The 61,431-nt window shown below is 55.7% G+C and overlaps 2 protein-coding genes across 3 annotated transcripts; one reads left to right on the forward strand and one right to left on the reverse strand.

The window, feature by feature from the left end:
- Positions 1–30,728: 30,728 nt before the first annotated feature.
- Positions 30,729–32,743, reverse strand: CENPB (centromere protein B). The gene has a single exon (XM_074952084.1). The coding sequence runs from the start codon at positions 32,741–32,743 to the stop codon at positions 31,277–31,279; it is 1,467 nt and encodes a 488-aa protein (XP_074808185.1). The 3' UTR covers positions 30,729–31,276.
- Positions 32,744–33,759: 1,016 nt separating this feature from the next.
- On the forward strand, positions 33,760–53,265 carry LOC141986919 (RING finger protein 145-like). Of its 2 annotated transcripts, XM_074951983.1 has the most exons (10): positions 33,760–34,017; positions 40,889–40,997; positions 41,471–41,562; positions 42,884–43,119; positions 45,812–45,987; positions 46,345–46,485; positions 48,106–48,288; positions 48,940–49,087; positions 50,266–50,622; positions 51,254–53,265. In XM_074951983.1, exons 1-10 carry the CDS (start codon positions 33,852–33,854, stop codon positions 51,794–51,796), a joined length of 2,151 nt encoding a protein of 716 aa, XP_074808084.1. In that variant the 5' UTR covers positions 33,760–33,851; the 3' UTR covers positions 51,797–53,265. The 2 variants fall into 2 exon arrangements, with proteins under 2 accessions (XP_074808084.1, XP_074808085.1); XM_074951984.1 differs by lacking the exon at positions 33,760–34,017 and having other exon boundaries at positions 40,978–40,997; positions 42,889–43,119.
- Positions 53,266–61,431: the final 8,166 nt, after the last annotated feature.

Consider the following 61,431-nt stretch of genomic DNA (forward strand, 5'->3'; position numbering starts at 1 on the left):
CACCCTATAGGATCAGCCTCAGGCCAAGCGGCCCGTCCCAACAAACAGGAGCTCATAGGTAGGGAACCCCACTATGTCTAAGACAGGATAGCCTACATGGAAAGGGCATATATACGTTTTCCCCAAATCTCCAAGAACTACAACTCTATAAATGTGTCGTGACTCACCCCTGCCAGGATATTTTAACCGGTTCAAGACTCAGTGCCTAGTCTCTCATCCCTTCTGGTGTTTTGATGTTCAGATGTTTTGGCAGGTATCAATATAAACCCTCATGCTCCAGGTCATGAACTAGCCTTCAGTTATCAGGGGTCAGGAGGGAAATTTCCCTAGGGCAGGTTATCCCACATCTGCCTACTGCTGAGTTTCTTGCACCTTCCTCTGAAGCATCTGGTCAGATGGCAAGTCTGACCCAGTGTGGTAACTTCTATGAGCTCTATCTGAGATTGGGGTGAAAATTCAAGTCAACCATGTTAGATCTGGACCCCACAGAATAAAATCTGTTCCTATCTCCAGTCCCCCTAGGCTGTGCGTGCATGTGTGCCCCTGTAATGGAGAGCTGCACAAGGCACTAGCTTCCAGCAGCTGTTCTTCCCCCCCTTGGCACTTTGTCTGGACCCAGCCCCAGGGCGCCGGGAATGAATAGGAGCCACGTCTCTATCAAAAGTCTTTCAAGCTTTTGACAGGAGCTGGAGAACAATGGAGCCACTGCCAGCAGCGGTGGTGGCGGCAGCCTCAGATTAGTGCTTTGAAATGAAGTTTAATTGTGGTCCCCAGCCGGGGGATGGCACTTATCTAATAACTGCGGGTGGCGAAGGCTTTGTTGGCGGCTTGGCAGACAAAGCTGCAGCTGGACCGGGTGAGGGAACAGAGCAGGAAGGGAAACTGGAATGAACTGCTTTATGTTGCCCATGGATTGAGCAGACGAGTTCCTTTCCTGAAGAGCCTAGTTTTAAGGGCTCTTTCAAAGTGAACCCTGGAACGGGAACCCTGAGTTAGAGAAAAACGAATTACTTGTATTGCCATAGCATCCAAGGAGCCCCAGTCACAGACAAGGCCCCATTGTGCCAGGTGCTGCACAGACACAGAGCAGAGACAGTTCCTGCCCCAGACAGCTCTCAATCGAACTATAAGGCAAGAGGCAATGGGCGGATACAGACAGATGGGGGAGGACAAGGAAACGAGGAGATAAGGTGGGTGATCGGCTGTGGTCTCTGCACTCCAGCACCCTAAATGCTGTCAAGAGTTTTGTCAGCCTCGCCGCGAAGGCGAGTTCTGAGAAGGGATTGGGAGGAGGAGAAGGGGCTCTGCGGATGCTGACAGGGAGCATCCCCCAAGTGCGAGGGGCAGTGTGGGAAAAGCACAAAGGGGCTGTTTGAAAATGGAACAAGCAGGTGGTTGAGGCCGGGGCCCTGGGCTGATCCAGGGTGGGAGCTGGTCTCTCACTAGCATAGGAGAGACGATAGGTCGGGTGGGGGTCGAACGGGAAGGCCCTCGAAAGTGAAGATGAGCGGCGACAGAGCAGGTGAGCCAGTGGAGGGATGCGAAGAGAGGGGACGTGGTCACAGTGCCCGGCTGGGAAGTGATCTTAGCAGCAGCCTTCTGAATGGGCGAGCGGGGCGAGATGGCATTTGTCCGAGGCCAGAGGGGAGGGTTTCTGTTGTGACTCTTATTACTGTGGGAGCACTGGCCAGCCCCGGGCAGGGGGCAGGGCCCCAGGGGGCCAGATGCTTCCTCCCTTACAATGACCAGATGCTCCCTGCCCCACAGAGCTTGTGATCAACGTCTGTGGCGATCAGCGGGTACCACAGTCAAGGGCAGTGCGCAGTTAGCACCACTGGCTCCTCCCCACTCAGTGGACCTGCTCCCTGGGCCAAATGCTGCTGTCCTTGACCGTGGTGTAAATCCGGAGCCACGTCATTGGTTTGGAGGGAGACTGCGTTTCCACCAGTGCAGCATGGTCCTGAGGCAGCTGCTGCTGAGTTAGGGTCACTAGCTGCTAAGGGTTCCTGGCTCCTTACTGCTCCTCCATTGCAACCACCTTCCTGTTGCAAGGCTGGGAGCTCGAGCCCTTTGCACGCTGGTGTTTGAGCCAGCGCAGGTTCTGCATGCTGGGGTGAGGGCAGGTCCTGTGGGCTGCGTCCTGCCCCTGCACTGACGCGATCTGAGACGCACCAAGCAGTTGCACAGAACTGGTGCAATGTTTTGGTGATGGAGTCATTGCCCACATGAGGGAACGGCCTGGACGAGCCAGCAGAGCTCCCTCCGGGGCTGGCCCACACGGTCACGGGGCAGACACACCTCCTTGCACACCGTGTGTGGCCTGCATCTGATCTGCCTGGCTGGCTTGTGGGCTGGGTGTCAAGGCCCATCAGGCGGGGCCCTGATCTAATCACTGGAATTATCCCCCGGTGCCGAAGGCAGCAATTGTATTCATATTCCTGCACTGGAGACAAGCAGTCCTGCAGGCCCTGATTCTCTCAAGGAACACGATCCTGATTCCACACAGGTTAGCCTCTCATGGCTAAAGAGAAGGGAACCTAATGCCCTGCTCACCAGAGACCGGCCATCCACGTGGCCTCCACGCCGGGGCCTTATCGTCTCGCAGATCACGGCTTTCGGAGGAGAGGCGCTAGCTCCGGGGCTGAGGCTGTAACTGACACACTTCGTTCAGGAGTCGCACGTTGCTCCCTCATCCATTCGCCATGATGCTGCAACCCCTCGGGAATTCCAGAGCATCCTGGGAAACAAACATCTTCCCCTTAACACCGTCCCTCAGCACGCGCGACGTCACGTGAGCCCTCTCGGACCCATGCGTTTAACCTTCAGCAAGACAACGTCAACCCTGAGGCAGCGTGGAGACCCAATGGCGTTCACATGGAGTCACAAATAAACCTCTCGTGAAAGACTCAATGCAGAAGATCCCTGGCTTCAATCTCCCACAAAGCTCATGGGCGGCCCTAAAGCGCAGCCGCACAAACCGGACAGATGCAGATACTTGCCGCACAAATGGAAAATTAAAGACTCTGCAGCGTGCAGCTGTGGCCGGCCAGAACAGACCATGCAACATGGAACAACTCAGTGCCTGATTCACGGCGACACACTCTTCTACTCCAGAAGCAATTATCTGGCTTAATCATCTGAATGTAAAACTATAGTTAGCTCTCTACATTTCCATCAGCCATACGAAGAAGAAGGAGTCCCACTCCACGGGGCTCTGCTCTCCTGCTTCGTGCTGCTCTAGTCTCCTGACGTGCACTCTCCTGACTGTAACAATGGCCCCTTTGTGACGTTATTGACTTGAACTGGGACCATATAGATCATTGTTGCAACCAAGGTCCTATAGTGGCACCAAATCTTGTATAAAGGGGATCAAATGAGGTGTCTAAGACAAGGTTATGATTTGCTGGTTATGATGATGCTGTCTGTATGTGGGTATCATTTTTGTAGTTGAAGTTATGAACATTGGCTCTACACTGTCTGTAGTTCAAACTTGTGCTGTGATTCTGGGTGACACCCCAGACAAGTTGGCATCAGCTCTGCCTAGCCTGCTGGGTGGCCCGTTAAGGACCATCAGCGACACAACTGACCCATGGAGAGAAGGGAGACACGCCTGGGGACTCAGCCAGGTGTGCAGGGACCTGCCTATGGACAGAACTCTGAGGTGTTTCCAGGCCACGGGATGGGCACCTTGTCTTTGGGACAAAGAAAGAAAGGCCACATGGCAAGAGACTATAAAAAGCTGCGGCAGCTCCTCCATCTGGTCTTCAATCCTGCTTCCGACCTCTGGAGAGACTTTGCTACATGGAAGCTTTGACCCAAGGACTGAATGACCCATCCCAGCTGGGGATGTTCTCCAGAGACGGGATTTGAACCTGCAGTTCATTCCATCACTGCTGCAAGCCTGAACCAAGAACTTTGCCATGACTGCATGTCATTGATTCCATTTAACCCATTCTAGCTCTCGTCTCTATCTTTTTCCTTTTATGAATAAACCTTTAGATTTTAGATTCGAAAGGATTGGAAACAGAGTGATTTGTGGGTAAGATCTGATTTGTATATTGACCTGGGTTTGGGGCTTGGTCCTTTGGGATCAAGAGAACCTTTTTCCTTTACTGGGGTATTTGGTTTTCATAACCATCTGTCCCCATAACAAGGGGCACTGGTGGTGAAACTGGGAAACTGGGGTGTCTAAGGGAATTGCTTGTGTGACTTGTGGTTAGCCAGTGCGGTGAGACCGAAGTCCTCTCTGTCTGGCTGGTTTGGTTTGCCTTGGGGTGCACAGAAACCCCAGCCTTGGGCTGTAACTGCCCTGCTCGAAGCAGTTTGTCCTGAATTGGCACCTCTCCGTTGGGTCCCGCCAGAACCAGCCTCGTTACACCCTTCTTACCCAGTGGACCAGCTCCCTGGTTGGAGCAAAGTCAGATCCACTGACTTGAGTGGCAAAAATAAGTCCTCTCCTTACTGCACCTCGCATTAGCCCTGCAGAGCCCACCCCGCTCGGGGAGAGCGAGCCAGATTCCCATCCTGCTCCTGCATCATGAACACGATTTGTTCCTATGCTCCCGCAACACGGGTCCCATGGAAGGAGGATAATGGCCGGTCCCTGGCTCGTTGAAATTCCTCCTTTTTTGCAGGGAGGGAAATGGGGAGGTTTTTCCTCCGTGGAAAAGGTGCTATTTAGAGCTTGTCGAAATATTTCTGTCCAAACAGAATTTTCAACCAAAAAAAACCCGGCTTTTCATTGGAAAAATTTTTCAAAGACAATTATTGCTGATTAACTTTTCTAGTTTTTCAATGGAAAAAACAAAATGATTTTATTTTCTGGTAAAAATGGTCAGTACAACGGTACAAAATGTATATTCAAAACCAAATATTTTAATAGATTTCTGTAAATTTTGGGTTCTGAAATTTTCACTGGAAATTTCAATGAAAACAAAACAAAACAAAAAAACCCACCCCTCCTATAAAAAACAGTTGCCCTTTTCCAAGCAGGGTTCATGCATTCAGTGGGATGTTCCCCACCCTGACACCCTTGTCCTGACTAGCCAAGTCAGGGAACACGAAAAGTTCACACAGACAATGACTTGTTTATCCTGCTCTATATAGGATACACTGACCTGTAAGTACAAGATTTATATTCCAAGTGATTTATTTTATAATTATATGGTAAAAATGAGAAAGTCGGCAAGTTTTCAGTCACAGTGGGCTGGGACACTTGGTGATTTTTATGTCTGACCTTGTAAGCAAGTCGTTTTTAAGCGAGGTGAAACTTGGGGTACACAAGACAAATCAGTAGTCTGGAAAGCCACTGAACTAGCTCCCCTGGGCCCAGGCGATGAAGCATGTTGCAGGTAAGGACCGAGGACTGGGACTTTCCCCGATATTCTCTGGGAAGCCAGTTCTGGGAGCCGAGAATGGGTTGCTGAGGAGATGTGCTGCACCATTCTGTATTAGTTGGCATTTCCAGGGTATGCTGCCCAGGTAGATCACGGTGCTGGAGTCCAGCCACAAGGTGAGGAAGGTGTGAACAGCGGAAGCTGGGTCATCGTTTGCCTCAGTGGAATGGAGTCTCCCAGCAACCGGAGATGGTAGAAAGCTTTACTCATGGATGCTGCGAGGGGAGAGCTCAGTGCGGAATCCAAGAGCCTCCTAAACTACAGACCAAGTTGACCAATGGTGGGTGTGAACCTGCAACCAATGGAAACGGCCCTGTGGCTGCAGACTCTTCAAAATGCTCTCCTCGGTATACGGCTTCCCCCTGCTGGGTGGAACTAGAACTGCTGCAGAATGTGTCCTACACCCCATACTGCTAGCCGAGGTTTTCCTGCAGCTCAGATGGTAGTGCCATGAAGTTGGGAACGGCCTTGGAATGCCCTGTGTTATGTCTCCACAGCACTCTCCATCCGAAAGCACTTTAGACCTTATGCACCGGGATCCCTCACTTGTTTTTACAACATAGCAAGCTCGGGGTTGGAACAGTAAAGCTGGCTCTGTGCCCAGAAGAGCCACCCTTCTGCTCTGGAGAGGAAGTGGGAATGATCCACATCCAGCTGAAACTGCAGAAGAAGTCAGAGAGGCAAAGTCCAGTTCCCTGAGTTGGAATTTGGCTGGGCTGCGCAGCCTACAGCCCTGGCTTTGGGGCAAAGGGCCACAGGATCGTTACAGACCACAGGCAGGCCACCGAAAGGGGAGCTCCCCCTAGCACCACACGGGGGGTTAGCTACTTACCTCGCCAAACCCACTTCCTGCAGGTTTCCCAGCCATGTACCGGCCAGACCCAGCGCTGTGTAATGTGCAGAGACAGTCACTGACCGGGGTGTGGTGACCGGCCCGGAGCTCCGTCTGACCCCAGGGTTTCCCAGAGCCCTCTTGCTTTGTGCATCAGCAATGCTTGTGCTGTGCATAGCTGCTCCATCCCGGTCCCTCTTCTCCCACCTGAGCTGGGGCTCCCCGACTAGCCCTTGCCTGGAGGTCCCCTTCGCAGGCCTGCTCCCATAGGGCCCTGGGTGCACAAGGACAGTACCGAGCCCCCCGCAGGTGAAGAGATGCATGTTCCTTTCCCGATACTTACCATGGCCCCTGATACTTGGTGTGTCCTGGGCTCTAGTTAGGGTTGCCTCGTGTCCGGTTTTCGACCAGAAGGCCAGATCGAAAAGGGACCCTGGTGGCTCCGGTCAGCACCACCACCCGGGCCCTTAAAAGTCGGGTGGGAACCCAGGGCTAAGGCAGGCTCCCTGCCGGCCCTGGCTCTGTGTGGCTCCCGGAAGCGGCCACCAGGTCTCTGCAGCCCCTAGACACATGAGCCACCAGGGAGGCTCCACGTGCTGCCCCTGCCCCGAGGGCCAGCTCCTCAGCTCCTATTGGCCAGGAACCGCAACCAATGGGAGCTGCAGGGGCGGCACCTGCAGGTGCGAGGGCAGCGTGCGGAGCCTTCCTGGCCGCCCATGTGTCTAGGGGCTGCAGGGACCTGGCGGCCGCTTCCCAGGAGCCGTGGTAAACGCCACCAGGACCCCGCACTCTGAACCCTCTCCCACACCCCAACCCCCTGGCCCAGCCCGGAGCCCCCTCCTTCAACCCAAACCCCTCATCCCTGGCCCCATCCCTGAGCCTGAACCCCCAGTCCAGAGCCCTCACCCTCCTCCTGTACCCCAACCCCCTGCCCCAGCCCAGAGCCCTCACCCCAACCCCCTGCTCCAGCCCGGAGCTCCCCCCTTCAGCCCAAACCCTCATCCCCACCCCCACCCCAGAGCCTGCACCCCCAGTCCAGAGCCCTCATCCTCCTCTTGCACCCCAACCCCCTGCCCCAGGCTGGTGAAAGTGAGTGAGGGTGGGGGAGAGCGAACAACGGAGGGAGGGGGGATGGAGAGAGTGGGGGCGGGGCCTTGGGGAAGGGGTGGGACAGGGTCGGTTGGTTTTGTGCAATTAGGAAGTTGGCAACCCTCGCTCTAGTCCAGCCCTACCCCAGGCTTTTCATAGAATCATAGAATCATAGAATATCAGGGTTGGAAGGGACCCCAGAAGGTCATCTAGTCCAACCCCCTGCTCGAAGCAGGACCAATTCCCAGTTAAATCATCCCAGCCAGGGCTTTGTCAAGCCTGACCTTAAAAACCTCTAAGGAAGGAGATTCTACCACCTCCCTAGGTAACGCATTCCAGTGTTTCACCACCCTCTTAGTGAAAAAGTTTTTCCTAATATCCAATCTAAACCTCCCCCATTGCAACTTGAGACCATTACTCCTCGTTCTGTCATCTGCTACCATTGAGAACAGTCTAGAGCCATCCTCTTTGGAACCCCCTTTCAGGTAGTTGAAAGTAGCTATCAAATCCCCCCTCATTCTTCTCTTCTGCAGACTAAACAATCCCAGCTCCCTCAGCCTCTCTTCATAAGTCATGTGCTCTAGACCCCTAATCATTTTTGTTGCCCTTCGCTGGACTCTCTCCAATTTATCCACATCCTTCTTGTAGTGTGGGGCCCAAAACTGGACACAGTACTCCAGATGAGGCCTCACCAGTGTCGAATAGAGGGGAACGATCACATCCCTCGATCTGCTGGCTATGCCCCTACTTATACATCCCAAAATGCCATTGGCCTTCTTGGCAACAAGGGCACACTGTTGACTCATATCCAGCTTCTCGTCCACTGTCACCCCTAGGTCCTTTTCCGCAGAACTGCTGCCGAGCCATTCGGTCCCTAGTCTGTAGCGGTGCATGGGATTCTTCCATCCTAAGTGCAGGACCCTGCACTTATCCTTATTGAACCTCATCAGATTTCTTTTGGCCCAATCCTCCAATTTGTCTAGGTCCTTCTGTATCCTATCCCTCCCCTCCAGCGTATCTACCACTCCTCCCAGTTTAGTATCATCTGCAAATTTGCTGAGAGTGCAATCCACACCATCCTCCAGATCATTTATGAAGATATTGAACAAAACCGGCCCCAGGACCGACCCTTGGGGCACTCCACTTGACACCGGCTGCCAACTAGACATGGAGCCATTGATCACTACCCGTTGAGCCCGACAATCTAGCCAGCTTTCTACCCACCTTATAGTGCATTCATCTAGCCCATACTTCCTTAACTTGCTGACAAGAATACTGTGGGAGACCGTGTCAAAAGCTTTGCTAAAGTCAAGAAACAATACATCCACTGCTTTCCCTTCATCCACAGAACCAGTAATCTCATCATAAAAGGCGATTAGATTAGTCAGGCATGACCTTCCCTTGGTGAATCCATGCTGACTGTTCCTGATCACTTTCCTCTCATGTAAGTGCTTCAGGATTGATTCTTTGAGGACCTGCTCCATGATTTTTCCAGTGACTGAGGTGAGGCTGACTGGCCTGTAGTTCCCAGGATCCTCCTTCTTCCCTTTTTTAAAGATTGGCACTACATTAGCCTTTTTCCAGTCATCCGGGACTTCCCCCGTTCGCCACGAGTTTTCAAAGATAATGGCCAAGGGCTCTGCAATCACAGCCGCCAATTCCTTCAGCACTCTCGGATGTAACTCGTCCGGCCCCATGGACTTGTGCACGTCCAGCTTTTCTAAATAGTCCCTAACCACCTCTATCTCCACAGAGGGCTGGCCATCTCTTCCCCATTCTGTGATGCCCAGCGCAGCAGTCTGGGAGCTGACCTTGTTAGTGAAAACAGAGGCAAAAAAAGCATTGAGTACATTAGCTTTTTCCACATCCTCTGTCACTAGGTTGCCTCCCTCATTCAGTAAGGGGCCCACACTTTCCTTGGCTTTCTTCTTGTTGCCAACATACCTGAAGAAACCCTTCTTGTTACTCTTGACATCTCTTGCTAGCTGCAGCTCCAGGTGCGATTTGGCCCTCCTTATATCTTTCCTACATGCCCGAGCAATATTTTTATACTCTTCCCTGGTCATATGTCCAACCTTCCACTTCTTGTAAGCTTCTTTTTTATGTTTAAGATCCGCTAGGATTTCACCATTAAGCCAAGCTGGTCGCTTGCCATGTTTACTATTCTTTCGACTCATCGGGATGGTTTGTCCCTGTAACCTCAACAGGGATTCCTTGAAATACAGCCAGCTCTCCTGGACTCCCTTCCCCTTCATGATAGTCCCCCAGGGGATCCTACCCATCCGTTCCCTGAGGGAGTCGAAGTCTGCTTTCCTGAAGTCCAGGGTCCGTATCCTGCTGCTTACCTTTCTTCCCTGCGTCAGGATCCTGAACTCAACCAACTCATGGTCACTGCCTCCCAGATTCCCATCCACTTTTGCTTCCCCCACTAATTCTACCCGGTTTGTGAGCAGCAGGTCAAGAAAAGCGCCCCCCCTAGTTGGCTCCCCTAGCACTTGCGCCAGGAAATTGTCCCCTACGCTTTCCAAAAACTTCCTGGATTGTCTATGCACCGCTGTATTGCTCTCCCAGCAGATATCAGGAAAATTAAAGTCACCCATGAGAATCAGGGCATGCGATCTAGTAGCTTCCGTGAGTTGCCGGAAGAAAGCCTCATCCACCTCATCCCCCTGGTCCGGTGGTCTATAGCAGACTCCCACCACTACATCACTCTTGTTGCTCACACTTCTAAACTTAATCCAGAGACACTCAGGTTTTTCTGCAGTTTCGTACCGGAGCTCTGAGCAGTCATACTGCTCCCTTACATACAGTGCTACTCCCCCACCTTTTCTGCCCTGCCTGTCCTTCCTGAACAGTTTATAACCATCCATGACTGTACTCCAGTCATGTGAGTTATCCCACCAAGTCTCTGTTATTCCAATCACGTCATAGTTCCTTGACATCACCAGGACCTTTTGTTGGGTCCAGGGTCCATCCTGGCTGACACTGGCGCCGTGCTGTGGCTCGGGACGTGCTGGCCAACGTGTATGCTCCGAAGAGGCGTCTCCACCGGGAGGAGACCCCTGGGCTTGGCTCCGTGCCGTTCCATGTCTATCCTCAGAGGACTCCTTGCCAAGTCAGGGGGAGACGGGGCATTCAATGCAACGCAGGCCCTGGGGATGCAGAACCTGATGGGAAAAGCTCCCAGGCCGAGGGAGGAGACAGGCCGAGCCTAGGGAATCCCCACCATCAATGCACACAAGCACCACCCAGGCCCTCCCCTCCCGTGCTTGGATCAAAACAGGGCTCGGGTGGCTTTCCATCCCCTTTGTGCTGCCTGGACCTGGGCCACACAGGAGATCAGTGCAGTATTGTGCTAGGCCCTGCACAAACACATTACACGGGACAGTCCGTGTCCCAAAGAGCTTTCGGTCTAAGCTGATAAGACACGGGAAGAAAAGCAGAGGCACTGAGATGGGAGGGGTCTTGCCTAAGGTCACATGTCAGGACTAGAACCCAGGGCTGGTGGACTGGATGATTCAGAGGCCTGTGAATTGCACTGGGACCCTTTGATTTGTGGACCCTCCCTTTAGAGGTGCCCATCTCCAAACTCAGAACACTCCCCACTCCAGGTGAAGCCAGTGGGGTCTGTGGGCCCATTAGCCCCCGAAAATCAGGCCTGGGCGTGTCGAGGTGGGCACCCAGCATCTGGATCTTTTTGGAAAGTGTCGGCCTGTCACTGCTAGGTCATTGGTTGCAGTCAGGCCTGGGCGTTAAGTGAGGGCATTGCTGAGGAAACAAAGGTAAACTGACCACACGAATGAAGGGATAGGGTTGACGTGCCCAATTTTGCTCCCAGCTACCCTGTGGCTGTCCCAAACTGAGGTCAACAATTCAGGTTATTTATTGGGTTCATTATGGTAATGCTTCAAGGCCTCAGCTAAGATCAGAGCCCGTGTGACACTGAAAGACACTGGAAACCCTCAGGCATGGGGGACGTGGTTTATGCCCGGCATTTTAGAGGCAACGTGTTTGAGAAAATGTTCGCCATATTCATTGGTGCTGGTTTGCCTGTTGCTTCCCCAAACCAGGCGACTTTAGGTACCACGTTACTGGCATCAGAAAAAAATGCCCCATTCTGTCCATGAACCAACCACTCGGCTAGGACAGTCTGGTGGCTCAGCGCCTCCAGCTCATCCGCTGGGTTTGAACATGGAGCCTTCAGCCCCGAAGCTCTCCCATGTGAGCCGAAGGAGGGAATTCCAGAGGCTGGCATCAGGGGTAGGTTGTTCTCCTCTAGGCAGGGCAGTCATTGGAGATGGGCAGCTGACTGCTGAGGCTTAAAAGCCGAGGAGTGCGAAAGCCAAGGGTCCGACAGGCTGGAGAGGCACAGAAATGTCTCTCCCAGTACTCCTTGGGATGTGGAGTTGAACAGATGAGCCCCATGGCCCAGGTAATGTGTGTTCTAAGCACCCTAACCTTTCCCAGACCTTGCTGTGCATCTGGAACGTAGCCTTTGAGTCGTTTATCAGAGTGCAGTTCCTTCTTATTTCTACTGGGCCAGATCCTCAGCTGGTGGAAAGAGGCCCAGCTCCTCTGAAGTCAATAGTTAGACCAATTAATATCAGCTGAAGAACTGGCCTGCTATGATATAGTGTGTTAATCGCTGTCAACTGGCAAAAGGCATCTCATCTCCTTCCCTCGTGGCTGACTCCCTAGCGGCTAACAACCTGCTACTGCTGCTGGCCAACGGAATTTCTCCTTTTGGCTGGAGTCGTAACAGCTTGTGCTGCAGTCCAGGGTTGCTGCGATTGGCACCCACTCCTATCGGGCCTGGAGGCTCTGCTGCGGCCACAGCATGTCTTTATTTTGGGATCACCGGGGAGCAAGGAGGAAAGGAAGGAGGGGTCGAGTAAATAGGAGCAAGAGAACAGGGGAAAGGGAGGGAGGGGCATGACAAGAGGGCAGAGGGGGGTGGAGAGGGAGGGCGGGGCAGTGGTTAGGCCTTTAGCCAGAGACCTGGGTTCAGTGCTCTGCCTGTGTGGAAAAGGGGGGCTGAGGGGCTGTGTAAGTGGCACCCCCCCACACACACCTGTCAGTGCGGTGCTGTGGGAGCCGGGCAGCCCGAGCCAGGCTGCTGCGGGAACTGCTGGGATTCCCGGCCTGCAGCGTGCCCGGCCAGCACTCCGTGACCCATGCATGTGCCGGTCCAGGGAGCTCTAGGGACAAGAGGAAACACTCAGCACAGTGGCTCCTCTCCCCAGCGCCTGGCCGGCTGTCTGCCCGCTGCAGAGAGGGGTGTTCTAACGGCAATGGCAGGGGAAACTGGCCCTGAAGGGACAGAGCATGGTAGCGAGTGGATGGTGGCACACTGAGGGCAGGCTGCACAGCCTAGGGGCCTGAGGCTGCACCAGGGCAGCTGCTCCTCCCCTGCACCAGTGGCTCTGCAGAATCGCCCAGGGGGCACTGCGTCTGGAGAACTGAGCCGGGCATTGTGGGATAGCTACCCAGAGGGCATTGCACTGCTCCAGGCCAGCACTAGTAGTGGGGCAAAACGTAAACGGATTCCGCCGGGCTGGTGTGGACGCACCGAACCCATTGGGCTTAAACTGGTTCTGTCCAAGTGGGGCCGGTCTCTGGTGTGGACAGGCCGTAGCGTGGCAGGGAGGGCAGACCGGCAGAGAGGGCCGGGGCTGCAGAGCATGAACAAACAGCGCTCATGTGCAGTCCAAAGCCAGAGGCTGTTAACGGGCTGTTTCTCGGCAGGAGGCCAATACTCTTCCACGTGACTTTTTTTTTCAGTGACACTGGCCCCATTGGGAGCTGCCGTGCAGCCAGCATAGCCCCTAGACCCCACCCTGCTGCGGAGGGGCCCCTGAGTACTAGTGGGGCTGATGCTTTGGGCTGGCTGGGATGCACTCGGACTCTGAGGAAGCAGCGAGTGCTACTGATGGGAAGTGCAGCCCGGTTTTTTGAGCTTCCTGCCTTGTGTCCCTCCTGCTGGGGCCTCAGCAGGTTAAGAGGCACCATGCACTGCTGTGATGATCACTTCTGTGTTTCTCTGCCTCAGCCCAGGGTCACACACCTGGCAGATAGTCCAGCACACAGCCTTCAGAGCAACTGCATCACCTGGGGGGAGCTCGGAGACATGCTCCCCACCGGCCCCCCACCCTCACACAGGATCAGACTCCTTCTCACTGTGTTAATTGCTTTGGCCTCTCTTTTCACGGGCTGACTCCGTTGATGGATTGTGTGGGTAATGCTCACTCACCACGGACGGGGCTGGCTCGTAATTGGAATGGAGATGGGTTCGCTGCTGTACATCAGCAGCCCTGTGACAGCTTAGGTGACAAGAGGAGAAAATTAAAAAAAGACAGAGAACATCATCCTCTCCTCCTGCAAAGCGAGATGGTAACAATCTCTCTCTTTGGACAAGGCAGGAGGAAACACGCCGAAAGGAAAATCCGGGTGCTCAGTGGAGGCTGCTTCTCCCTTTGAGCCAGTGCCGGCCTTTCCTGCTCTGCTCTACAGACACACTCTCCATAGGGCTCAAACTCTCAAACACCACAGCAACAACATTCACTCAGACCCACCCAGAGCTGGCTGTTCCTGGGGTTCCTCACTCAGCACTGCTCTGCCCACACCCTAGATCCTCTCTCCAGACAGCCACACCCACTGCCCTTCCATCAGGGTGGCAGAGCCAGCAAGTCAGCAGAGCCCCTGTCACTTCCCCAGCAGGGTGAGCCCCTGCTAACATGGCAGAGTGTGTCAGGCAAACATACACACACACACACCCCCCACTAGGGTGCTGTCACCAGGTAGGGCTTCACCCCGGCTTCCAAACACCCCTGCCACACCCAGTCTCCTTTGAGAAGGTGATGCTCTTCAAACAGGCAAGCAAACAAACAGCAATCAGTCTCTGAACTCTCCTTTTCTCTCAGGCTTCAGGATCACTCCTCCCAGGGATCTCTGCTCCAGCTTTGAGCAGCTTCCCAGGTCCAGTCAGCTCTGCTCCTTTCCTGACACCTTCTTTGGGACATTCTGACTTTGACAAAACCGGCATGTTTCGCTGAAGAAACGTTTCAGTGAAAAGTTCTGGCTCCCTCTAGTTTTAATGGGAAGTTCTAACTAGGAGTCACCTGGCCAGCCTCACCCATGCTCTCTACTGCACCTTCCTCCACACATCGTGGGGAGGGGCCCGGGTCAGAATCGCTGGGTGGGCAGCTGGGGCAGGAGCAGACACCAGCTGGAGGAGGGGCTGACTAGCCTGGGAATGCATTGGGTCTGTCTACACAGCACATAGACACCTGCAGCTGGCCCGTGCCAGCCAACTTGGGCTCACAGGGCTCGGGCCGTGGGGCAGTTTCATTGCTGTGCAGACTTCCACCTCCAGTTCCAAACGCAGGGCCAGTTAGACGGGCAGAACTGCAGGATCTGAATGCGTGGATGAGATGACTGTGTAGGGAGGAGGGGTTTAGATTTATTAGGAACTGGGGAAAACTTTGGGGAAAGAGGGAGCCTATACAGGAAGGATGGGCGCCATCCAAACCAAAATGGAACCAGATTGCTGGCACTTAGTTTAAAAACTGCTCAACGACCTTTTTAATGTTCAGGGCTGGGGGAAAGCTCACAGGTGCGAAGGAGCATGTGGTTCAGACAGCGACATCCCTTAAGGGAGGATCTTCTAATGGAGATTCTCTGTGTCTTAGTCAGGAGGAGAGGATGGATGAGGATGAAATACGAATAGGATCTGATGAGAAACAGTCAAATGAAAAAATGTCCTGTTCAATTACATCATGTAATGGTAGACAGCTAAAAAGTGACAAGTTTTTTAAGTGCTTATAAACCAGTGCTAGAAGTCTAAATAATAAGATGGGTAAACTAGAGTGCCTCGTATTCAATGAGGCTATTGATATAATAGGCATCACAGAAACTCGGTGGAATGAGGATAGTCAATGGGACACAGTAATACCAGGGGACAAAATCTATCGGAAGGACAGAACATGTCGTGCTGGTGGGGGACTGGCACTGTATGTGAAAGAAAGCGTAGAATCAAATGAAGTGAAAATCTTAAATTAACCAAACTGTACCACAGAATCTCTATGGATAGTAATTCCATGCTCTAATAAGAATACAGCAGTAGGGATCTATTACCAACCACCTGACTGCCATGGTGATAATGACTGAAATGCTCAGGGAGATTAGAGAGACTATTAAAATAAAAAACTCAATAATAATGAGGGATTTCAACTATCCCCACATTGGCTGGGTACATGTCACCTCAGGATGGGATGCAGAGATAAAGTTTGACACCTTAAATGACTGCTTCTTGGAGCAGCTAGTCCTGGGACCCACCAGAGGAGAGGCAATTCTTGATTCAGTCCTAAATGGAGCACAGGATCTGGTCCAAGAGGTGACTATAGTAGAATTAAGTTTAACATCCCTATGGCAGGGAAAACACCACAGCGGCCCAACACTGTAGCATTTCATTTCAGAAAGGGGAACTACACAAAAATGAGGAAGTTAAAACAGAAATTAAAAGGTACCATGCCAAAAGTGAAATCCCTGCAAGCTGCATGGAAACTTTTTAAAGACACCATAATAGAGGCTCAACTTAAATGTATACCCCAAATTAAAAAACATTGTAAGAGAACCAAAAAAGTGCCACTGTAGTTAAATAACAAAGGAAAAGAAGCAGTGAGAGGCAAAAAGGCATCCTTTAAAAAGGGGAAGTTAAATCCTAGTGAGGAAAATAGAAAGGAGCATGAACTCTGGCAAATGAAACGTAAAAATATAATTAGGAAGGCCAAAAAAAGAATTTGAAGAACAGCTAGTTAAAGACTCAAAAAGTAATAGCAAAAAAAAGGTAAGTACATCAGATGCAGGAAGCCTGCTAAACAACCAGTGGGGCCACTGGACAAGCAAGATGCTAAAGGAGCACTCAAGGACGCTAAGGCCATTGCAGAGAAACTAAACGAATTCTTTGAATCAGTCTTCATGGCTGAGGATGTGAGGGAGATTCCCACACTTCCCACAATATTTGTAGGTGACAAATCTGAGGAACTGTCCCAGATTGGGGTGTCAGTAGAGGAGGTTTTGGAACAAATTGATAAACTAAACAGTAATAAGTCACCAGGACCAGATGGTATCACCCAAGAGTTCTGAAGGAACTCAAATGAGAAATTGCAGGACTACTAACTGTAGTCATAGAATATCAGAGTTGGAAGGGACCTCTGGAGGTCATCTAGTCCAACCCCCTGCTCAGAGCAGGACCAATCCCAACTAAATCACCCCAGCCAGGGCTTTGTCAAGCCTGACCTTAAAAACTTCTAAGGAAGGGGATCCCACCACCTCCCTAGGGAACCCATTACAGTGTTTCACCACCCTCCTAGTGAAAAAGTTTTCCTAATATCCAACCTAAATCTCCCCCACTGCAACTTGAGACCATTACTCCTTGTCCTGTCATCTTCTACCACTGAGAATAGTCTAGATCCATCCTCTTTGGATCCACCTTTCAGGTAGTTAAAAGCAGCTATCAAATCACCCCTCATTCTTCTCTTCCGTAGACTAAACAATCCCAGTTCCCTCAGCCTCTCCTCATAAAGTCATGTGTTCCAGACCCCTAATCATTTTTGTTGCCCTTCGCTGGACTCTCTCCAATGTCTCCACATCCTTCTTCTAGTGTGGGGCCCAAAACTGGACACAGTACTCCAGATGAGGCCTCACCAATGTCGAATAGAGGGGAACGATCACGTCCCTCGATCTGCTGGCAATGCCCCTACTTATACAGCCCAAAATGCCATTGGCCTTCTTGGCAACAAGGGCACACTGCTGACTCATATCCAGCTTCTCGTCCACTGTCACCCCTAGATCCTTCTCTGCAGAACTGCTGCCTAGCCATTCAGTCCCTAGTCTGTCGCGGTGCATTGGATTCTTCCATCCTAAGTGCAGGACTCTGTTGAAGTGTTGAAGTGTTGAAGCTCATCAGATTTCTTTTGGCCCAATCCTCCAATTTGTCTAGGTCCCTCTGTACCCTATCCCTACCCTCCAGCGTATCTAACACTCCTCCCAGTTTAGTGTCATCTGCAAACTTGCTGAGGGTGCAATCCACACCATCCTCCAGATCATTAATGAAGATATTGAACAAAACCGGCCCCAGGACCGACCCTTGGGGCACTCCGCTAGATACCAGCTGCCAACTAGACATGGAGCCATTGATCACTATGCGTTGAGCCCGACAATCTAGCCAACTTTCTACCCACCTTGTAGTGCATACATCCAGCCCATACTTCTTTAACTTGCTGACAAGAATACTGTGGGAGACCATGTCAAAAGCTTTGCTAAAGTCGAGGAATAACACATCCACTGCTTTCCCTTCATCCACAGAACCAGTTATCTCATCATAGAAGGCAATTAGATTAGTCTGTAACCTATCGTTTAAATCAGCTTCTGTACCAAATGACTGGAGGATAGCTAATGTGACACCAATTTTTAAAAGGGCTCTAGAGGTGATCCCAGCAATTACAGGCCGGTAGCCTGACTTCAGTACCGGGCAAACTGGTTGAAACTATAGTAAAGAACAAAATTGTCAGACACAGATGAATATAATTTGTTGGGGAAGAGTCAACATGGTTTTTGCAGAAGGAAATCATGCCTTGCCCATCTATTAGAATTCTTTGAGGGGGTCAACAAGCATGTGGACAAAGGGGATCCAGTGGATATATTGTACTTAGATTTTCAGAAAGCCTTTGATAAGGTCCCTCATCAAAGGCTCTTAAGCAAAGTAAGCTGTCATGGAATAAGAGGGAAGGTCCTCTCATGGATTGGTAACTGGTTAAAAGATAGGAAACAAAGGGTAGGAATAAATGGTAAGTTTTCAGAATGGAGAGAGGTAAATAGTGGTGTCCCTCAGGGGTCTGTACTGGGCCCAGTCCTATTCACTATATTCATAAATGATCTGAAAAAAAAAAAAGGGTAAACAGTGAGGTAGCAAAATTTGCAGATGATACAAAAGTGCTCAAGATAGTTAAGTCCCAGGCAGACTGCGAAGAGCTACAAAAGGATCTCACAAAACTGGCTGACTGGGGAACAAAATGGCAGATGAAATTCAATGTTGATAAATGCAAAGTAATGCACATTGGAAAACATAATCCCAACTATATGTACAAAGTGATGGGGTCTAAATTAGCTGTTACCACTAAAGAAAGATCTTGGAGTCATTGTGGAGAGTTCTTTGAAAACATCCACTCAATGTGCAGCAGCTGTCAAAAAAGCAAACAGAATGTTGGGAATCATTAAGAAAGGGAGAGATAAGACAGAAAATATCATTTTGCCTCTATATAAATCCATGGTACGCCCACATCTTGAATACTGCATGCAGATCTGGTCGCCCCATCTCAAAAAAAAAAAGATATTCTGGAAATGGAAAGGTTCAGAAAAAGGGCAACAAAAATGATTAGGGGTATGGAACGGCTTCCATAGGAGGAGAGAATAATAAGACTTGGACTTTTCAGCTTGGAAAAGAGACGACTGAAGGGGGCAAAGATGATTGAGGTCTAGAAAATCATGACTGGTGTGGAGAAAGTAAATAAGGAAGTGTTATTTACTCCTTCTCATAACACAAGAACTAGGGTCACCAAATGAAATTAATAGGCCGCAGGTTTAAAAAACAAAGGGAAGTATTTTCCCCACACACACACACACAAAGCACAATTAACCTATGGAACTCCTTGCCAGAGAATGTTGTGAAGGCCAAGACTAAGAGGGTTCAAAAAAAGAATTAGATAAGTTCATGGAGGATAGGTCCATCAATGGCTATTAGCCAGGATGGGCAGGGCTGGTGTCCCCAGCCTCTGCTTGCCAGAAGCTGGGAATGGGCGCAGGGGATGGATCACTTGATGATTCCCTGTTCTGTTCATTCCCTCTGGGGCACCTGTCAGAAGACAGGATACTGGGCTGGATGGACCTTTGGTCTCACCCAGTCTGGCCGTTCTTAGGAGCCTATATATCCATTTTGGGCGACCTGGGTGGGTCCTTGCCTGTGGATTGGCTGAATCCTGGCTGAATGGCGTGGGGGTGATCACGGGTCCGGCAGGTAATTGTCTCTGGTGAATCGACGCTCTCTGGCTCAAGGGTCTCTCGTCCGGCTTCAGCAGGTTCAGGCTCACAGATAACTCAGGCTTGCAGAGGCTCAGAGGTATCACAGCAGAGCACCGAGGTCTCCCCCAGGTTCTCCTGTCATGGTGCTGATCCAAGGGGACCAAGGTAAGGCTGTGTGGCCTACTGGGGGGCGGGGGGGAGGCATTACTTAACTCAGCGTTTCCTTCATTGGTGTATTTCCCGGTCTGTGGGTGTCTATGTCTGGCTGGGGCAGAGCTGCAGCCTGTGCTCCTCATTGGGCTGGGTTTTGAGCGTGAGCCACTATTGCACAACGGGATGCCCTGGCTTCTATCCAGAACGCCCTGTTAGCCAGCCTGGGTCCGGTGTAACAGTCCCTGGGACAGATTCTCTGCTGGTGTAATGCTGCTGAAATAAACAGAGTTAGGCCAACAGAGATTTGGCCCCCAGCGACCCAGGGTGCTGTTTCCCGTCCGGACAGTTGTGTTTGGAGCCTGGCTGCAGCCGTGCTTCAGGCCGTGGCTGAGAAGGGGGGGGGGACTCTCCCCCACCGTTGTCGCTGACACTGGTGCAAAGTCGGGGGGAGATGCACAAGGAATACCAGGGTCTTGGCATTTCTGTCACCCTCAAGAAAAATTCTCTGGAGACCTACCGCCACCTGCTGGATGGTCTGAGCCATGCCAATCCCTACATTCACTGCCTAACTTCTGGGATTTGCAACCTATTCCATTTTTAATGAAATTTAGTCCTCATGAAAATGGTCTTGTTAAGAACATAAGAACGGCCAGACTGGGTCAAACCACTGGCCCATCTATCCCAGTATCCTGTCTTCTGACAGTAGCCAGTGCCAGGTGCCCCAGAGGGAATGAACAGAACAGAGCGAGGGATCCATCCCCTGTTGTCCAGTCCCAGCTCCTGGCAGTCAGAGACTTAGGGACACCCAGAGTGTGGGGTTGCATCCCTGCCCATCCTGGCTAATAGCTGTAAGCAGTGTCAGGATGAGCTCCACCCTGACATCTGGTGGTGAGATGTGGCAAGTTGTGGAAAAGAACTTCAGAGGCTGATCTCATTTGCATAGGCACACCCATCCCGCCTAGAATGAGGCCATAGCTGCCCAAATGGTCACTTTGGCTGCTGTGGGATCCCCAATGTCTCTGTTATTGGGGCAGGAAGAATAACTTGCTATTACCCTGATTATGGGAACTGTGCTTGGAACTGTACTGGGCCTTTTGTTATGATGGAGGGATTCTCCATCAACGAAGTAGCACTCGCTAGGCAAGGGTCATGGGTTCCAAAACTCTGAATGGAGAGAGGCTAGGGACAAGTATTACTACTTGGTGGTATAGGCCCCTGGGTGAGGGCCTTACATGCTAATTGCTCTTCCTCTTCTCTCCACTGTAGAATATCAGAGCTAATTTTGATTCCATTAGGAGTCTAGTTACAGGCTGCTGAGCTCACTTTGGGCTAATGGTGCACCAGCACTGAGGCTCCCCTACTACAAGCTGAATTCACCTAAGAGCTGAAATCACTGAGCGTGGTGTTAAGTAGTGGGGGAGCCTGAAGATCTATTGTGGAGCAGTTTGTGGGACGGCTGGAGTGCCTTGTGGACAGGCTGGTGGAGCAGTTCATAGGACGGCAGGAGCTGCTTGTGGGATGTGGAGCGGAGCAGTTCGTGGACCGGCTGGTGGAGCAGCGGAGCCGAGCGAAGCAGTTCGTGGGACGGCTGGTGGAGCAAAGGCCTATGGAGCGGTCAGCTTCAGATCATGTAAGGTGCCCCTTACCTCTCCCCCCCCGCCCATCTCCACCCAGGTTGGGAGGTAAAGCTCTGCAGATAGACTTTCGAACTCTGGGGCTGCCCTGACCAGGGACAGAGACTTTTGGGTCATTGGACTTTTGGGACTTTGGGTGATTTGGGGTTGCTGGACTCAAGAACCAAAGGGAAAGGACATGCCCCAATTTGCTTGGGGTGGGTTTTTTTTTTTTTTGCTCATGGGTTGTGTTACGAATCCTGTTGGTGGTGTTTCCCCAACATAATGCCACATTGGTTCTCCCTGTTATTAAAAGGCTTTTTGCTACACTCAGACTCTGTGTTTGCAAGAGGGGAAGTATTGCCTCTTGGAGGCGCCCAGCAGGGGTGGTATATATTTGTCCCAGGTCACTGGGTGGGGGCTCGAGCCGGTTTGCATTGTGTTATTGGAATGAATCCCCTAGATACTGAACCCGGCCCTTGTTGCTGCCAACTCTGACAGGCAGAAGGGTTACATGTGGGTGGGATGGTGAGACTAACCAATTTATTTGAGCATGAGCTTTCATGAGCAACAGCTCACTTCATCGGATGCATACTGTGGAAACTGCAGAAGACATTATATACACAGAGACCATGAAACAATACCTCCTCCCACCCCACTCTCCTGCTGGTAATAGCTTATCTAAAGTGATCATCAAGTTGGGCCATTTCCAGCACAAATCCAGGTTCTCACCCTCCGCCCCCCCCCCCAAACTCACTCTCCTGCTGGAGTTTGGGGGGGGGGGGGGGCGGAGGGTGAGAAAACCTGGATTTGTGCTGGAAATGGCCCAACTTGATGATCACTTTAGATAAGCTATTACCAGCAGGAGGTATTGTTTCATGGTCTCTGTGTATATAATGTCTTCTGCAGTTTCCACTGAATGCATCCGATGAAGTGAGCTGTAGCTCACGAAAGCTCATGCTCAAATAAATTGGTTAGTCTCTAAGGTGCCACAAGTCCTCCTTTTCTTTTTAAAAAGTTATGTATCTATACTGAAAACTATGTTCTTAAGGTATATAAGCTAAGACAGGTCACCAGAAGGTGATAAACAGGTGTTGTGCATCTTCCAGTGTAAATCTATTTGCATGCGGAGACACCAGCTAATCTAGATTGCTAAATCGACAAGAGATCACAAAACATGCAGGAAGGCAGCAGAGCAGGAGGGTGTCCTGTTTATGACAGAGATCAAAGCATTAGTCTGGTGTAGTAGGAGATGGCAAAGAAACACAGGGGGTCTGTCTCCTAGGGGACAAGTTGAAAGCGTGGCTTGTTTCATGCCAAAGGAGTCACAGCCTATCTGGCTGGAAAGAGCTACAAAGACTTTAGCTGAGCTAAACTTCATTAGACAAGACAGTACCTTGTTAGGTAAGTCGAGACTCTAGAAGGCGTATTATGAGTTTGTATTAGATGTAACTAAGTGTTTCCAATACTTTCACCTACCTGCTATTACTTTAATCTCTATTCTTTGAAATAAACTTCTACTTGTTTTCACTCTAAACGAATCTAAGTGCTGTGAGTTGAGCAGAGCTATGATCCTGGTGTAGCCGTACCAGCCGGTACCGTAGCACCTAAGCATGGCGCTCACCCTGCGCCCCCTCCTCTGTCCTCTTCCACCTCCCCTTCCCCCAGCTCCTCCTGCAATGCAGCCCCATGTAGCCAATGATTTTAGTTTATTATCCATTTAATGTGTGATAACATAAGAATGGCCAGACTGGGTCAGACCAAAGGTCCATCCAGCCCAGTATCCTGTCTACAGACAGTGGCCAATGCCAGGTGCCCCAGAGGGAATGAATCTAACAGGTAATGATCAAGTGATCTCTCTCCTGCCATACATCTCCACCCTCTGACAAACAGAGGCTAGGGACACGATTCCTTACCCGTCCTGGCTAATAGCCATTAATGGACTTGACCTCCAGGAATTTATCCAGTTCTCTTTTAAACCCTGTTATAGTCCTAGCCTTCACAACCTCCTCAGGCAAGGAGTTCCACAGGTTGACTGTGTGCTGAGTGAAGAACTTCCTCTTATTTGTTTTAAACCTGCTGCCCATTAATTTCATTTGATGCCCCCTAGTTCTTATATTATGGGACCAAGTCAGTAACTTTTCCTCCTTCACTTTCTCCACACCACTCATGATTTTATAGACCTCCATCATATCCCCCCTGAGTCTCCTCTTTTCCAAGCTGAAAAGTCCTAGCCTCTTTAATCTCTTCTCATATGGGACCCGTTCCAAACCCCTAATAATTTTAGTTGCCCTTCTCTGAACCTTTTCTAATGCCAGTATATCTTTTTTGAGATGAGGAGACCACATCTGTACGCAGTATTCAAGATGTGGGCGTACCATGGATTTATGTAAGGGCAATCAGATATTCTCCATCTTATTCTCTATCCCTTTTTTAATGATCCCTAACATCCCATTTGCTTTTTTGACTGCCGCTGCACACTGCATGGATGTCTTCAGAGAACTCTCCACGATGACTCCAAGATCTTTCTCCTGATTTGCTGTAGCTAAATTAGCCCCCCCATCATATTGTATGTATAGTTGGGGGTATTTTTTCCAATGTGCATTACTTTACATTTATCCACATTACATTTCATTTGCCATTTTGTTGCCCAATCGCTTAGTTTTGTGAGATCCTTTAGAAGTTCTTCACAGTCTGCTTTGGTCTTAACTATCTTGAGCAGTTTAGTATCATCTGCAAACTTTGCCACCTCACTGTTTACCTCTTTCTCAAGATCATTTATGAATAAGTTGAATAGGATTGGTCCTAGGACTGACCCTTGGGGACCACCACTAATTACCCTTCTCCATTCTGCAAATTTACCATTTATTCCTACCCTTTGTTCCTTCTCTTTTAACCAGTTCTCAGTCTATGAAAGGATTTTCTCTCTTATCCCTGACAACTTAATTTACGTAAGAGCCTTTGGTGAGGGACCTTGTCAAAGGCTTTCTGGAAATCTAAGTACTCTATGTCCACTGGGTCCCCCTTGTCCACATGTTTGACCCCCTCAAAGAACTCTAATAGATCAGTAAGACATGATCTCACTTTACAGAAACCATGTTGACTTTTGCCCAACAATTTATGTTCTTCAATGTGTCTGACAATTTTATTCTTTACAATTGTTTCAACTAATTTGCCCGGTACGGATGTTAGACTTACCGGTCTGTAATTGTCGGGATCACTTCTTGAGCCCTTTTTAAATATTGGCGTTACATTAGTTATCTTCCAGTCATTGGGTACAGAAGCTGATGTAAAGGACAGGTTACAAACCATAGTTAATAGTTCCACATAGCAAGAGTTAATCTGTAAGATTATAAAAGTATAAGATTGATCAGTATTTAGAGGAACCAACTATTAGACATGAGTAAGACAAGCTGAAACACAAGAACCTGAGACAGGTTGGGTCACAGAAACAGCTTCGGGATGGCCACCTGATGTCCTGAGACTACCTCTGAACCCATTTTCCCTGGCAGCTTGGGACTTCAGTGCCTTGCCTGGTTGTGCCAGACACACTAGCCTGCTACAAACACAGACCCAGGCCTGAACCACGTCCCCCAAAAGCTGCAGGCTTAACTGAAAACAGCTTAAGAAGTGCTCCTGACTCCAGCACCCAGTTCCCAATGGGATTGAAACCTCAAATAAATCTGTTTTAGTCTGTATAAAACTTATACAGGTAAACTCATAAGTTGTTCACCCTCTAGAACACCGATAGAGAGATGCACAGCTGTTTGCGCCCCCAGGTATTAATAATTGCTCTGGGTTAATATAAAAAGTAGGATTACTTGGAACCACTTAAATTACAGATAGAACAAAGTAAATTACCAAGCAAGATAAAACAAAAACATGCAAGTCTAAGCCTAATACAGTAAAAAACTAAATGCAGGTAAATCTCACCCTCAGAGATGTTCCAATAAGCTTCTTTTACAGACTAGACTACGGAAGGGGGAGGATCTGGGGAACTACAGACCGGTCAGCCTCACCTCAGTCCCTGGAAAAAAAATCATGGAGCAGGTCCTCAAGGAATCAATTCTGAAGCACTTGGAGGAGAGGAAAATAATCAGGAAGAGTCAGCATGGCTTCACCAAGGGCAAGTCATGCCTGACTAATCTAATTGCCTTCTATGACGAGATGACTGGCTCTGTGGATGAAGGGAAAACAGTGGACGTGTTGTTCCTTGACTTTAGCAAAGCTTTTGACATGGTCTCCCACAGTATTCTTGCCAGCAAGTTAAAGTAGTATGGGCTGGATGAATGGACTATAAGGTGGATAGAAAGCTGGCTAGATTGTCGGGCTCAACGGGTAGTGATCAGTGGCTCCATGTCTAGTTGGCAGCCGGTATCAAGTGGAGTGCCCCAAGGGTCGGTCCTCGGGCCGGTTTTGTTCAATATCTTCATTAATGATGTTGAGGATGGTGTGGATTGCACTCTCAGCAAATTTGCAGATGACACTAGACTGGGAGGAGTGGTAGATACAGTCGAGAGTAGGGATAGGATACAGAGGGACCTAGACAAATGAGAGGATTGGGCCAAAAGAAATCTGATGAGGTTCAACAAGGATAAGTGCAGGGTCCTGCACTTAGGACGGAAGAACCCAATGCACCGCTACAGACTAGGGACCGAATGGCTCGGCAGCAGTTCTGCAGAAAAGGACCTAGGGGTTACAGTGGACGAGAAGCTGGACATGAGTCAGCAGTGTGCTCTTGTTGCCAAGAAGGCCAATGGCATTTTGGGATGTATAAGTAGGGGCATTGCCAGCAGATCGAGGGATGTGATCGTTCTCCTCTATTCGACATTGGTGAGGCCTCACCTGGAGTACTGTGTCCAGTTTTGGGCCCCACACTACAAGAAGGATGTGGAAAAATTGGAAAGCGTCCAGGGGAGGGCAACAAAAGTGATTAGGGGACTGGAACACACGACTTATGAGGAGAGTTTAAGGGAACTGGGATTGTTTAGTCTATGGAAGAGAAGAATGAGGGGGGATTTGATAGCTGCTTTCGTCTACCTGAAAGGGGGTTCCAAAGAGGGTGGATCTAGACTGTTCTCAGTGGTAGCAGATGACAGAATGAGGAGTAATGGTCTCAAGTTGCAGTGGGGGAGGTTTAGGTTGGATATTAGGAAAAACTTTTTCCACCAGGAGGGTGGTGAAGCACTGCAATGTGTTACCTAGGGAGGTGGTGGAATCTCCTTCCTTAGAGGTTTTTAAGGTCAGGCTTGACAAAGCCCTGGCTAGGATGATTTAGTTGGGGATTGGTCCTGCTTTGAGCAGGGGGTTGGACTAGATGACCTCCTGAGGTCCCTTCCAACCCTGAGATTCTATGATTCCTAGTCTAGGTCCAGCAATCACTCACACCCCTGTAGTTACCGTCCTTTGTTCCAGTTTCTTTCAGGCATCTCTTGAGCCATCTGAAGACAAAAATGGAGGGGTTTCCAGGGCTTATATAGTCTCTCTCTTGTGGGCGGAAACCCCTCTCTCTCCCTGTGTAGAATCACAGCTACGAGATGGAGTTTTGGAGTCACATGGGCAAATCAGATGTCCATGCATGACCCAGTTCTCTACAGGCCGACGCCATTGCCCACATGTTAGCCGGAACGTTCCCAGGAAAGCTCAGATGTGGATTGGCGTCTCTCAAGGTCCATTGTAGCTAAGTGCTCCCAATTACTTGAATAACCCCTTCACACTATGTTGACCAAATCTGCCTTAGTTGCTTCCTACAGCAAATACTTTAAATACTATCATAGAGCCAACACTCCTAACTCCAGATATAAAAATGATCCATACATACAAATAGGGGCAATGCATTCAGTAGAACATAACCTTTGCAAAGATATGTTACATGGCATATTTAGCCTAAAACATTCCAGTTATGTCATATTTACACTCATAAGCATAATTCTATAAAGCATTATGGGGTTGTGACAGGGTCAGGACTCACCATCGCTGGCGCCTCCGGCTGGTTGCTCCAGAAATTAGCTCTTGTCAGCTGTGGAGTGCCCTCTGCACGTGGTGTCTCACCTGTTGTCTGCTCTGCTGATTTGGGAATTGCCTTGCTCCCTGCTCGGTGGGGTCTGCTTCAGGACACTACCCTCCGGCAGCACCCACTACTCCCTTCTCACCCCCTTCCGGGAGGTTGGGGGGGAAGTAACAACAGTCCTTTGGCTTGCACCTGTTTCAGTGGCCAACCACAACCCCAAAGTCTAGCCCCTCACCTCAGCGCAAGTCGCAGTCTGTCTTGGCCCCACTCCTCTGTGGCCAGGTGCAGTGTAAGGCGGGGGAAGGGGGAAACCCAGGCCCACCCGCTACTCTGGGTCCTGACCCAGGGACCCTCTAGCAGCAGCCTCTCTCTCTGCCCTCCTTCACTTCCCTCCTGTCCACCTATCTTCCCTGGGCCACTTCCCCTTTGGCCCCATGCACCTTCTTGACCCCTTTTTATCAGGAGCCACAGCCTGGCAAGTAACTGGGCCGAAGCTCTTCTCTGCTCCTCCGAGCCTACCCAGCGCTGCTCTGTCCAAGGTGCTACCGCCTTACCCCAGGAGCCAGTCCTCCTCCCTTGCTAGTCAGGGAGAGACTGCCCTCTCCTTTGCTAGGCAGCCTTTATATAGGGCCCAGCCCGGCCCTGATTGGCTGCCTCTCTTTTTGCCCTGATTGACAAGAAATGATGGTGTAAGTCAACGACCGAGAACTAACCGAAAAGATTATGGGGAAAGAGGTACCAACTGGTAATAATGTGAAAGTGTAGCCGGGAAGATTAAATTTAAACGATAAAATCTTGTAACAACAAATATTGTCTCCAACACGTGCCTTAATCACAAGATAAAGTGGTACATTGATGTTAATGAGAACCTCCCCAGCCTCTAGAATTCGGGGTCCCTTGTGTTTCTAAAGGACACAGACCAATAAGGAAGAGAGGGTTGACACTTTCATGTACATGTACAGAATGTAGGTATAGACAGACTAACAGAATAAGAAGGGGTGCCCAGAGCAGGAAAATTTAGCTTCCTACAGGAAACTCCAGCAGGAACCACTCCAGTATTGATGGTCAATCCATGAGAGGGCCAACAGACTCTCTAACACCATCTGGGAGGATGTGAGTATGTCTGTAGGTATAAGTGGTACACGGTTCTTATCTTTAGGAACTGTATATGCTGTGACACTTATAACTTGATAACTTTAATAAAACTACTACAAGATAGATACTCTTGTAATTGTCTGTGTTATTTGCCTATGATTTCATGTGTTCCTAAGGTCTCTAGATCCAGAACAAACAGAGATAACTCTGTTGAAACTGAGACTGTAGTCACCAGAGCTGAACCCACAGTAATATAATTAACATTAAATAGAATAAAAGGGTCCACCCGTCACCCTCCCCTGCCCCGCCCTATCACCAGCGTTATGTATTATCGGTGCCGCAGCAGAGCCTCGCGCCCCAGTCGCACACCAGGGCCCGGCTGCGCTAGGCGCTGCACAGCCACAGCACAGGGATGGCCTCGGCCCTGAGGAGCTGACAACGGGGCTGTGAGACAAGGGGTGTCAGGTGGCTGCAGCTAGGCCAACGGAGGAGCGGGAGGGAGCGGTGCGGCCCTGCTGTAGCCTATAGGGCTAGCCTGCTTGCTTGCCTATATATCTTTTCTTATGGGTTTGATCATTTGTTTTATTAGAATGGGTTTATCCATTTGTATTGGTGTATTATTGGCTGTAATGCAAGGAACCTACAGGCCACATCCTGTATGTTGAGCTAAAGCAAGTTAGCAGACACATGTTGGAGACCGTCAGCCGAGATAGGTGGTGCTGAGCTAAAGCATAAAGTATATGTATGTGTGTGGCCTTTAACATAGAGAAGTGAGCAAGTTAAAGCAAGTTGGTGTAGATATGACCACCTACGTTCATGGCCTTTTTCAGACTTAACAGGTACACCACAAAAAACATGGAAATAACTGGTGCGGCCGGAAAAAACAGAGGTGAGAATGAGCTAAATGGTCATCAATATGCAAGGACATTCCAGCCCGTAGAGTAAGTGCACCTGATATTTCGGTGAGGAAATTAAGTTTGGACATGGAAACTGGGCACACAGTGCTCAGGCGCTGTCAGAAGGACAGTCCACCGTGTCAGTGCAGTTCAGTTCATTCATTGTTCGGTTTGTCCTTGTTAGTTCTTAAGTAACTCTAAGTTAGCTTCTACAGTCTTTAGCTTTAGCTCTAGCTTCAACTAGGTTCTTCACCTCCCACTCAAAATTTGAGAAACCTGAACCATCAGACTCTCTTGGCATGCCAGAGACGAGGCTGGTCCTTTGTCTCTTATCACCAGGTTATCAGGGAAGGGTGCGAGTGTGTTAACTGAGAAACCTTTATTGTATATAATACCACATGGACTGCTAGAACAATATTATGGTTTCGTAATTGATTGATTATTTGATTACTATTCCCTGTGTCTCAACAGAAGTCTTTAAGGCTACATTTGGTCTCAGTGTGAGTGTCCTTGCCATACATCCTGAGGGTCCTTGCAAATGCTGTGTAGCCTGATTCTGGGACAAGAATCTTATTATCTTCTGATCAGATTAATTGGCGAGCCTATAACCCATGTTATCTAAACAATATTATTAATCTCCTAAAATCAGGCAACACTGCTGGGCCATGCTCCGGTCCCACAGTCTGGCCTGCGGGCTCAGCCCTGCAGCTGCATGTGCTCTGTTGGGCCGCCCCCCACCAGGATCATCCTCCACTTGTGGCTTAGGCTCCAACTCGGTTCCCTGACACCTGGGCACAAGCCTCAGGCTGCCTGCCCAGCCTCCCTGACAGCCTGCAGGCACCTGGGCAGTCTGAGCCGGACAAAGCTGGGGCACAGTCACAGCTGGGAGATGGGGACATGGAGGCCCTCATCTAATGTGGCAGCCTCTTGAGGCCTTAGTCAGGCTGCCCTCATCCAAGATGGCTGGATGCCCTTATCCAAGATGGCTGTCCCCTAAGCCTTAGGTGGTCTGCCCTCATCCAAGATGGCCACTCCTTCAGACCTCAGGGAATCTGCCTTCATCTAAGATGGATGCCCCTTGAAGCCCTAGCTGGTCTGCCCTCATCCAAGATCTGTCTTACTCAGGCTGCTCTCATCCAAGATGGCCACTACGAACCCCTCTCATCCAAGATGGCTGCCTTCTGAGTAGTAGAGCGAGACTGACAGTACATGCTCACTAGTAGCAACATATCGGTGCCCTTTTGCTACGTTGCTCCTAAGAGGCTGTTGCTGTTATGGGGAGTGTCATCTGACCAAAGGCAGCCGCTTTTTCTGATGTGTCAAACAGCCTAGAACTGACACAATGCAGCCTATGTTTCCTGCTGTGGCTACAGTACTGCATCAGTGTACGTACTGTACATGTTGAACAGCTGCTCCAGTCTGCATTTGTCGCCTACGCCCACATTGTAGCAAGAAAGCAGCCTTAATTAACAGTTATAAAAGTATCAACTTTTCTGTTTATGTTTTAAGATCAAACATCAACCATGACAACAAACAACACCCCTCACAGACACTTTTTCTACTGGCATGTACTGTAATGTTGTGTAAGTCACCCTGGATACGGGCATCTGCTAAGCTAATCATACTGTAATAGCCTAAATTAAAGTACTATTCCACATCAGTGTATCAACCGGTAAACGAAGCCTGGAGGAACTCACTCCTTTGGGGTGCAAGAACTCTCTTAATTTGCTCTACTTCTTCTCTGCCACAATTTTGTTTTGAAGGTGGGATTCAAGGTACCAAAGAGCCCGGTAGACCCTGTCCCCAAGTCCCTCTAGCTGCGAAAAGTGCCGAAGTGTGTTCAAAGCCTTCAACAGCTCAGAGTTTGTCGGGGGTGGAGCTTCATCAAAATCATCCTCACTCTCTTGATTATCCTCTGGATTATGGTACGTTTCATCAACACAAGCTCGTTTCTCTGGCCTTGCTGCAGCGCGCAGTAATTCCTCATCGCTTAGCTCTCTGAACGTGAGCAGATCCTCATCCACGGCCACAGCAGCTACTAAGTCCTCTTTTTCCATGTTGACTGGAAGTGGAACATCGTTCAGGGGGTCGTCAGACTCTGCAATATCCGCATCTCACCCACCTTCCTCTGGCACAACAAATTTGCCTTTCCAGAAACAGTTGGAAATTGTTGTCGGCTTTACATCTCGCCAGGCCTCAGCAACAAGATGAACGCAATCTAGCAAGTTTACAGTTTTCAGGACTGTCTGAACATCTGCGTTGGGGTCCACATCAAGAGCAACATTAATCCGGTTGGCGATTTTTGATCGGCAATGTCCCTTCATGTTCTCAATGACACCTTGAGCCATAGGTTGCAGCGAAGATGTAGCGTTAGGGGGTAAAAATTCGAGCTGAATGTTAGTGAGAACCACTCCTTGAGGATGTATGGAGCAGTTAGCCAGGAAGAGGCATATTTTACGGCTCTGCCAGCAAAACTGGCGATCCCACTTTTTCAGCCAATTGATGAAAATCTCACCTGTCATCCAGGCATTCGCTGAACTGACATAATTGAGGGGAAGTTTCCTGAAATCCTCTGGAAAGCATCGGGGTCGTTTTAACTTCCCGATCATGAACAGTGGGCGTTTGTCACTCCCATCCATGTTGGCACAGACGAGCACAGTTACCCTGTCCTTTGCCGCTTTCCCTCCTTCTAGCTTTTCATTATTTTCTCCATGTTCTCTGTCACAGAACCCTTTCAGATAAAGCCCTGTTTCATCAGCACTGTAGACGTCAGCCGGAGAAAACTTTTCAAGGATATGAGGAAGGTTTTCGCACTGCCATTGCTCAGATGCGGGTTTGCCCGCTGACTGGTTTCCACCCTGCTCTTTTTTGCAGGCGACATTGAAGCGTTTCTTCCATCTGGTAAACCAACCGTCGCTTGCCTTAAAATCGTTCAGCCCTAGGGAAGCAGCGAGCTGACGGGCTTTTTCCTTGACTGCGGGTCCAGCCAGCCGTGCCCCGTGCGCCCTCTTCTCCTTGAGCCAGGTAAAGAGAGCCCGATCGACCGCAGGGGCTTTTCCTTCCCGCCCGCGCTTACGGCAGCCGTTCGACTGGCCAGCTTCGTAGTCAGCCAACAGCTTTTCCTTCTGCTGCCAGATCTGGCACACGACCGACCGGTGCAACTCCCACTTGGCGGCCACTTGGCTCTGAGTGGCCCCCGGCCTCTGGCACTCGCGGACGATCTGCGCTTTCTCCTTCAGCGAGAGACTCCTTGGCATTTTGTCTGGGTTCGCCCAACACCAAGCGATGCCAGAGGGTGGCGGGGGCAACGTCCCGCCTGCACTGATGGGGCCTCTACCCGCCAGCAGCCAGGCTGTTGTTACAAGGCGCTGTCGGAGGGAATGGCGCTCACACGCTGTGGTTGCTCTTACACAAGGCCCTTGCTGCATACAAGCATCGCCTGCAGCTTCAACATGGCTGCCCCCTGCCTTGCCCTTATCCAACATGGCGGCTTCCTCAAGCATCACCAGCAGCTTCAACATGGCTGCCCCTGCCTGGCCCTTATTCAACATGGCTGCCCCTGCCTGGCCCTTATCCAACATGGCGCCTTCCTCAACCCATCACCAGCAACTTCAACATGGCTGCCCCCTCCTTGCCCTTATCCAAGATGGCCGCCCCACCGTGCTCTTATCGAAGATGGCGGCTTCCAGCTTGGCCTCCCTAGCCGCAGGCGGCTGCCCTTACCTGAGATGGCCGACGAGGCGTCACTGGGAGCCTGCGCCAGGCTTTCCGGCGCGGCCTCTCTATGGTGCGGGCGGCGGCGGGGACGGGAACGGGAGAAAGTGAAAGTGACAGAGAAGCCGCCGCGCCGCAGGCAGTGACACCCCCGCCCCCCTCCCTTAGGGAGAGACCCCCCCCCGGAGTGACCCGTCAGGTGAGATCCCGCGGGGGGACACGGGGAGACCCCCCGCTGAGCGCCCCCCCTCCCCCGCGGGACAGGGCCCTCCCCCCTGGGACAGGGCCCTCCCCCCTCGCTGAGCCCCTCCCCCGCGGGACACGGCCCCCCCCCGCTGAGCGCCCCCCCTCCCCCGCGGGACAGGGCCCTTCCCCCCTCGATGAGCGCCCCCCCCTCCCCCACGGGACAGGACCCTCCCCCCCCCCTCCCGCTGAGCGCCCCCCCTCCCCCGCGGGACAGGACCCTCCCCCCTCGCTGAGCGCCCCCCCTCCCCCGCGGGACAGGGCCCCTCCCCCCTCCCGCTGAGCGCCCCCCTCCCCCGAGGGACAGGGCCCTCCCCCCCCTCCCGCTGAGCGCCCCCCCTCCCCCGCGGGACAGGGCCCGCCCCCCCTCCCGCTGAGCGCCCCCCTCCCCCGCGGGACAGGGCCCTCCCCCCCCCTCCCGCTGAGCGCCCCCCTCCCCCGCGGGACAGGGCCCTCCCCCCCCTCCCGCTGAGCGCCCCCCCTCCCCCGCGGGACAGGGCCCGCCCCCCTCGCTGAGCGCCCCCCCTCCCCCGCGGGACAGGGCCCCTCCCACGGGACAGCCCCCCCCCTTGAGCTCTGCCCCCCAGAGAGCGAGACCCCCCCATCCTTGGGACCACACCTAGGGGAGGGAGACCCCCCGGTTGAGCCCCGCACCCCCAGGGGAGGGAGACCCCGGGACACCTGCCTGCACCCTAGGGAGAGGCGGTCCCCCTCGGCCCCCCCGGGCCGGCCATGCCTCGGCTGGAGGAGGTGGCCAACGTGGCGCTGCGGGTGCCCAGCGTCGTCCTGCTGGACCTGCTCTACCGCTGGGACGTCCAGGCCTTTGCTGAGCTGCTCCGGCCCCAGCAGGAGGAGGCCCCCTGGCGCCGCCGCGCCCTCTGGCACGCCTACTACCTGGGTGAGGCTGGGGGGCGAGGGGGGAGCGGCCCTGCTCCGGGCAGCGAGTTCTGCGCCCTCCCAGGGAGCGCCCGGGCGGGGACGGCGAGGCCCCTGGAGGGGTCGGGGCCGCCCACCCTCGTGTTCCCTCTGGACGCGTGGGAGGTGCAGACCGAGTCCCAGCATGCACTGCTCCTTTGCGCCAATCCTGAGGGTGCGCTGCGTGCTTGGGCCGGCGGTCTGCATGCGCGGCCGCTCCCCACGGTGTAGGTGTGGGAGCCGGGAAGGCGCTGGAGGAGCGGGGCGCTGTCTGGATGGGGGCGCAAGGTCCTGGGTGACCATGGTGGGTGCTGCCCCCCCCCCCGAGCTGTGGGTGTGGATAGTGGGGGGCACAATTTAAAGGTTCAGCCGCCCCCCCCCAACAGCTCAAGTCAGTCAGACCCCCCCCCCATCCCCGGGCACAGCTCTCCCTTGCCCTCAGTGTGCTCCCCCAGAAAGCAACACCCCCTGCCTGCAGCCCCAGCCATTGTTCCTGCCTCTCCCCGTGGGGCGCAGATTGCCTGGCCCCCGAGGTCAGGGCTCCGCGAGCTGCCACTCATGTAGGGGGCCCAGCGGCACCATGTGACTGAGTGGGGTTGGCTCTGAGTCAGCAGGAAACCCATGTGCGGGAGTGGGGATCCCCCACCCCAAGCGCTGGAGGCTGCGTGGTTTCCAGCTGTGGCTTCCAAGGCACCCCCCCCCACTCCTCAGCCGGGGGCTCCTACGCATTAGCCACCCCGTGGTGTCCCCTATCCCCCAAATACAGAAGTCAGACTAAGCTATGTGCATGGCAGGCCAGCTTGTGAGAGCGCTCTGAATGGGTCGTATTTTGGGCGGAGCTCTTGCCTATCACATTGCCGGGGGATCGGCTGCAGGAGTGGTGGATCGATCCTAGCGCAGCGGGACCCTGCTTCGTTCGCTGCCCAATGACAGTAGCTAACTATAGGCCCGGACAGAAAGGCACCCAAGGGGTCAGCCCGGCTTCTCCTGCCCCCAGGTACCTGTCTAGGCAACACCTCTCACAAGCTTTGATGTGACTGGCAAGCCTGGGGGCCTCCATGTCCTCGATGCTCCAGTCTCTGGCAGTTTGACAGCACGATAAAGTTCTTTGGTTTGCAGGTTTTCCCAGGAGAGTTAGCTGGGAGCACGGTTCCACTGCAAACAGAATAGGCAGAATAGCCCTTTCCTCCTCAGGTCTGCGCCCAGCGTGTAACTAGCTCCATTTGGCTCCTTCCCGGGCCAGCGGGAGCTGTTCTGTTGGCTCGTGAGCTCTGGAGGGTGGATGCTGCCTTGGGTGAGGGAGCTGGGTTTGGGTTCAGAAAAGAACTAGGTAAGTTCCTGGAGAATAGGTCCATCAATGGCTATTAGCCGGGGCTGCAACCCCATGCTCTGGGTGTCCCTAGCCTCTGACTGCCAGAAGCTGGGAGAGAATGACGGATGGATCACTCGATAATTGCTCTGTTCTAATCATTCCCTCTGAAGGCAATTCCCTGGCATTGGCCACTGTGGGAAGCCAGGACACTGGGCTAGCTGGACCATTGGTCTGACCTAGTCTGGCCATTCTTATGGGTTTGATTCATGCATCATCCAGAGAATCATTACCCACGTTCTAAATGCAGACGCTTTCTCGTTGCTGTGTGAGGAGGGAGGACCTGGCTTGATGGTCGGGTCCCAGGGCAGTTTGCAGGGCTGGCAGGTTTCATTAAAACCCGTTCACTTGCAATCCAAGCCTGTTGGCTCGGGCGTCCCTGAGAGGCAATGAACACAGAGTCCCGTGGTGCCATTTTTACTAGAACATGGAGGGTTTCCCGTTCTAGTGCAGTGGTGGCTCCTGCGTAGAGAAAGGATTTGAGTCCAAGGCTGCCGGAGAGAGGAAGTGAGGCCCAGAGCGGGTAAGCGAATCACACGCTGAGGTTCCCCGCACCTGAATGCGCTATTCCAGGCCTGGCTTTGAAAGGCCAGGTACAGAACAACTCACCCTGCTGCAGACAGGCCGGTTGCCAAGGCACAGTGTTAGGAAACTGATCCAGCCCTCCAATGTCTTTGGGCCTTGCTCTGTGAGTTACGGTTGCAGGGCGGGGACTCTGTCGGGTGCGAGACCTGGGGCCCAGGCTGGCCAGAGCGCCGAGGGCCTACAGGGAAGAGGCAGCTGCTCCCTCCTGGCCTGCCGGATGACCCACACTGGTGCAGCTGCTTGGAGAGAGGCCCCAGCTGACCCCCGCCCAACGCCAGCACATCTGTTAGGGCAAGCGGGGCCAGTTTCTCCATTACCACCGAGATCTGCTGGGCTGAGGAGAGAGAGGGCTAGAGACTGGCTGTGGTCCTTCTGCCTTAGCCCTGCTGTGCTCGTCTGCTAGTGGCTCTGGCAGGGCACGTTCAGTGGGAGGCCAGGAGAGAAGGTCTTGGGGCAGCGTCATGATGTCCATGCGGAGGCGAGGAAGGGGGTAGCTCAAACTCTTCTTGGTGGAGGAGATTCAGCAGCTAGTCTGCCCTGCCTCTTGGTCCCGTGGCATCTCTCTCTCCAGGCAGCTCGTTTGCTGCGTGGCTGCGCCCCGTACCCTGTTGCATCACGAGATTCGTTCTTGCCTCTGATGCAGCCCGCAGGGGAGGAGGCGCCCGTTGTAGAGGAGGGAGCTCTCCTGAGTAACATGAGTCAGCCGCAGGGTTCGCTGGGGCCTGGAACTGGGCACCCAGGCTCCGTGGGGATGGGTGGGGTACAGAGAGTCTAGATGGATCCAGTACCAAAGGTTTTTCCTTCATTGTCCATGCCGGTTCCGTTCCCAGCACCCAACCGCAGAAGCTGAACTGGCCTTAAGACTCTCCAGGCGGGGGACCCCCACCCCCTGCCTCAGTTGCAGTGTAGCAGTGGATCTGCTTCATAGCAGCTGTGCCAGCCTTGGTATCCCCGGCTGTCATGCCCCATGCTCTGTTGGAGACGGGGAATGGCCTATGATTCCACGCAGTGGCGGATTCATCTGCTGCACCTGAGGGAACCAGCACCCACGTAGACAGGGAGCGGAGCTTTGTGGCGTGGACCTACGGGCCCCTGTCTGACTCCCAACGTCTGCACCTGCCCTCACCTGCTGGCATGGAGGGACTGTGGATTTTGCTTCCTCCCAGGGGAGGATGTATCCGGGAAGCGGGGTGGAGGGTGCAGGCTGCTGCAGCGGGTATATATGCATGTTTGCAGTGGGCTGCACTGTCTGGCTGTGCCAGACTCAGATGGCCCATGTGTGTAAGCCACCCAGCGGCGTGGGACAGTTTGCAATGGGCGTGCTCATGGGTGGCAGAATGACATGATTTGAACAAGTGCAAATAAATCTTTATGCAACCCAGTGCCGTCCAGACATGGTGCCTGCCACATTCCATACAGAAAAATCTCTAATCCACCCCGTGGCATCCCAGACTCTGGTGCTACATGGCCTATAGAAAAACTTGTTAGAAATGTTTTAACGAGTTGAAAATGCAAAATTATTTGGGACTATTTTTTTAATCTCTCCACCTGTAAACAGGGCTGGATTAAGACAGGGGCTTTAGGGGCTGCAGCCCAGGGCCCCAGCTCAAGAGGGCCCCGCAAAAATAAATCACAGGCAGTGATCTTCAGGCCACTAAAAGAGGCACTCAGGCAGTTCTGCCTGCATGCCGTGGCCCCACGCCGCTCCTGGAAGCAGCTGGCTGCTAGCACATCTCTGCGGCCCCTCATGGGGTCAGGGAAGGAGTCTTTGCATGCTGCCCCCATACCTCCCATTGGCCAGTTTCCCCTCCTGTACCCAAACTCCCTCCCAGACCCCGTACCCCCTCCTGCACCCCAACCCCCTGCCCCAGGTCAGAATCCCCTCCTGCACCCAAACTGCCTCCCAGACTCCACACCCTCTCCTGCACCCCAATCCCCCACCCCATCCCCCTCCTGCACCAAACTCCCTCCCAGGAAAAAGACTTGTATACAGGGGCCCCACAAAATCTAATAGCCCCAGGCCCACAGGAGACTTGATCCGGCCCTGCCTGTAAAGTACAACGTTAGTAGCATAAATGACTCTACAAGTCATGGAGGATGCTAGAATTGTAGGGAATAGATTGGAAATCCTAAAAGTGCTTCCTTTGTAGGCACACAGCCCTCAAAGTCCGACACCTCTGAACCATGCTGGGTCCGTGCTGCTGCCCTGTCCCAGTGGGGAGTGCTTATGTGAAATCGTCCAGCTCTTCGCTTTCCCTCTTGCATCTTCATCTTGCTCTTTTCTGCCTGTCTGTTAGATTGCCAGCTCCTTGGGCAGAGACAGTGTCTTGTGAGGGGCTTGTCTAAATGCAGGTGCTGCTTAAACTGTGCCAGTGTCCCCAGGGTTCCCCCCAAAATACGTGGTCTCAGCAGTACCAGTATAAAAATGCAGATACCCGTGTGACTTGGTCCACGTAGGCGGGGTATAAGCTGTGCCAGTCAAAGGCACCGTTATCCTAGTATTACTGTTTCATTGGGAGTGGGGGGGGGGGTGTGTGTGATTTTTGTATCCGAAATAGTTTAAAACTATCGACCAGGCTAGAATTGTCTGTAAAGCTCCAGGCAACTTGTGACGCTCTGGAAAAAATAGCCCCGAGCTGTTGGTTGGCTGCAGATCACCTACCACGCTGAAGGGTTTTCAGGGCCTTTTATATTCTCTGCCCTGTGGAAGATCTCAGCAGCAAGATGGAGTTTGGAGTCACATGGGCAAGTCACATGTCCACGTGTGACTCAGTTCTTTACACGCCAACACCATTGTTTACATGTTAGTTTGAAGGTTCCCAGGAAAGCTCAGATGTGGATTGGCGTCTCCCAAAGTTCATTGTCAGTTAAGTGTTTCTTTATTGGGCACTTACTGAGAATAATCCTTTCTCAAGAAGCTGACCAAATACTTCTCTGAGGCTATGTGGCATCAAATACATTTGAGATACAAGTACAGAGCCCACATTCATAACTTCAAATACACAAATGATACACATACAGCTAGCATAATTATAACCAGCAAATCATAACCTCTTCCCATGACAGCCTTTGTACAAGCCTTGCTGCAAATACATAACCGGGCTGGCAACAATGACCTATGACGGGGTGGCCAACCTGTCGCTCCAGAGCCACATGCGGCTCTTCAGAAGTTAATATGCGGCTCCTTGTACAGGCACCGACTTTCCAATGTGCGGGGGGGGGGGTGCTCACTGCTCAACCCCTGGCCCTGCCCCACGCCCTGCCCCCACGCCACCCCTTACCCCCCCCCACCCCTGGGCCTGCCTTGCCCTTGCTCCTCCCTCCCCCCCCCAGCCTCCTGCTCGCCAGGAAACAGCTGATTGGGAAGTGTGGGTAGGGAGGGGGAGGCACTGATTGGCAGGGCTGTCGGTGGGTGGGAGGTGCTGGGAGCGGCGTGGGGGAGCTGACCGGGGGCTGCTGGTGTATTACTGTGGCTCTTTGGCAATGTACATTGGTAAATTCTGGCTCCTTCTCAGGCTCAGGTTGGCCACCCCGATCTATGCGGTCCCAGATCATACTAATAACGTCGCACCCCTTTCCCAGCTCTGACGCCACAGAGTCTGCCTGTGTCCCTGTCCCGTTTCCCGCCCCCTTAGCAAACATGATTCCAATTTCCTTTCCACTTCCTGTTTGACCCCAGTTTATAGAGTAATATTCCCAGCTATACCTTAACCGGTCATTTTACTGAAATCTATCTAACCAATCCTAACATATTGTAACGTAATTCTCTAACCAATTATATCCCACTACCCTAATTAACTTGCACCTAGCAAAATTAATTATACAGCAGACAAAAGAAACAGAGAACCAGACAGATTAACAATAGAAAAGTGGGGGCCATAAAGGTAAAATATACAGAAATGAGGGTTTCACAACCACAGTCATTGAGAAGGGATTTCTCACCAGACAGGGTGCTATCAAACTAAGTTTTCTTTAACCATCTTTATCTGGTGGTGATGGGCATTATCAGGACAGGATTGTATTCCTAAGAGCCCAGTACCACCTTATTTCAATGTGACTGGCTTGTGATGTGAGGATGTGACCGTTCCCTTCCCAGCTTATGGCTGCCCCTGCTGGTTAGCCAGAGGCCTTAGCCTAAGAACAAGGCCTCAGACTATCCGAGGGAAAGAAGACCCATACACAGGCAGACTGTGATTTTCATAGAATCATAGAAGATCAGGGTTGGAAGGGACCTCAGGAGGTCATCTAGTCCAACCCCCTGCTCAAAGCAAGACCAATCCCCAACTAAATCATCCCAGCCAGGGCTTTGTTTTATACCTCTATAACTAGCTAAGTGATAAAAATACACCTAAGTTCTTAATGTGTAGGCCTTTACAGGCCGGCCTGAATATCTATATTCTAACAGCTGGTTAGGTCTTGGGTGGGACAATTGCAAGCAAACCCCGGCTGGCATTAGGGATTCAGTGGGTGGGTCCCTCTCCTTGGAGTCAGTAGCTTGTTCTGCCCTCATGCAGCCCCTGCAACATGTGATAGCCACTTCCCATTGTTCAGTGTCGCTGTTCAACAACTGCCGCGCCCTGCTCCAGAGGTGGCTGCATTTCAGTGGTGGGCGAAGCCCCCCCTGTGTGTAGCTTGTAGATGGAGTTGTTTGGGAAAGTGCAGCATCGTAACACACGTGGCTGAGTTTGAACTGGTTTCTGCTTTCCTGGCTCAGGTAAGAGGATGGGGGATGGGGCAGAGAGACCCCAAGAAAAGGCTTGAAGAGGGGAGACCGGCGCTCCTGCGGGGCTAGCTCTGAGTGCTGGGTGCTGTTTCTGGCTGTGCCCTCGGGAGTGGGTGGGCAGCGCAGTGATGGGAGACCGCAGGCATGGCTGGCTGACCTGTTCTCTCCCTTTCCCAGGCCACGTGCTGTGTGTGGGGGTGCTGCTGCTCCCAGTCAGATCCCTGGTGAGACTTTACCTCTATGGCCTGACACTGCTGCTGCTGTTCGTGGGGCACCAGACAGCCAGGTGAGCCCGGCGACCTGGCTGCAAGCCACCTGCCTTTCCCTGGGGGCTCTGTGCACTCACCACGGCCCTGGCAGGGGCACGCGGCGTACATGGCTCTTGCAGGGTGGGGGAGCTAGCGGTGCACCCCGCAGCAGTGCTTGGTACCCTGGGAGGAGAGCCCCGAGGGAGAGCTGGATCCGGGGGAAGCTGGGACTGGAGACACGTGCTCTCGGGCCGTGACTTCACGGCTCCTGGCTGCAGGGGCGGCTCCGACTCCTGGCCCTGGGGTAGTGCTTGCCCCTGCGGTGTGGTCAGGAGCCAGGAGAGGAAGGTGGGTTGGTTTTCGCTGGCGTGGGGACTCGGTAGAAGATCGCAGGTGCATACCTGGGGCTCTGGCTAACTAGAGTGAGTCTGGGGCACTGTGGGGCTGACAGGAGGGCCGGGCAGGGGAGGAACAGGCACCTGCTGCTAAGACCCCACCCCTCTCCTTCCAGGGACTACATGCGCCATGAGATGGAGTATGAGTTCCAGGGGGCTGTGTACCAGGACCCTGTGGTGCTCAGCCGCTTCATGACCGCCCTGACAGGTGAGGCTGCAAGCCCCTGTGGCCGCCCTTTCCTGAGGCGCCTTTCTCTGTGGGGCCACCGCATTTTCCCCTTTGGCATGGGGATCAGATGGAAGCCCTGCAGCCCGAGGGAGGGGTGTGTCCCAGGGTCAAGGTTTTCCCATGGGATCCCTCCCACCAAAAACTGGAACGGCCGCAGAGCACGCAGGGGGCCCGCAGCGCCTGTTCAGGGAGCACTTCCCAAGGAGCGGAGCCGAGAGATCCACAGACTCTCTAGCCAGCGGCTGGCACCTGGTAAGGGTCGGGGTGGCCCTTTAATGGCCTCTCAGTGTGACCACGGCACACCCGCTCACGCAGCATAGTGGGGAGCGCGGGGGGGAGTCCAGCCTGACTGCTGGCTGAGCAGCATCTCTGAGCGACTGGCACCATGCTGAGGGGGCGTTAGAAACACCTCGAGTGAGTTTGAATCCGAATCCTGACCGCATCTCTGCTTGCCCTGGGGCGTGTGAATTCACACCCCTGCTTTGGGCTTCAAACGGGGCCTGGGTTTGGACGTAAAGGCCGGATGGGTTAGCTGGCCATTTGGGCGTTACACCCTCAGTTACACGCTGCAGCCCTGGCTCTGCTTTCAATCCGGCTTCTCCCAGCGGAGTGTGTCAGTGAGTGGCAGGTGGAAGCTCCCCCAAAAGGGACGTCTCTGCACAGGGGTTTGTGCTGGTGTCAGTAAACCGGGGCGAGGCGATGTGTAGGGCAGACCGACAACTACCCAACTGACCTCGAACGACACAGCTTAGGGCTACCCAGGGGGACAGCGCCCTCCGGTGGCCATTTGTAACCTGGGTGGGGAACTCTTCCCTGCAGGCAGGGTGCAGGTCGAGCCCCTCCCATACAGCCTCTGCGCAGCTGTCTGGGGGCCTTGGGGAGGAGGGTGAGCCCAGGCCTGCTTGCAGCAGTGTCTGGGAGAGCTGGTGATGTGTCTCCCTTCACCCAGCACCTCTCATCTGAGGATCTCAAAGCACCATCCACGATCACTGAATAGCAAACTTCCCACTGGCCCCTGGTGGCGCGGGCAGCATTAACGGCCTGTTCCAGGTGGGGCAGTGTCTCACCCACGCCCAACAAGGAGACCGTGGCAGGTCTGGGAACAGCACCCAGGAGTTGTGACTCCCAGCCCTGCGTTCTAAGCACTAGGCCATGCTGCCTAGGCTGTGGGCTGCAGCCATCGTGCTAGCTGGGAACGCTGGTTGTGCAGGGAAGCGACGGGGGATGTGGGCAGGGGCCGGCTGTGAGCCACCGGCGCGCTCCAGCTGCACTAACGGGCCTGCTCTCGCCTTCCCGCCAGGCCAGATCTTTGTGAGCACGCTCTGTGCCCTCCTCATGAAGACCAAGCAGGTGTGGCTGTTCTGTGCCCCGCTGCTCCCGCTGCTGGCCCGGCTCTGCGGCCTCCCCCTCCAGGCGCTTCCCGTGGTCAACGCCTTTGCCACCTCCGTCACTGTGGTGGAGGTGCTGTACGTGGCCGCCTCCCACCTGCTGGCTCCCTTCCATCTGGCTGCTGCGGTGTGCAGGGAGATGGCTCAGGTGAGCGGCTGGCATGCAGGGAGAGGGCGGGTGGGGGGAGATGAATGGGTCCAGCAGTGCCCTCAGGCAGGTAGCTTGGGGCACTTCACAGTGAAACCAGACTGGTCCAGGGGTCTGGCCAGGTCAGGGGGGTGGGAATGGGACATGGGGCCTTGCCCCGTAGGGGGCACTGGTTCCAATCCAACTGCAGGGCAGGGGACTGGCTGGCTCAGCGGGGCAGGGAATGAGACATGGGGCCTTGCCCCTCTAGGGTGGGAGACTAGCTGACTTGGGGAGGGTGGGGGAATGAGTAAGGCTAAGATGGTAAGGCTAAGGCAGCCGGTGTCAAGTGGAGTGCCCCAGGGGTCGGTCCTGGGGCCGGTTTTGTTCAATATCTTCATAAATGATCTGGAGGATGGTGTGGATTGCACTCTCAGCAAATTTGCAGATGATACTAAACTGGGAGGAGTGGTAGATACGCTGGAGGGGAGGGATAGGATACAGAAGGACCTAGACAAATTGGAGGATTGGGCCAAAAGAAATCTGATGAGGTTCAATAAGGATAAGTGCAGGGTCCTGCACTTAGGATGGAAGAATCCAATGCACCGCTACAGACTAGGGACCGAATGGCTAGGCAGCAGTTCTGCGGAAAAGGACCTAGGGGTGACAGTGGACGAGAAGCTGGATATGAGTCAACAGTGTGCCCTTGTTGCCAAGAAGGCCAATGGCATTTTGGGATGTATAAGTAGGGGCATAGCGAGCAGATCGAGGGACGTGATTGTTCCCCTCTATTCGACACTGGTGAGGCCTCATCTGGAGTACTGTGTCCAGTTTTGGGCCCCACACTACAAGAAGGATGTGGATAAATTGGAGAGAGTCCAGCGAAGGGCAACAAAAATGATTAGGGGTCTAGAGCACATGACTTATGAGGAGAGGCTGAGGGAGCTGGGATTGTTTAGTCTGCAGAAGAGAAGAATGAGGGGGGATTTGATAGCTACTTTCAACTACCTGAAAGGGGGTTCCAAAGAGGATGGCTCTAGACTGTTCTCAATGGTAGCAGATGACAGAACGAGGAGTAATGGTCTCAAGTTGCAATGGGGGAGGTTTAGATTGGATATTAGGAAAAACTTTTTCACTAAGAGGGTGGTGAAACACTGGAATGCGTTACCTAGGGAGGTGGTAGAATCTCCTTCCTTAGAGGTTTTTAAGGTCAGGCTTGACAAAGCCCTGGCTGGGATGATTTAACTGGGAATTGGTCCTGCTTCGAGCAGGGGGTTGGACTAGATGACCTTCTGGGGTCCCTTCCAACCCTGATATTCTATGATTCTATGAAGTCATGGAACCCGTGACTTCCAGCGACCTCCGTGACACTGGGGGCCCCGCAGCTGACCAGCCTCTGCCAGCAGCGGGGGACCCTGCAGCAGCCCAGCCTCTGCGGGCGGCAGGGGACCTCCCACCGCTGTGGGTGGCGGGACCCCCCGCAACTGACTGGCTGCTGCCATCGGCGGTGATCCCTGAGCTGCCCAGCCACCGCTGCTGGCAGGGGTCCCCTTTGCAGTGGCCCACCCACAACCCCCTCCCGCCACGCAGCTCCCAGCCGCTGGCAGCAGCAGACGGGCCCCAGAGCTGCTCAGGGGCCCCCCGCAGCCGTTCAGCCGCCAGGAGCAGCCCCCTCCTGCCGCTGCAGCTCCCAGCCTGCTGTGGCAGAGGATCCCTGGACCTGCTCAGTGCTTGCAGGGGGTCCCCTGCAGCTCCCAACCTCGCAGGGGGACCCCTTCCAGCCACTGGGCAACGGGGTCCCTGCAGCTTCCAGCTGGACCCTCCTCCCTAGACATTCTGCCAGGGATGTTTTAGTAAAACTCAGGGACGGGTCATGGGCAATAAAGAAAAAAACACGGAAGCCGTGACCTGTCCCTGACTTTTACTAAAAATGTCCGTGACAAAATCGTAGCCGTAGGGATGAGACATGGGGCCTTGCCACTTGAGGGAGTGTCCAGGCTGGGGAGGAGATACAGGGCCTTTTCCCCTCTAGGGGGCGCTGGGTCCCATCTGGCCCCAGGGCAGGGCAGCTGGCTAGTTCAGGGGGCTGGGCAATGGGACCTTTCAGCTCAGAGGCCTAGTTCCTGTCGAGCCCAGGGTGGCTGTCAGGTGCTGTGTGTGAGACAGGCTGATGAATCTGAGTCCATTGTAGTCTGAGACCCTTCATGCAAACCACCATCGGAACTGGGCCCCTTCGACCTCCTTAGGGACAGTCCCCAGGGCGGGGTCAGGAGCTCTGGACTCCCCTCTGACCGCTGGGGAGCAGGGATGTGGCTCGCTGATGTGAGGGCAGGGCACTCTCCGGGAGCAGCCGGGGTTCTGTCTCCAGGGCTGTGAGCCCAGAGCTAGGGACACTTCAAACACTGCCCCCAGGTGCCCTGTAAACCTGCCCGCTGAGCTGGTACAGGAGTCTGACTCCCCAGCCCGGCGGTCCCTGCAGTCCCGTGTCTGGACACTCTGACTCCATCACTCTTACCAGAGGGGGGATGGAGGCCCGGCTGGCGATGTGCGTGATCAGACACACCCGTCCCTCAGCTAGACTGGGGCTCTCTGTCCAGCACACAGAGCTGGGAAACGTTCATCCCCCACAGACACTCCTCCAGAGTAGATCCCCACCGCAGCCCCCCGGCCCAGGCTGTGTGACAGCACTGGCTAACTGGCGCCTCCTCCCCAGGGACTGGAGATGTACAGGCTGGTGGCGCTGGCCATGTCCCTCTGGAGCCAGCGGGCCATCCCGGTGCTCTTCCTTGTCTTCTGGCTGGTGCTCTTCACCCTCCAGATCTACTCTTTCCTGGCCTCTTCCAACAGCCTCCTCGCCCAGCAGGGGCTGCTCTTCATCTTCCTCAGCAGGTAGGAGGGGGCGACCCGCGCTGGGGCAGGGGGTGGAATGACCTGGAGGGCCGCCGGGGCTGATCCAGGGAGCAGTGGGCTCAGGCTGCCTGTGCGGGTGGGGTGGGGGGGATCTAGGCCATTCTGGGCTGCAACTCATCTGTTGCCAGGGTTTGAGATAAGGGACGTGGCATACAGGGCCTGCTTGGACCTCAGCAATTCAGGTCCGGCTCCTTACTGCCCCCTGGTGTTACTGCTGCGGTGCCATACCTACCTGCTCTCCTAGCCCATTCCCGGGGATCTGTCCACATGGGTTAGGGGGATGGACCCGGGGCCTCCCAAAGGAGCGTCTCACCCTGCCGTGTGGTCTGTTGGCAGCGTGGCGGAGTGCTGCGGCACGCCCTACTCCCTCCTCGGCCTGACCTTCACTGTCTCCTACCTCGCCCTGGCCGTGCTCAACCTTTGCAAGTTCTACCTGCTGGGCTACGACGCCTTCCAGAATGGCAACGTCATGCACAGGTGAGGGGCCCCCGGGGCACGGGCGTCGCTGCCGTGCTGGGGCTGAGGAAGCCGCAGGCTTGGCTTCTGGTCTGGCGGCTCTGCGAGTGACTGCGCTGGGCATGTCTGCACTGCAGCCGGAGGTGCGATGGCACCACGGCTAGACGTACCCCAGCTGGCTTGGATCGAGCTCGCTCCAGTAACGAGCGGCGGCAGCATGGGCAAGCTGCTCAAACACGTACCCCAGGCGGGCTTCTCCAGCCCATGCTGTCGTGGCTTCCCGGATACTGGTACTGGAGAGCGCAAGATGCAGGCTAGCTCAGGTCTGCCTACGCATGCTGCATCACTGCTCTGATCGCAGGACACACATGCCCCTGGCAGCTGCCGGCGGGCTCCAGGGGCAGGGCTTCCCGCACTGCCTTGGGCGGCAGGATGTTGTCTTCCTCAGGGGTGCGGTGGGGGCACTCTCTCCGCTCTCCCTTCTTGTCTCTGTGATCCATGAGCTGGATCTGACTCTCTCCTGCCCACAGTCACACTCCCCTGGTGCTGGGCACCTGCGTGGTTAATTGTGACCCCCATAGTGCTGCATGGCAGAGAGAAAACACGTCCCACAGCCTGGGCAGCTTATTATCGGCCTGAGGCAAAGTGCTGGGCAGCTGTACGGAGAGGGGGGTGTAACTGATGCACAGGATCTGTGTGTGATGGGTAACCCCCACTCCGGGGTGCCACCTGATGTACTGGGGTCGCACTGAGCCCACCAGTTCCACCAGCCTGGGCTTCCTTACCCTGTCCTGCTGTGCCAGGCCCTCAAGCCTCCTCCAGCACACACGCAGGTAGGGACACGCCCAGCTGCAGAAAGACACAGACACTGAAATCAGCTCTGCACGGGAAGAATCAGCTAGGGGATCGCCCAGCACTCAAGTGCACACTCCCTCTGGGGTGCAAACCCAAAATTGTATTGTCTTGCATTGCGCAGAAAACTGTACAGCGTAAGCTCAGGAAATTCTCTCCCTCCCACAGTGTGGAGGAAGTTATGCACAGCTTTTTGCCCCTCCCACCCCGTTATGGATTTCACAAACTGGTTTTAGAGAAAACAAGAGCAAGTTTATTAACTACAAAGGATAGATTTTAAGTGATTATAAGGGCTAGCAAACAGATCAAAGCAGATTACCCAGCAAATAAAACAAAGATGAAATATAAGTTTAAAATACTACAGACACGGGTTACAAGTAGGAGTTTCTCACCCTAAATGTTGTTTTAGGCAGATTGCAGATTGCCCTGCCCCAGGTGACTGGCTGGGTGCTGGGAGTTTGGGCTGCCTTCCCTGGCGATCTGGGCTGTGAGCACCGCTCCCCCGAGTCGAGGGCATTGCCTGGTGACAGCACTGTGCGAACGGCAGCTTGGCTGTAACTGATTTGGGCAGGGTCTGAGTCCCGGCATGCAGCACTGCCTGTGCCTTCATGCGCTGGTCACTGCACGCGTGGTCACCATGGCCGCCTGCTCAAATAGCCGGTGATGCTCCTGGCCGTCTGCACTAGCAGGTCCTGGCTTTGCACACGCAGCGGTGGTGATCGCATGCCTCCGGCGGGCGCGCGGTTGTTGGTTGAAGCCCCATGCCCTCTTCTCCTGCTCGCCTGGCAGAGGTGTGACGGAGGGCGTGACCCTGCTGCTGCTGGCTCTCCAGACGGGGCTGCTGGACCTGCAGATCCTGCAGAGAACCTTCCTCCTCAGCATCATCCTCTTCATCGTGGTGACGTCGACCCTGCAGTCCATGATCGAGATAGCCGACCCCATCGTGCTGGCGCTGGGGGCTTCGCAGAACAGGTAGCACCCGATCCCCCAGCCTCCCATCGGGGGCAGCAGGACCCGGCCCCGCCTGGTGCCCTGCAGCCTGCCCTGGTGGTGTGGCACAGCTTCCACCTAGCCAGAGTCCCAGCCCTCCCCATGGCTGGGGCTCATTGCACGGGGATCTCCCCAGACCAGGCACAATCCTGGCCACCCCTCTGGACTGCCTGGGGCTTGATGCAGCACCCTCTTCTCTCAAGGCCAACTCCAGAAAGGGTCCCGTTGATGTCACTGGGTTCTGGATCAGGCCCTCGGACAGGCTACTGCTGAGCGCAGTGATGCCGCTGCCTTCCCCTTCGGCCCTCGCGGAGCTGCTGAGACCCCGGGCTGGGAGACGGTGCCACGGCTCAAGGGAGAGTCCCCAGCGGCCACGAGGAGCTGTATGGGATGCAGAGCAGTGCGGGCAGAACTGGCTGGGCCCACAGGCCTCCCTTAGCTCCACCTGCCCAAGCGGGGACGGGCAGAGTGTTGTGCGTCTCCCTCACTCCCAGCCGGTCCGGCAGGCTCCACAGCCCTCTCCTCCGTGGTGGGAGGGATTCTTGGGGCGCCGCGGGGGGCTCTGGGGAAGCGCCGGAGCCCTGCAGGCTGAGCTGTGGACTGGCCAGGCCTCTGACTTGTTCCTCTTCCCAGGAGCCCTTGGAAGCACTTCCGCAGCCTCAGCTTGTGCCTCTTCCTGCTGGTTTTCCCCTGCTTCATGGCGTACAAGATCGCTCGCTTCTTCCACATGGACTTCTGGCTGCTGATCCTGGTCTCCAGCTGCATGCTCACCTCCCTGCAGGTACGGCCGGATCCCCTTCCCCACATCAGGGTCTCCAGCTGCATGCTCACCTCCCTGCGGGTACGGCTGGGCCCCTCTGCCCCCGATCAGGGTCTCCAGGTACATGCTCACCTCCCTGCAGGTACGGCTGGGTCCCCTTCCTCCCATCAGGGTCTCCAGGTACAAGCTCACCTCCCTGCAGGTACGGCCGGGTCCCCTTCCCCCGATCAGGGTCTCCAGGTACATGCTCACCTCCCCATTTGCAGTCCCCCAGCTTGGAGCAGAAATTCTTCTTGTTACCCTTCTCTGAACACACCCTGCTTCGTCACACCCTCTCCCCCGAGTCCGGGTCCCTAGCTATGTGCTCCCCTCCCTGCCAGGACGGCCGGGTCCCCCTTTCCTCAGTCCAAGTCCTCTGCCACGTGCCTCTCTCCCTGGGGCTATGGCCAGGACCCTCTCCCCCCAATTCAGGTCCCCAGCCACGTGCTTCCTGCCCTGTGGGTATGTCTGGGTCCCCTTTCCCCCAGTCTGGGTCCCCAGCTGTGTGCTGCCCTCCCTACTGGTACAGCCGGGTCCCTCTTCCCCCTGATCCAGGTCCCTAGCTGCATGTGCCCCTCCCTGCAGGTACAGCCGGATCCCTCTTCTACCGATCCAGGTCCCCAGCTGCGGGCTCCCCTCCTTGCGGGTACAGCTGGAGTCTGTTCCCTCCAGCATCTGTCCCTCCTGCTAACGAGCACCTGCCCCCCTCAAATCCCAGCTGCCGTGGTGCTGCCCTGGCTGGCTTGGGTCCCTCTGAACTTCCTCCAGCCGCCTCCACTCCTGGCCAACCTACATTTTGTGCCCTCTGCAAACGCTGTGACTTCCCTGCTGGCCTCTTTGCAGAGCGTTACTGACTGGTAAAGAGTGGCCACAGCACGGAGCCCTGTGCCCTCGCTGGGAACCCTTCGTCCCCGAAACCTGGCCACTCAGCATCCCCTGTCCTTGGGCCAGTCCCGACCTGCAGTGACACCTCGCCCGCAACCCCTTCGTTTCCTTACCTCCCACCCTGGGGGGGGGACCTTGCCAAGGGACACGTGACAGTCGTGGTAACCAGTCACCTGACTTTCCAGCATCTGCCCCCTGCGAGGGGCATGGGGCTAATTGGCCCGGTGGCTGTTGGCAGCAGAGCATCATCCCCACTCTCTGACCCTTTGCACCAGGTGATGGGCACCCTCTTCGTCTACGCGCTCTTCATGATTGAGCTGTTCCAGGATGCGCCCCTGGAGAAGACGGACGAGATCATCTACTACGTCAATGCGGTGAGCCGGGTGCTGGAGTTCCTGGTGGCCGTCTGCGTGGTGGCCTATGGCACCTGGGAGTCCATCTTTGGCGAATGGAGCTGGATGGGCGCCTCTGTCATCATCATCCACTCCTACTTCAACGTGTGGCTGCGGGCCCAGTCGGGCTGGAAGAGCTTCCTGCTCCGCAGGGAGGCCGCCAAGAAGATCAACTCGCTGCTCAGGGCCACCAGGGGACAGCTGCGGGACCACAACGACGTGTGTGCCATCTGCTTCCAGGTGAGCCAGCCGCGCCCTCCTCCCCCCGGGATGGCAGTGTGGTGCCAGCGCTCACCAGCAGGGAGGGTGACTCCCACTCCGATGCAGAGGGGGTCTCCAGCGCCCTCCTCCTGCACCGACTCCACTGCCACGCGGCGTAGGTCACTGCTCGGGAACCTGCCCCTGCTCTTCGATGAGCCTGTGTGGGGGACGGGGCGAGTTCTCTTGTGCAGATCAGAAACCCCTCTCCCCTTGAGTGCACTGCGTATAACCAAGCTGGCAGGTGCTTCACGGTGCAGCTGGCCAGCAGGATGGGTGGCTCACGTCTCCTGGTGACTTCCTAGGGGCCCTGAAGGCGAGGGCCAATGGGCAGGCATAGGGGTGCTGGGTAATGGGGCATTTCCTGGCTCCTCGTCTTGGGGTGCCAGCCATGCTGGAGAGGCTGGTGTAAGGGTTGGCAGCACCCCATAACACCCCCTTGCCCTTGATGGCACGAGGGAGCCTGGGACGGCCTCTTGAACCAGGCTCTGTCCTGGGTGACTGGAGACCGGATCTTCGTACCCCATCCCGTTCCAGCGGGACAGCGGTGTCTGTCCCGGCCCTGGCTGTGCTGGCCGGCTCCCCACTAACCCCTCCTTCCTCTGCCGGGCAGGAGATGGATATGGCCGTGATCACCAACTGCGGCCACTTCTTCCACACGGGCTGCCTCCGCAAGTGGCTGTACGTGCAGGACGCCTGCCCCATGTGCCACCAGCCGGTGAAGCCCTCGGCCACCGAGGGACTGCAGCCAGCCGGGGGAGAGCGGGCGGAGCCGGAGCCCATCCCAGAGGAGCGGGCGCCTGAGAATGCAGATGCCGGGGCTGCGGGAAGGGCAAGGACCCCAGACCCCAGCAGGACCCCTGAGGGCGGGGAGTCCAGCTGGCAGGAGCAGGAGAACCCAGCACTGGCAGAGCCCAGCAGGGCCGGACTGCTCCCAGAAGCTGTGCCCCATGGGAAGGGCGAGCCCATGGACCCCGCTCAGAGCAGGACTCCCCAGCCAGTGTCTCGAGGGGGCTGCGCTCCACAGCCACGTGCCAATCCGGGGCGCACGGCCCTGCTGGGAACCCCGCCCCCTCCGGAGTGGGGCGGAGAACGTGGAGGGGGGGCAGGAGCCGGGGCCAGCACGGGCTTCGACGGCCGCCACTGCCTCTCTTAGCGTTCAGCCTGGGGCGCCGGCCCCCCACCCCCGGAGCCTGGGCTGGCGCCTGCCTGCAATCCAAGTGCACAGCGAGTGCCAGGCATGGCCGGTGCCAGCAGAGGGGGCGTGACGGCCGCTGCCGGGCTGGGAAGTGTAACGCCCCGTGTCCTGCCCTGGAACACGCCCACTTAGCCCCCAGAGGACGGGCCTGAGTCGCCCTTTGGCACCTGTCTGCAGACTTGCTGCAGCTCCGGAGCCCCCAGAGCAGTGTGCCCACCCCGTACGCAATGCCGGAGCGCCCCCTGCTGGGAAGAAGCAAGCATGGCTTTTAGAAAGCCGGCAGGGCCCAGCCCAGCCCTGCTCCGGCTGCGCAGAAACAACCGGGAGGCACTTGGATGGCTCGTGCTCCATTACGAACGGGGACCACCGGGCTGGGCTCCCCACGGTTACAGAATGAGGCGTTACTGCTGGCTCCCTGTCACTTGGCTGCTGCTGCTAAGCTGGGTGCCAGATCTATCTGGGCTCTGCCCCAGCGCAGGGGTTCTCAGCCAGAAGGCAGCCGGTGGCACCTGCCCTTCCCTTCCCCCTGCCGAAGTGGGAGAGGCGGAGAAGCACTGGCCTGGTGGCTCTGGCATGACTGGGGCGTCCTGCAGCTGCTTGGGACCATGTGCGGGAAGGGGGAAGGAACCTATCTGGGCGGGCCCTGTGCTCTCCAGGCCGGGCCTGTCTGCGGTGGGAGGTGGCCTGCTGCACCACTGCTATTACAAGGCTCCTGGGGGGACCTCGGCACCTCCCAGGATTGGGCCCTGGACAGGGCAGTGTCCCTTTCCCTCTGCTGGTTCAGCCTGCAGCATGCCCCGCAGAGCCTCTCCCTGTATCAGGCCAGTTCTGCTCTCAGAGGAGTTTGCCCTGGCAGGGGAGGGGCCAGGCTGCTGTGACACAAGGGCGCATAGCTGTGCACTAACAGCAGCCATGTCTCACCCCAGAGGTGGCTGCATACCAGTGGTAGGCAAAGCAAGTACAGGCCGTGAAGTCTCCCCCATTCTGTACTCTGCCCTCTGTGAAGTATTTATCTACCACAGGTCGATGTCCCTTTCCCATGCAAGGCCCCAAGGGAATGTGATGAAACTTGAATAGAAAACCCCTTTCGTTTTTAAAGCCTCAGGGATTAGTAATTCCAAGGAAGCCGTGACTTCTACCGGAGATGGACAGGCCTTCGTACAGCTGGGCTGGGCATGTCTGCGCAGCGTGTAGGATCCATGTGGATGCGAGGTGTTTGATCACTGTCAGCTCTCTTCCCTTTGGAAGGGACCCCGCCCGGCTAAGAAGCCTTATGTGAGTTACCTTCGGGTGATCAAAGCACCTGGAATGTGCAGATTCCCATTCAAGCTGTCGCGCTGTGGGCTGCTTGCACTCGGACCGGCGACGTCCCGCGAGGTGGACACGGCAAACAGCACAGAGTGGCTACGAAAGTGCAATTAAAAACACGGAACGTTTGCGTGGATCATCACTTACCTGTGAACTGGGGGTGGGGGTGGCAGGGCGGGCCCCGCTCCCTGTGTGGGTAACCCTAAACCGAAGGGAATGGCCGCAGGCTAAACAGCCACCTGCCCTCATAAACAGGGGCCAGGACTGCCCGGTGCTGGTAACCTGCTCCGGCACCGCAGGTCCAGCCGGGTCCCCTTCCGTTCTCAGCTCTTCAGTGTGCCCCAGTCCCGGATCTGCTCCAGCCCTGCCAGTGCCCTTGCACCTGCCATGGCTGCTGCCCACTGTGCTGCCTGGCTTAGCCAGCTGCAGGGCCCTGGGCTTGGTGGTGAGGCAGGGGCCTGTGGAGGCTGTTGCCCCTCCCGCTCGATGCCAAGGGTTGCCCCTGTGCAGGCCTGTTCCTCCGTGCTGCTGAAGTCACATAGCCAGGCCTTGGCCACAACTTCAGGGCAGCAGGCTCAGTGCAGGTTCTTGGCTGGAGGGAACGTGGAGGCCGCGCTGCCCAGCTGCTGGGGTGTGGAGCTGGCGCAGTGTCCCGCAGTAATCCCCCTTCTCAGGGGAGGGACAGTCCGAGGGCCTACTGCACACCGTGGGGCCAGGCCCGGGGCCAGAGAAACTGACTGTCACCGTCCCTGCTCCTCACGTGGGGCTTGCCCTGCCTGGGTGCGTGGGGAAGCAGGGCCCTGCCCCTCCACGTTCCAGGTGGCTGGAGGGGTCCAGCTGGCCACTTCCCCTCTGGGCAGCCATTCTCCCCACCACCGGCCATGCTGAGGAGCAGGCTGGGGGAGATTTGTGAGGAGGTCTCTGTCATCACAAACCAGTGGTTTTTGCTTGTTTCTTGGAGCAAGTTTGATTTCCCCCCTTGAATCTCTGGCGGCTCCCTCAGCCCAGCCGAGCAGATGTTGGCTTCTGGCCTGGTTCCTCTCCCAGTTCCCCCTGGATCCGCTCCCCCAAACCCGGGCTAAACCTCTGTGCCAGCCGCAGCGCTGTTCTTGCCGAGGTTTTGATGTGAGGGGACTGTTCATTTTGTTCCAGGTGAGGCTGTTTAAGGCCCAACCAGCCAGATCTGGCTCTTCGCTGCAGGGTCTGGGCAGGCAGCGGCCTCCTTAGGTCTCTGAGCCCAACGACTGAAGCTCAAGTCACTGGGACAGTAAATTGGGCCCAGGGGGATCCCCTCGGGCTGGGGCAGGGGGGAAATATGACTGGTGTGAACCCTGGGTCCTCTCTGCTCACCATGGGCATTAAAGATCCTGCCCAGGTTTGAGGTTTGCTCTGGAATCCCGCCCCCCTTCAGTCCCTTGTTCCAGTTGCCACACTCCACCCCAGAGGTGGCAGCATACCTAGAATAGGGGGCGCCTGCCTTGTCCCTCCCCAGGGGCTGAGGTGCAGCCGGGTCATGGCGATGGAGCTGTGAGTGGGTCACTCCTGGGGCTGGCACCTTCCACTGCCACCGGGGGAGCAGCTGCCCCCAGGCCAGGCATTGGCTCCCAAGCCTCCTAATTGTGAACCCACCCCCGTGGCATTGCCAGGCCTCCCCCGTCCCCCTCTGGAGGGCCCGGATACGGGCGGGGCCTGGCAGCTGGGGCTGAAGGCAGCGTCAGCTCCCCAGCGTGGCCGTGCTCGGGTGGAGGCGCTGAGACTGGGGGGCTGGCCAGGTCCTGCATGCCCCAGTGGAGTCTGGGCCCCAAAGGGCAAGAGAGAACCCGAGCCCCTTTCCTCGTGGGCCCGCTCCCCTGGCGGATGCCTGGCCTCCCGGCAGCTCCCAGCGGGCTCCGTGCAGCGCCTGGCCGCACCCCAGCGATAGCGGGCCTCGTCTAGCTGGGGGCGCCGAAGGGCCCCTCAAAGGCCTGGGCAGTGCAGCGATGCCTGGTGTCTTCTTGGCTTCTGCCACTAGATGGGGCAGAGCCCCCGCTGCAGGGGGAACCGAATTAAAGTAGCCGATTCAGCAGCTTGGCCGCCAGCCCAGAGCGGGGGAGAAGGCAGGAGGTTGCCCAAGCCCCTAGGAGCCCCTGGGATCCCCTAAACGCTTGCCAGCGTGGGCCCAGCTTCTCTGGGTTACGGCACTTGGCGTCCGGGGCCCACGGGGAGCTGCCCCAAGGCAGCGCGTCTGAGCCTCGGGTTCTCACCGCGCCTGGCAAGGCCCCCGGGCCGCGAGCTGCCCTCGCTGTCGGTTCACCATTATCCCGACGCTCCCAGGTCCAGGCGGCCGCGGGTCCCCCGGGCAGGGCTGCGGCGCCGGCTCGCTGCCCGGCTTCCCGGCGCGGTTGTGGCCTGGCAGGTAGAGGCGAAGCTGCTGCTGCTTTCAGCCTCTGGGGGCTGCTGGGAATCCAGCCCTGCCCTTCGGCATCCCAGGGCGGCCTCTCCGCCCGCCCTGGGCCGGTCCAGCCGCACGGAGCTCCGGGGCCACGTGGGACCGGCGAACGCACGGGCTGAAATCCTCCTCCGTCGGCACCAGAACCAATGGGGCTGATGGCCGAGCTGCCGGGGGCTACTGGGCTCTGCTTGGCTCCGGGGAGAGAGAGCCGCAGGCACGGAGGCCGGAGCCTTTTGCCTCTGGCTGTCCTGGAAACCCGGCCTGGGGTGGCTCCTGCTGTCTGGGGCCTGGCCTGTGGCTTGGGCGGGTGGGATGTGCCCACAGCCATAGCCCACCTGGCACTGCCAGGGCCCCGGGCTGAGCGGCCAGGCCAGGGACTGACAGGGTGCACAGCCCTGGAGGGAAGGCAGTGATAAATGTTGGATCTGTCCCCCCCACCCCCCAGGCTTATTTCAGCTGGGGCTGTAACATCCCCGTCAGGGCTCAGCCGCTGAGCGTGGCTGCCCCGGGCGTCTGGGGGAGTCCAAGGACAGCAGGACCTGTTGGGATGGTCCAGGCCAGGAGCTGTCAACCTTTTACTTTCTGAGCCCCCGCCCATGCTATAGAAACTCCAGGGCCCACCTGTGCCACAATAGCTGGTTTTCTGCATAGGAAAGCCAGGGCTGGCGTGAGGGGGTAGCAAGCAGGGCAATGGCCTGGGGCCCCACACCGCAGGGGCCCCGCGAAGCTACATTGCTCAGGCTTCAGCTTCAGCTTCAGCCCTGGGTGGTGGGGCTCGGGGACCGGTGTAACGAGACTGGTTCAGGCAGGACCCCATGGAGAGGTGCCAGTTCAGGACAAACTGCTTCGAGCAGGGCAGTGACAGCCCCAGGCTGGGGTTTCTGTGCACCCCAAGTCAAACCAAACCAGCCAGACAGAGAGGACTTTGGTCTCACCCCACTGGCTAACCACAAGTCACACAAGCAATTCCCTTAGACACCCCAGTTTCCCAGTATCCCCACCAGTGCCCCTCGTTATGGGGACAGATGGTTATGAAAACCAAATACCCCAGTAAAAGAAAAAAGGTTCCCTCGATCCCAAAGGACCAAGCCCCAGACCTGGGTCAATATACAAGTCAGCTCTTACCCACAAATCACGCTGTTGCCAATCCTTTCGAATCTAAAATCTAAAGGTTTATTCATAAAAGGAAAAAGAGAGAGACGAGAGCGAGAATGGGTTATATGGAATCAATGACATCCAGTCATGGCCAAGTTCTTGGTTCAGGCTCGCAGCAGCGATGGAATAAACAGCAGGTTCAAATCCCGTCTCTGGAGAACATCCCCAACTGGGATGGGTCATTCAGTCCTTGGGTCAAAGCTTCCGTGTAGCAAAGTCCCTCCAGAGGTCGGAAGCAGGACTGAAGACCAGATGGAGGAGCTGCCGCAGCTTTTTATAGTCTCTTGCCATGTGGTCTCTCTTTCTTTGTCCCAAAGACAAGCTGCCCATCCCATGGCCTGGAAACACCTCAGAGTTCTGTCCCTAGGCAGGTCCCTGCACACCTGGCTGAGTCCCCAGGCGTGTCTGCCTTCTCTCAATGGGTCAGTTGTGTCGCTGATGGTCCTTAACGGGCCACCCAGCAGGCTAGGCAGAGCTGACGCCAACTTGTCTGGGGTGTCACCCAGAAGCACAGCACAAGTTTGAACTACAGACAGTGTAGAGCCAATGTTCGTAACTTCAACTACAAAAATGATACCCACAGACAGACAGCATCATCATAACCAGCAAACCATCACCTCATCTTAGACGCCTTATTTGACCCCCTTTATATAAGATTTGGTGCCACTACAGGACCTTGGTTGCAACGATGATCTATACGGTCCCAGATTATGTCAATAACGTCACACCCTGGGCTTCAGCCCCATGTGGTGGGGCTTCGGCTTTCTGCCCTGGGCCCCAGTGAGTCTAATGCTGGCCCTGCTTGGAGGCCCCCCTGAAACCTGCTCGTGGCCCCCCAGGGGCCCCTGGCCCCCTGCTTGAGAAACACGGGTCCCAGCTGTCCTCCCTCATAGCCCAGGCCAGAGCCATGCCCCCAGTAATCCCCAGAGCAGCTGTTAGAGGAACAGCCCGTCTCGATTTCGGGATGGCCAGAGCTGGAGAACCCCCCGCCCTCGGGGAAATGGTGAATCCCCCCCGTTATAATTTCCAGGCTGAGTGTGTCTAGCTTCCGCTTCCAGCGCGTGGATCGGGCTGAGGAGCCCGTTGTCAGTGTGTTCCCCAGGCAGGTACCTGCAGACCGGGCCCGGGTCACCCCGAGAGCTCCCAGAGTCTGTCACGACAATGCAGGTTTTCTAACCCTTCCGCCATCCCGGGGCTCCTTCCTGACCAGATCTGCGGGCTGATGACTCAGTAGGGGGCGCTCACCCCACCAGCTGAGCTGCCCCCTATGCCCCAGTCGAGCACAGAGCAGCGGTACGGGCCCACCGTGCTGCGGGGGTGGGGGTGGGGGTGTCCGCATGGGGCATCTCCCCTCGCAGCCAGTGCTGGCCCCAAATTGCACCTGCAGCTCCAAGACCAAGAGCAGCCCCCCCCCGCCCGCTGCCCCCCGCTCACCCCACAGGGCTGCGGTGGTGGAGGGGGGTCTGGAACTCCGCTGCTGCCCATCCAAGACTGCAGGGGAAGCAACTGCTCCTGGGGGGGCTGCGGCCGCCCCCAGGGATTCAGTAAATGGCCTCCCTCCGCCTTGCGGCACTGCCCCGCCCAGGCACTTACCCGCCGGGCGCAGGCCATGGCACTGGCCCAGCAGGGAATTGCACCAGCCCATTAGCGAAAGGGAGCGAGCAACCCGTCGATAAAACCCATTTGGGGAGAGGCGAGAGTCCCCCGGGAATCCAGGCTTTTCCCTCCCCTCCCAGCGGCGCTGGCAGAGCCCTGCAGCCCCCACTTCCACCCCGCGCCAGCGGGTTTGCCGGCCAGGCCCAGCCCAGCTGGGGTGTGGTCCTGGACCTCCAGGCCTCCATCCTCGGCCCCCTGCCCCGGCAGCTTCTTTGCCTCTGCCAGGCTGCCTCCGCGTGCAAGCCCCTGGCGATCCCTCAGCCCCCTCCCCCTGGCGGCGAGGCCGGCTGGGTCCCCGGCTCCCCTGAGCCCTTCCCAGCCCGGTCCTGCTGTCTGTGCCGAATGGCCAGAGGGTGTGCCCGGCTGGGCAGTGCTGGATCGAATACCCCCCGTCCCTGCCTGGCACTGCTGGGCGTCTCTCCAAGTTTTACAGAGCCCCCTGGGCCCGGGCAGCCAGGCCCCCCACTGTCCATGTGGGACTCAGCCCGGCACGGGGCTGCCCCCTGCCCTCCCCCCACCCCCCCGGATGGCTGTGCACTAACGTGCCAGCTTCCCCAGGCCCCCTGGGCTCCGAGGTGGTGGATGCTTTGCCACTAGGGGCCAGGTCCTGCCCAGCCGTCTGGGCAGACAAAGGGGCTCTTAGCAGCCGGGCCCGTCTGGAGTGGCCAAAGCGCAGCCTAGCGCCCCGGCCTCTCCGGCCTGGCTGCTGGCTCAAACCCAGAGCGGGCCGGGGGGACCCTCGGGAGCTGCAGGGCTCCCTCCGCCCTGGGGCACCGCTGCCCGGCCATGGCACTCCACACGGGGTTCTGGGCCGGGGGGCCTCGGACACCCGACTGCTCTCCTGGGGGGCTGAGCAGGCCTGAGGCCTCCAGCCGGGCGAGCTGCCCCTGTGCCCGTCCCTGGGGCTGTCTGCGCCGAGTCTCTCGCCCCAGGGGCCCAGTTAGTGCTCGCCAGGGAGGTGTTTAAAGGGACAGCAGTTGCGGGGTGGGGACCGGCACCACTTTTCCCCGCCTGTCTGAAGGTGTCAGCACCCCATGGATTTCCGCGCCGAAAGTGGAATGAACCCCTGGGGCAAGGGGCTCCTCCCCGGGCACTGTCCATGGCCCAGCCGGGGGCGGCCGGCAGAGCCCCACACACCTGGGCTGGTCGCAGCCGGAGCACCCGGCGCTGAGAACCTGACCGGCTCCCTTCTGCATCCCCGCAGCTCCTGGGGCACCAGCCCGGCTCCATCTCTCCGCGCCACCCCGTCCTCTCAGGTGCGTCGCATTCTCGGCACTGGGGCGCCGGGCCTCTCAGCGGGGCTCCCCAGTGCGGAGCCACAGTCCCCCAGCTCGGTAGCTCCTGACACACCCTAGCACCTCCTATCACTGCGCCTGGCCCAGCTTGGCCTCCCCGTGTGCGGATCCACCCAGATCCTGACAGCTCGCAGCCAGCCCTCCACCCCGGCTGAGACCCCCTGGACAGCCTGGCCATCTCCCCCCACCCGCCCCTCCTGGTTCAGCCCCTTCCACTCCATGGTTCTCCGCCTCCTCCTAATGGGATGGTCTTGTGGGTCAGGCCCCAGATTGGGCTCAGGAGACCTGGGTTCAAATCCCTGCTCCACCCCAGGCTCCCTGTGTGACCTTGGGCCAGTCTCTGCACCTCAATTCTCCATCCTCTCTGCCCGCCTCCCGGCCCTGGTTCAGCCCCTGTGTCCCATCCGTCTGCTCCTCCCCACACAGCCTGGAACAGCCTCCCTGGGCCAGCGGCCCAGCGACCCCATGGCCCAGAGCCCCGCATGTGCCATACCAGCTGCTGACGGGGACATTGTCACTCAGTCGCTCCTGGTCCCCTTTCTAGTCTGCAGGTCCCATCTCCGGAGCCAGCTGGGAGCGCTTCAGAGCAGGGTCCGTGCAGCACCTAGCGCCTGGGCTCTACTGCAGTGATATTGACTGCCACGAATCTCTGGTGCCCTCTGTGTATTGGGCAGCAATGACAAGGGCACCCCCTAGCTAGGGGGTCGGGATTTGAGAATCTGGCTGGGTGGCTTCCCCTCCCCTTGATTCTACCAGTCCCTGTCTCTCTGGAGGACACACACACACCCCTGCCCTGCTGGCTGGATGGCCGCAGGCCCCTTAGGGGGGTTCATGCAGCCCCCTTGACACACGGCTTTGTGAGGGGCTGGGGTTCCCCGGCTGCAAGCTCTCCCCTGTGCCCACCTTGCAATGCATGGTGTCCTGCCTGGGGCTGACTCCATGGGGCATCTCCTGCCCTCCAGCAGCGCCGGGCGAGCCGATCTGCCCCTCGGGCCCTGCCCCCTCCCCCTCCCCGCTTCATGTCGTTAGCCGGCTGGGCTGCCTTCCATTAGGGGTGGATTGCATCAGCGCAGCGGAGAAGCGAGCTGGAAAACAAAGCTCCCCCAGGGGCCGGAGCCCCGGCTTAGCAACGCGCTGTCCCTGGGGGGGAGCTGAGCCAGCTAATGCTGCCTGGAAGAGGGAGGCGAAGGCAGCGTTTGCTGGTGGAAGGTGCCCTGATCCCTGCCGGCCTGCAGCTGCATTCTCGGCCCCGTCTTGTGCCAGCCGCACCCTGTGTCTCCCCCCGTGTCTCCTGCGGGGGCCCTGGGCGTGGGCTGCAGCCGTTGGTGGATGCACCCTGTTTACAGGACGATCCCAGTGCACACCATTGGCTCGCCCTGCACATGCCCCCCAGCCTGGGAAAATACCAGGGTTCTCCAGGCCCCCCAAAAGCCACCAGCCCCGGATGACCCAGCCTGGGGCCCCTGCTGTTCTCGAGGGTCCCAGCAGTGCAGCCCTCGGGGGGCTACGGAGATGTGCTGCTCACGCTCTGCACCATGGGGTGGCATTGGGACGCCAGGCCCCCTTCTGGTCACCTGGCCCCTGGGGCGGGTGGGATCCAGTGAGTGCATAAGCCCCCCAGAAAGGGCTGGTGACCACCCCCGCAGCTGGCCCCTGCGCTCTAGCTAGGGTTATGGTGTCCAGCTGCCGTAAGGCTGGTGCCCATGCGCTCAGGGGCAGGAGCGTTTCAGGGGTGGCTGCAGAGCGAG

Source organism: Natator depressus, chromosome 4 (genome assembly GCF_965152275.1).
Source record: "Natator depressus isolate rNatDep1 chromosome 4, rNatDep2.hap1, whole genome shotgun sequence".
Taxonomy (NCBI): domain Eukaryota; kingdom Metazoa; phylum Chordata; order Testudines; family Cheloniidae; genus Natator; species Natator depressus.

Bases quoted from the DNA above. Each gene is read 5' to 3' on its own strand.
- CENPB (XM_074952084.1), bottom strand. From the start codon at position 32,743: ATGTTGGATAAGGGCCAGGCAGGGGCAGCCATGTTGAATAAGGGCCAG.
- LOC141986919 (XM_074951983.1), top strand. From the start codon at position 33,852: ATGCCTCGGCTGGAGGAGGTGGCCAACGTGGCGCTGCGGGTGCCCAGC. The intron at 34,018-40,888 runs GTGAGGCTGGGG...TCCCTTTCCCAG, and splicing joins CTGGCACGCCTACTACCTGG to GCCACGTGCTGTGTGTGGGG. The intron at 50,623-51,253 runs GTGAGCCAGCCG...TCTGCCGGGCAG, and splicing joins TGTGTGCCATCTGCTTCCAG to GAGATGGATATGGCCGTGAT.